The sequence below is a fragment of the Xiphophorus hellerii genome, chromosome 8 (genome assembly GCF_003331165.1).
Source record: "Xiphophorus hellerii strain 12219 chromosome 8, Xiphophorus_hellerii-4.1, whole genome shotgun sequence".
NCBI classification, from domain to species: domain Eukaryota; kingdom Metazoa; phylum Chordata; class Actinopteri; order Cyprinodontiformes; family Poeciliidae; genus Xiphophorus; species Xiphophorus hellerii.
Window position 1 is genome coordinate 14,172,260 of NC_045679.1, and position 60,948 is coordinate 14,233,207.

The 60,948-nt window shown below is 37.6% G+C and overlaps 2 protein-coding genes across 4 annotated transcripts; both read left to right on the forward strand.

Annotated features, from left to right (window-relative positions):
• Positions 1–10,762: 10,762 nt before the first annotated feature.
• kcnn2 (potassium calcium-activated channel subfamily N member 2) lies at positions 10,763–51,440 on the forward strand. 3 transcript variants are annotated; one of them, XM_032570844.1, is made up of 9 exons: positions 10,773–11,805; positions 12,193–12,288; positions 37,223–37,641; positions 37,850–37,991; positions 39,275–39,385; positions 39,481–39,608; positions 42,014–42,022; positions 46,161–46,230; positions 49,698–51,440. In XM_032570844.1, exons 1-9 carry the CDS (start codon positions 11,008–11,010, stop codon positions 49,971–49,973), a joined length of 2,049 nt encoding a protein of 682 aa, XP_032426735.1. In that variant the 5' UTR covers positions 10,773–11,007; the 3' UTR covers positions 49,974–51,440. The 3 variants fall into 3 exon arrangements, with proteins under 3 accessions (XP_032426737.1, XP_032426736.1, XP_032426735.1); XM_032570845.1 differs by lacking the exon at positions 42,014–42,022 and having other exon boundaries at positions 10,770–11,805; XM_032570846.1 differs by lacking the exons at positions 42,014–42,022; positions 46,161–46,230 and having other exon boundaries at positions 10,763–11,805; positions 49,698–49,867.
• Positions 51,441–53,303: 1,863 nt separating this feature from the next.
• drg1 (developmentally regulated GTP binding protein 1) lies at positions 53,304–59,425 on the forward strand. Its single transcript, XM_032570896.1, has 9 exons — positions 53,304–53,476; positions 54,584–54,707; positions 54,837–55,012; positions 55,107–55,176; positions 55,698–55,867; positions 56,484–56,614; positions 57,412–57,579; positions 57,701–57,823; positions 59,097–59,425. Exons 1-9 carry the CDS (start codon positions 53,438–53,440, stop codon positions 59,194–59,196), a joined length of 1,101 nt encoding a protein of 366 aa, XP_032426787.1. The 5' UTR covers positions 53,304–53,437; the 3' UTR covers positions 59,197–59,425.
• The last annotated feature ends 1,523 nt before the right edge of the window (positions 59,426–60,948 follow it).

Here is a 60,948-nt window from a genome sequence, read left to right on the forward strand (position 1 = left end):
TTACTGTTAAGAGATCCAGCATGTTAAGCAGCTCTGCTGGGAGTGGTAAATTAGAGCTGCTCATCTTTTACCCTGTGGCAGGAACAGAAAGTGTATTTTTCAGAGCTTGAAGATTAAGAATAGCAGCCCGGAGCTCTTTGCGGATTTATCCAAACTGCTGCTTTCCACATTTTAACGCCCAAATCTGATTCTGATGACAGTCACACGGCGTGAAAAAGAAAACCCCTCTGTTTCGGGTCGAATATTCAGCCACTTCACACTTCTGAAGCTTCAGGTGATAAGAAGACCCATTTCAAAAACATGTGAAGCTGCTTGTGAGGCAATTTCTGGGCAGCAGACAATATCTGGCTTGTTGTAGCCACCAAAGTTCCCACCACACAATGCGGTGATGTTTGATGATGAACAGATGCTTTGCTCATTCAATGTGTTCATATTCAGGCAGAAAAAGATATGATACATTGTTTCTCTATTCAAGTTTCTCTAGGACTGATTGCAACATCTGGTGAGATAGAGGCAGCTGCTAAATAATCATATGTTGTGAGTTTTTTCTTGTTTGTTTTGTTGCAGTTCAGTTACATTAGCAAGCACAGAAATTTGTTTGAAATTAGTTCACACCCTATTTTGAGTTATTAAGAAAGATTAATTTGATCCAAATGAACTCGCACCAGTGAAACTGCAAAAACCAGCCAGTTTCCATCAATCCACTCCTTCTGCTCCTGGCGTTTGATTATACACAGAGAAGAAAATGTGGGTGAGCAAACTGAATATTTTAGTCAGAGGAGGAATTAAGGACTGAAATCAGCAGATTAATTAACAAGATGCATTTCACTTTGTTTCAGGGGAATTGGGGAAACAGATACTGATTATAAATGTTGAAACGGAAACATGATGTTGCACAGATTCATTTTGAACATTTTGGAAAACAGTGAACAAACTAAGCAAAAGAAAAGACATGACTGAAAGGAAATAGTGTGAAATATCAAATTAATCAGCAAAAAACCCAACCTATTTTCAATAATCTTTTTGTCTTTTCTGTTGAATTCTAAGCTAAAGCTGTAGTTTAGTTATAGATTCGGTTTCATGTTGAAGATTTGGGATAAAATTTAATTGGTATTTACAAGCAAAGCTGAAAATAAAAAGTTTAAATTAGATGAAAAAAGGGACTCAAAACCAAGTTTATTTCTCCGCCTGGCACAGGGAGGAGAGGGGGAATCAACCTAAAAATCCCTAAATTTTATTGATTGATAACGGCAGCAAATAGTGACTCCTTGAGGTCGCTGAGTCTCCATAACGATCATTAAGCATTTCTGAGCCCACCTGGATGATTGGGAGGAATGCCAGAAAAGAAAATCTATCCATAATCACAAACGTAAATGCCACTGGGACTTTAATTGGAACAGTGTTGTTATTTATCTTGCTATGCATGCTGTAAGTTACTTAGGTTTTATGTGAGGAAATAAAGTGGTTTTTGTGGAGTCTTATTTTGGTCTCCTGCTGCGCCATTGAAACAATAGAGAGTCATGTATGGTGGAGGATTTGTGATGCTGTGGGCCTCTTTCTTTTTTAAAGGCTTTCTGAGAGCGAGCACCACCGTGAACTTTTCAAAATATCTTCTATCCTCACTAAATATGCTCTGACCTTCAGGGATGTCAAAGGAGAGTCCCACTGATAAAAGCTGCTGGTCATGTTAAAAAAAAGGTAGTAAATTGTTTTTAATTGTTTTTTTGTTTGTTTGTTTGTTTGTTGTTTTTTATACTTTAAGTTTGCTTGGATATAAAAATACAGAATTTATATTCATTTCAAATGCAAAAAAACTACAAGTAAAAACATAAATCTTTTTAAAAGAGAAACAAACAATACACTTAATAATATTACAAATAGTCCTATTCCTTTAATCAGGAATAGTTAGGGCAAAAGAGAGATTTTTTATCTTGTTCTTTTTCTGCTTTGCAATATGAAAACAAAATATGGGTTTAAAGTTGTAAAAAGTAAAAATAGAATGTAGCCATTATAATTTAATATGGCCGGATTATCTAAGTACAAATTTTGACTTGATCCTTCTTAAGCATGCAAAAAAGAGGAATGCTAATATTATAAATGGTTTAGATAAATAATAAAGCAGTCTTTGGGGGGCTGTCTGTACTTGTAAGATTTTAGAGCCAAAGCACCAAATGATTTATACATTAACAACCAGACTTTTTTATTTGTCCTTGACTGTTGCACTGAACTCAATTCTCTGCATATTATTTCTGGCTCCAGACGACTGGAGACAAATCTCCAAATCAATAGTGCAAAGCACTGAGTGATGTCACATTTCTTCTCTTTATCTTTAAAAGACAGCTTGTCTTGTCAATCCCTCAGCTTAATTAAAGTAGAAGGTAAATCACAAGACCACAAACTGAAACTCTACAAATGCTACTCTAGGAGCTTTTATTTGTTCCTCACTACACAAGACACAGAAAGGCTGCAGAATATTTTTTCTGCTTGCAAATAATTTGATGCTAAACATGTACATGTGCAACCGACTGATTAATCCAGAATAAAACCCCTGCTTATATTTTCTTAATTACCATTCGATGTTTCACTTTGTGTTCATGCAAAGAATGCATGAAAAACATTTGCATGATGTAACAGACCGCTACATTTGGCTGTGACTGGTTATTAAAGTCTTAGTCAAGCACACTAAATATACCATGCATATTTTACTTTTTCTATCCGTTGCACTGAGTTTAATCAGAAACAGATAAGCAGCTGATTTTCTCCGCATAGGATTCTGTGCACAAATACCCGAGCGTGGACTGTTTCATGTGGGCTGACGTTGGGGTCTTTAGAGAAAGGCTTGGCAGCAGAAGCAGACACTCAAGGAGTCAAGCCAAATTTGTAAGGTCCTTCCAAGCAGACAGAGAGTCACACAATGCTTGATCACGATGAATAATGAATGGCTCATGGGTTCACTTTACAAGGACCTGTTCATGTCCACACAAACATGCTGTGTCTTCTCCTTGGTCTAAAGTGAAGGGGACCTGTGGGGCGTATAACTTCTTCTTATTATTATTGGTATTTCCTCACATTAAAATCAAACACAAACAATGTCTCATGACCACAACAAACACCTCAGCTCTCAGACTGCAAGATGTATGGATTTGAACATGTTATTTTGTCTCAAGCCTACCAGTAAAACAGAACCACATGAACTTTATAAACCCACCAACACAAAAAAGTATTTCAAAAAGCAGAAAGAAAAAAAAAACGTTGTCCTGAAAATGCCAGTTACTGTAGATCAGTCCTTATTGCAAGTGACAGCAGACTGACTGGCACAGCAGGAAAACAAAACAAACTTATGTAAAGAATTTTCCAGGAATTGATGCTGCCTATGTTCAGATATTTCTAAAATCCTCTTGTGAGATAATCAATAAATCTTCTTTTTTTTTGTGCTGTCAAAATTCAAAACACAATCAGAAAGCCCGCTTCTTTGCATTCGCAAGGAGCATCATTCAGTCATAAAACACTCTTGTTAGTGAAATAAAAAACCAACAGATCAATTTGGCTGCAAGTGCATGCAAACTAGTATCTCATTCTCAAACAGAAAATAAATTTAAAAAAATAAAAACTTTCAACCAGATCAGCTCAGCATCAATTTATCATCCCACTTTCTGGAAAAAACTGGAAAACAGAGGGTCAAATCTTGCTTGGCGTGCCATCGTGTCCTTGAGTGTGGCACTTAGAGTTAGATTGCCTCTAAATCTTTTGCTCAACGTAAATAGCTCTTCTGCTCAATGTGGCATGCCTGAAAGCTCTGTTGACTCAGGTATCAGGGACACTAGAGGAGGAACAGCAGCAAAAACAGGTGCAGACTGCTGCAGAAGGGTGAGCTTTTCACACAGGTCAGGTATCCTGTCTCCATATGACCTGCAGCTGAATAAGTCATGTTCGAGTAACTCTAAGAACAACTGGGGCAAAGACATGCACAGGAAAACAGTCCAAATGGTGCAATTAAATGAAAGTTTTCATGTTTGAACAGTTGTTTTTTTTAACTTTTATAAACCTTTTTGCTTGTTGCGACTCTAATCGCTTTATTGTCTCCTTCTCAACAGAGTTCTTAATTATTTAATTCTTAATCTGTTCCTGTAATTCAAATCTTAGCATGTGCTAATAATTTGCTAAGTTCACATTTAGCAAACTACTGCTAGGTATATAATTGTACATTTTTAGGTTGCATGTATAATACAAGTTATTGCTTTGCATATTTTTATGCAACTTTATGAAAAGAACATGAGCAAAAGCTTTGTTTGTAAAACTTTCAAACCATCAAACAACATTCTGACAAATTTCAAATAAACGTAATTCACACATTTCAAACACGACCTAATGTGAAAGAAAGCAAAATGGATTTTTAAATTTTCTACATAAACTTTAGGGGGAATAAATCATTTATACACAAACAACAAAGATTTTTTTGCACGATCCAAAATATTTAATATTGTTAAATCTTATTGCTGTTTTCTTTCCAGAATTTGTTCAAATAAATCTCTGAATTAGATGCTTTGCAGCACTTAATCTGAGTCATGCTGGCCGTGTCATACTCAGTGCACAGATACATGAACCGAATTTTGACCTCAAGGCACAGCTGCCGCTTGCAGAATAAATAACATTTACTGCAACACTCTATACAAGCATTGAGTATTACTTCCAGTTACTGAGTATTCTTAGGTTTGCAGTTCACTGTATTTTGTTAGTGAGACTTTTCTGTGATTTATTCAGCATCAAGAGTCTGAAACGGCTGGCAGTGCAGTCAAGTTCTGTAGAGTCTTGCTGATTACCTGCTTATACGACTCAAGTGTGTTGAATTAGAGACGCATTTAAAAAATTGAAGGAAAACCAACCCTTGTGGATTGAAGTTTCAGAAATCTGCCTTAGTGTCTCTGCTGCTCTATAAGTCATAACGCATAACTGTTAGCTCCCTAATCTGTGGTGCATTCTTCTGCGACATATTTGATAGTACCTTCAAATAACATTGATGCACATGAATATTATAGGTTTGAATCAGCTTCTTAATCTGTCAAAAATCTTCTTAAAATATCTTTTCTACATCTGTCCCATAATTCAGTTACTAATTTAAAGATGTGTGAGGATTTATTTGATCCATCAATAATAATTATACTGAATCAATAACTACAATAAACAAAATAACAAACTGGGAAAAGTGTGCAGTCAGGAATAAAAACCGAACATAAATCAATGATTGTGCATCTAAATTGGAGTACAGGGCATTTTTTCAAAATCTGCTTTTTATATTTTTATATAAAATGTCCTGTACAAGAATACAGTGAACTGAACAATTACTGCAAATTCCACTACAGGTTACATTTTATATTTATTAATGACATTCATGAAAGTCAGTGACTAATCTTGCCCCGTTTTATGGAGTCAGTCCATAGTTGAAGAGAGAACCACGGTCAGGACTGAAAATGTTTCGTCACTGAATCAGAACAACTCTGCATAAATTTGCAGTTACCTTTTCCTCAAAGTGCACCTTAGACAAATGAGGCAAGTGAGCTGTTCTCCTTAGCATAACAGAGCGAATGAAAGCCCAAGCACTGCAACTTTCCTCCTAATTTCTCCTAATTCCTCCTCTTGTCTGTCTGTTACACAAGGACCAATAAAAAATGCGATGATAATTATCTATAATTTCACAGCTGAATAAATATTTCATTCAGTGGGATATGACCATTTAGACTTTGTGCCATTAATCCCACCTGAGGCCTGCAGATGATGAAGACGAAGCTCTGAAGTGATTTAAAGCCTCTGTGCATTAAAATAAAACAGGCATCAGGGGTCAGGGATCTTTTAACAAGCATCTTCCAGGTGTGGGAGTGCCTCAAATGTGCTGCAGTAGATGGATTAAAACACCCGGATATCTATTGAGGTCAAGAGTCTTGATGTTCTTGTTCCAAATGGACTTGCACCGTCACCCAAAGGAAATCACTTCTGAATTACTCTTTCTGTTGACTAAGCAGTCTGCTCCTTTTTGCTGCTTCATCAACACCTTTAGCCTGTGTGTCAGTATGATCAAAACAGAGTTTGTGGTTTGGATCATACAAGATAATAGCTGCATTTGGAAAGAATCAAAAATGCTGCCAACTTTTTAATGTATTTGCATTCGCAGAAATAATTAATGTGTTAATGAGAGAGCTGCACCAGTCAAACCTAACATATTTTTTCTGGATAAGATAATCTACTCTAGATTTAAATGATGAAATGGAAAAGGTCATGAAAAGATGACAAGTTGATCATTTTTCCAATTTCGGGTCACTTATGTAGTATAAAGAAAACATCAAAACTGACTTTACACAGACTTTTAACTGCTTTTACCACGGCTCTTCAAACTTAGCTAGAGCGTACACTTTCCTGCAAAATCTTCAAAAAACATTTATATTTTTATGACCTCAAATCCATTTCACCAGACGCTGGGTGTGTTTAATACATAAAAATGTTTCAAATAATGACTGTTTAGTTTTAAATATTTGTTGATGGGTTAAACCTTCACTGACAAAAATAAACTCTGTCTTCTGTATTCAATGAGTACTGTTAAAACTTATCTCTCTCATCTCTTTAGATAAAAACCCCTATAAAATCAATTTTTCCAATTTTCCAAAGTCAATTCCTGATTGGCTGATTCAGCCCTTGAGACAGAACCTGAGTTAGCTGATATCGGACTCTGTCAAGAGACACAGAAGAGGACCTGAACCAGCAAGAATTATTGCCTGACAAACTCAATAAGAGGACGGATCACAGTGTCAGTCTCTATTATGATAAATGCTTTTGTTTGCATCACGCTCCTTCCTGCACTCATCTAATTTTTGTTTGACGTTCCCGTGAGATTTTTGATTTGATTTTCCTCCACACCTGGAATGTGTTCAGCATCCCTCAGTGACTTTCTTTAAGCAGATTAAGCAAATTTAATATCAGGAGCAAACAAACACTTAAAAGAACCAGGAGAGACCAGCACTGCTTGCCATTTCAGACGGAGCAGAAAACTCGACTCTCAAGCCTCAAGCTTCTTTCTTTAAGCTCCAGAGAGACAAGTGAGCGTTAATTTTGAATTTTTAATAAATTTAGATTACAGTTTGAATCTACGTTTTCTTATATACAGAAAGAAACATTTTCCCCTGTAGCGGTATTATTTGTGTATTTTCTTTTTACTTCTGCTAAGTCAATATTGGAGTTTTAGTTTTTTAACACAAAATACTTGATTCAAATGGAATTATTTAAAATTGATGACAAACTAAGTTTAGAAGTGAAAATATTCATTTTACAGAGTTTTGGAACAGATTTGACATTGACTTATTTATTATGCACATTAGCAACATAGTTTTACCCATTTTATCAGTAATCAAATATATTTTCTGCTTATTTAAAGATTAATTAACATAGAAACAGATTAGTGTATCATTCAAAATATCTTTCAAACACCAGTGATCCATTACCTGAATAAATACCATGTTCATATTTTCAGTTTTGATTGATTGCTTTGGTGCATTTCTCAATAAAGAAATGTAATTCTCAAAACTGCTTAACACTTTTTCAACATTTTATTTTCGTATATCAACGAGCAAAGTATTTATTGTCAGTCATGCATGTCAAGATTATCAAAACACCTTGAACTTCTCGTGCGAATCACTGCAACCAAAAGTGTCATGCTGATTAACCAAAAACATTTAAATACATTTTTCTCTGATTTTAGTAGATGTACTGAAATTATTTCTTTACCACCTTGCATTGCACTCAGGTTAAATGTTGAGAGGAAATGTTTGAGCTGTTCAGAAGACCAAACAGTCTTTTTAAACTGTTAAAGCCTCTACTGACAGGAATTTAAAGACGTGGCTCAAATCAGCGTAGAAAAACAGCAAGGAAAGAAAAAAACTTAACCAAAAGAAAAAAATAGGGGGGTTTATCATTAGAGGGGAAATATTTGTAGTTTTCATTTTCTATTTGTATAGCCTTTCCTTTGTGTTATACACAACGTATTATTATGCTGAAATTCATTGTTCATTGAAAATTCACCAGTACAAGCAATAAATTATGGCTCTTGAACAAGTCTCCCACAGTCAGTGGTGTGATTTTAATTGTTAGAAAGTACAAATGTTACATCGATTAAACATCTAAACCCTTAGAATATTTTTTTTGTACAGCGTTTTGTGTAATGATTTATTCGTTTTTCTGTCATTTCCACCGCTAGAGGGAGAAATAACGACCCTCACAGAACTGATAGAAGGAAAACTGCACTAAAAGACAGACAGATAGATAGATAGATAGATAGATAGATAGATAGATAGATAGATAGATAGATAGATAGATAGATAGATAGATAGATAGATAGATAGATAGATAGATAGATAGATAGATAGATAGATAGATAGATAGATAGATAGATAGATAGATAGATAGATAGATAGATAGATAGATAGATAGATAGATAGATAGATAGATAGATAGATAGATAGATAGATAGATAGATAGATAGATAGATAGATAGATAGATAGATAGATAGATAGATAATGAAGTCTGTTGTCTGTTTCATTCATTTTCACTCCACATAGAAAAAAGCGGCGAGCTTCAGCTTAAGGAAGGTGGGGGGTGTCACGTGGTGTTCGTCTCCAGCCAATCAGGATTAAGTGCGCATTGCGATCCTGTACAGAGAGGTTGTTTTATTGAGAGGCTGCTTGCGATCAATGAGCGAGTGGAGCTGTCCGCCGTGCTGAAAGTTACTTCTGTGATTGGCTGTTTCTTGGCTCCGCTGACAGCTCCCACTTTCCTCTTTCCGAATGTAACAAATGACGGCGTGCTTGTATTTTCACACTCTTTTTTTCTCTGCAGGTGTATAGTCATTATTTTTTGTTTCCACAAATGACTGTTAGTGAATGATTGGACTACATCTGGAACAATAAAAGCCCCGTTAAAGAAAAAAAAAAAAAACCTGAAGCCCCTTGAGATGCAGAAAACATTTCTCCAGCATAGAGGCTCTGATGCCTAATTTGTTGCTGCTGTAAATTCAAGAGGCGTGGATGATTTGAGTTCGGGCTCCTTTTTTTTATGCCTCACCAGCTCCTCAATCGCGGGTAGTTGGCTGTAATTCCTTGGGGGGATATAACTCTCCTGCTCCATAATAACACAGCCACCAGTGGTCCCATCAGTCCCTGGCTGCACACACAAACCCTGGTCATATGGGCTCCGTACGGGCCGACCCTGTCACAGCGCCTAGTGAGCAGAATGAAATCATAGCTTTAAGGTACAAGAGATACGTGCAATGAAACGATTTCTAGTATTTCATATTTTTTACGTTCATTCCACCATCTTCAGTGTGTTTTATTGAGACTGTATGTAATAGATAAACACTTTGGTGTGCATAATTGTGAAGTTTTAGCAAAAGGAGCCACTGTCGTCTGCAAATGCAAATATTTTATTCCATCTGTGTGGATGGAATAAATGTCTGTCTGCCTCTCTTTGCAAAATAGTTCAAATTCAGCTGGATTGGATGGAGAATCTATGTGAACATGAACTCTTCTCCACGTATGATCAACTGGATTTAAATTTGGATTTCATCTGGGCCATTCCAGCCCACTTTGATGCAAAACACTCCTTGTCTTCAAGGACTGCTCCGTATTTGGTTCTGAGCAGCTCCTCTGACCCTGCTGAGGAAGAGGAATCCCACAGCATGATGCTGACACCACCAAATATGCACCCTTCATGAAACATTACTCTTTAAAACCACATTTTACTGCAGATGAGGCAGCAAATCATCATTTGAGTTTTGTTTCTACAGCCTTTACATGCAGAAACTTTCATTATTTTACTTGTTTATTTTTGTTTTTTGCTTCTTTTTTTTACAGAATAGTGAGGCAGCCAGATCCAACATCTTCTTTGCTTAAGCCAGGACAGGACACACAAAAGCAATATAGGACTGGACTAACAAACTTGTTAACCTGTTTAATGACCTCAGAGTAAACTGGGGCTAATTACTGCATCACGGTGCACATGTATTTCTTTTTTTGTAAAAGATGTTCAAGACATGTATCTTTTTTCTGCATCAACTTCTTGACTTAAATCTTAATTAAATACAGATATGTGTGTAAGTGTAATGTTAATTGGATAAGAGTAATTTTGTTTCTGTATTCAATGTGTTTGCTGTATTTAAAGCAGAATTGCCCAAGTTCAGTCCTATCCAAGTCCAAAGCTGCTATCCTGCAACTCTCAGATGCATCCTCTCTCCAGCTGAATCAAATTAATGTCTAGTCACTTGACGTCCTCAGAGTTGAACGACTACTGATGAATTTCAGCCTTTTAGTTCAGGTGTGTTGGCGAAGGGATGCATCTAAGCGTTGCAGGGTAATAGCTCTCCAGGACTGGGGAAGCCCTGATTTAAAGCAAATAAATCATAAATGTACAGAGGACTTAAAGGAACGCTTAGCTTATGTGTGGCTATGAAGAGATATTTGGGTGGAAGAATATTTAATACGGAGAATAATGACGACTATTACTACTACTACTACTACTACTACTAATAATAATAATAATAATAATAATAATAATAATAATAATAATAATAATAATAATAATAATAATAATAATAATATATTTTTATGTATTAAAATAAATGCAATAGTATATTTAAAAATAATTTGGATAAAACTGAATAAGCCGAAAATTTGAACCCTTTTCGTGGCGCAATTGTCTTGTAAAATCGATCTGCACTGATAGTTTGTACTGATATCGATAATATTAGACAGAACTTCACGTTCCAACCTTCTTCGTGACGTCGAAACAGTTGTTTTGGTTCCCCCCCCCGGCCTCCCCCCCTGCCCAATCGGAGGTCCATCTCTCACTTTCTACCGGAGCCGAAATGGATCTGCTCTTGCAGCGGCTCCGTCCTCCTGTGAGGAGGACCATAACGCCCTTTGTCGGGTGCTCTGTGGCGCCTGACCGCTGCTGTGATCGGCAGCACTGACATGGAAACCCCCTTCCAGCTGCACAACGACTTCTTCCCAGAGCAGCAGCAGCAGCAGCTCCAACACTGTAAGTACCAGCACTATTACTGCGGACCGGAGCAGCAGCAGCGCGTCGGCAGGCAGCACGACCAATGCTGCACCTGCAATAGCTGCACCACCTGTGATGCGAGAAAAAGCCTCGTCTTTCGCGGGACGTCGCCGACCACTGTGGGAACTTTGAGGACACCTTCCGAGACGTCTTCGAGGCAGGGCTGCCAGCACAGCACCGCCTGCGACTTCACACCTTCTAGTCATGGTAGTTCAACTAGACATCATCATCCTCACCACCAACATCATCAGCAGCAGCTGTATCGGCAGCGGGGCAGCCAGGGGAGCAGCCACAAAGACAGCAACTCCTACAATGAAATAGCCATGAGCAGCTGCAGATACAACGGCGGCGTCATGCGGCCGCTGAGCAACTTGAGCTCGTCCCGCAGAAACATACACGAGTTCGATTCCGAGTCCCAGCCTCTGCAGCCCATCTCCGCCGCAGATGCGTCGGACAATCTAGTATCCAAGCCGGAGAACAATTCCGCCACGCTGATGCCTTACGCATCGGGGGACGGAGGGGCAGGCTGCGGCCACAGCGGCGGCAAATCGGGTAAAAAGAAGAACCAGAACATTGGGGAGAAGCTGGGACACCGGCGGGCCTTGTTTGAGAAAAGGAAGCGTCTCAGTGACTATGCTTTAATCTTTGGGATGTTTGGGATCGTTGTTATGGTTATAGAGACTGAACTCTCATGGGGAGCCTATGGCAAGGTGCGTATTTACTCAAACTTTATGTCCCGTTTGGGCGATTTAGTCACTGCTCTGCTCTGTCACTGTGACTGCAACTCGTATATTTTAAACAACTTCTTCCAAAAGTGTGGAAGAAAAGTCTGCGTAGTGCAGCGTCCCAACACATACAGGCCGAACCCTAATGATTATGATAAAAAAAAAAAAAAAACTGCAAAGTCCTGGTTAGTTGCAATGGTGTAAAAAGCACTTACTATATAAGTAAGTAAGTGCTTACTTACTTATATAGTAAGTAAGTAACTATATAATTGTATGTATTGAATATATACAATTCAATATATATATTGAATTGTGCATGTATTGTCATCATGTTTAGTCTTGTTTAGCTTTAGTGTTTTCACTCTTTTGCAGGAATCCCTGTATTCATTAGCTCTAAAATGCCTGATAAGCCTTTCTACAATCATTCTCCTGGGGCTGATTATCATTTACCATGCAAGAGAGATACAGGTAATGTCCTAAGTCTTTTTGTTCATTCTCCTGTATACCTTTTTATTTTTATTTATTAATTTTGTTGTTGTTGTTGTTTTAGCAAAGAGATCAACTTCTGGGCACTGTGTATGATACTGAGATGAGGTTTATGATCTCTGTTGTCCTGTTGCACTTTTAGGTGTAATTCCAGTTGTGGTTTTTGATATGGGTGATAGCGGTGACAGAGTAATTTTTTTTCCACCCAAAACATGTTTTTTATTGCTTGTTTTCATATAAGTTGGGAGATGGGGAGAAAGATTGTGACATACACACCATCAATGCTAATACAATACAGATCAGAAATGCCTACCGTCCTCAGAGTGTCATATACAGTAAATCCTGTCCACACTTTGGTCTAGATTTTGGCTGCAATATTTCTTTCTCTCAGCTTGCCAGCACACCTTTAAATCTCAGAAGAAAACGTAAAACAACAATAACATCTCTTAGCGTTTACATGTTAATGCAAGTAGCGGAGCTCGAAGAGGAGACACATAATTTTCTCGTCTTTGAATGCGGTGATATTGTTTGGTCTTTAGCTTTCACTGGGTTCACCTTTAGCCTTCAGCTTCTTTGGTAAGATGAAAGTGTTTTTGTACGGAACCAAAGACTGTTAAGAATCTGTGGTATCTTACGAAATGTTAGAGCTAAATTTTGAACTTTTTCATAGATTGATTTGTATACAAAATGACACGAAATAGAAAAGATTTAAGGAAATGACACTCATTTTTATGTTATTTGGCAAAGACAATTAACACCAAATGGTGTTTATGTTATGTCTTTTGCATTTTTGTACCTTTTTTGCTTTTATTGCTACTAAAGTTTAAGATTAAACACCAATAATTTGTTGAGTTATTATATGTGGTTGGTCTTTGCAACCTCATTTATTCATAATTGCTGTTGTCATAGACTTTTCTTAGAATATCATGATTGAGGTTTGAGGGCATGTTGCTAAACCCTTAACAGGAAGTGAGCCTCCACTGTATTTGTTCTCTATGTAAGAAAATATGACCAGTGGTTCACAAATTTTGCTGATGCTACCTGGTTTATAGCTTCAGATGTATATATTTTTAGACTTTTTAAGACACGTGTCATTTTTAATTCAAAATGTCAAATGCTTAGACTGCTTGGCTTAAACTGGAATTTCCTTGAAATTTTTTCAACATTGTTAAAATCTTGCTTCATCTTTTCTGGTGTGCAGGACGTAAGGTTACATCCATAATATTGATGTTGAATGATAATTACTAAAGAAAACAACAAATTAGACCACTAATTCACAAGGTGAAGTAATAATTAATGTCCTTCCCTTAATAACTCGTAATTACAGGTGCTAAAACTACCACTGCGATATAATTACTAAATCTTATAGTCACATTTGCTGCAACATGAACATGATCTAAACATGACTGGAGTTTAAGCTCTCAGCAAACTTTTGTGGTCTGAGGCTGCAGAAAGTGCAGATGTTGCACATCTGAAGTGGACATGTTGGGGAGTCTCTGGTTCGCCAACTGTATCTTAAGACCAGAAGTATAACACTGGTCCACTGATCCAAGAAGTCTTTGACATGTGAAAAACGAGGTGTTAGAGACTTGTTGTACCTAAACATGTCCAATATTGTCTGATGGCTGTAGGAGTTTTGACAAAAACTTCTTATTGCATGAAATTCTGCTCTCCTATCTCAGGTTTTTGCTTTATTTACAATGCTTACAATCTGAAACTTTTAGATGATTTTAATCAACCTAACTACAAATATATTTTCTCAAACATCTAGCAGCAAATAACCTGTTCAGCAGCAAAATAAATACTAACAAAATTGAAGCAGAAATCAGTACTACTAAAGTTTTAATTTGCTCTGATTAGTTGTTTAATTAAAACATTGTTTTTAAATATAATTAGTTGTGGGTGGGTTTTTTTCAAATTTTAATCTAGATTCTCAAACTGTAATAAAGCAAATTATTTCCCAAAAAATCAAGTGTTAGTTTTAGAGATTCAATGTTTTTGAGTTAATATTTCCAACTTTTTTGACCTTTTGAAACAGATCAAGTTTCAAGACGTTCATAAAAATTAGATGATTGAATTTTTAATTGTGCCTAACACTGGTGAAAGTTTTTTTTTTTTACATTTAAATGGTAAACGGCTTCTACTTGAATTGCACTTTTTTTTTTACCAAATCCAAGATCTCATGAGTTCATTACACCAAGATCTGTCATTCATACAGCAGCTGCAGTGGAGTCACTGGGGCAGACTGACAGAAGCCAGACTGCCACCACCAACATGAAAATCGGGTGAAGTGTTTTCCCCAAGAAAGGATATGGACGGATTAGGGATTTGAACCAGCAACCTACTGGTTACAAATCTCCTGATCCTCCTCAACCACTGCCCCAGTGTAAAATGTAAAAAGAAAAAAAAATCCTCACATGATGAGACAGTACTGAGATGCTCCAACATAAGTCTTTTCTAACGTTGCCTTAGAACAGTGCTGTGCTCTGTCTTCCTGACTTCATTGAGTTCATGCCTATAATTAATTGTGTTATTTTCTGCAGAGCGAATGCGTGCTGCCTGAAAGGTTTCATATATCTGAAGCATACTTTTTTTTTGATTAAATTAAATCAAAAAGAAAACTTCACTTGAAAGGGAATGCGACGTAAGCAGTTCCGCAAACAGCGTCATATTTAATCAGTTAATGCTTCGTCTTATGCATGAACAGAACTGTATATTGTGAAATGCCACAAAAGGTAAACGCTGATCCTGCTGGTTTCTGTCTGGTTTACGCTTCCCTGCAATATTTATAGATGCCTCGCACGTTTCTCTCTTTTGCTTGGATGAAAAAGGTTAGCTTTCTTCCTTTCTTTTGATCTAAAGTCACATTATCAGTTGAATGCATCAGCCTCGTTGGTAAATTTAGTACTCGCAAATCCCACAGGAGGCTCAATCATCGCGTTGTGGCACTTCTTTCAGCTGTGAGTCTTTCTTCATAAAGTATGACAGCAAAGCACCGACATAACTTCCACATTTTGTCTCACTACCTAAGCGTTTCATTTTCCCTGCAGGCAGGTCCAAGTAGATGCTAGAAATTATAAGGAAAATTTGTCTTGTGTAGAACTTTACAATTTATTTTTACTTCTTTTAGCCTCTGCACATTTAACTTAGATGTGGTGTGAGTTACTACATCCAGAAATATATTAAGATTTGAGAAAATATTGTGATAGTTTTGCTTTTGAACCTCAGATTTAAGAGGGATGTTATTGTTTTTGGTCCTTCAGTCAACGTGGTTTTGTTGGATCCTGAGAAGTCCTTTGAGGGATTTATTGGAAAGGTGCTAGTAGGGCATATCTTGTAAAACCAAAGCAAAATCTGTGACCATATTTTCAACACAATATCAAGCTTGTTCCCAGTGCAGGCTGGACTACAGGGCTCTCTCTTGTCTCTGATCCTTTCTGTAATTTTCATAGTCAGGCTCTCAAGGCATAGTTTAGTCTGACATGGAAACATCGCAAATTTTTTTTTGTTTTCAGAAGATGTGGTTCTGCTGGCATCTTCTGGCCATGATTATTGTGGAGCGCTGCAAAAGCTTTTACGCAAGTCAAGTAAGGAAATGGTTCTCAACTTAATAAAAAGGATTACTACCATCCAGGTTGCCCGGTCAGTCTTTTTCAAGCACAACGTATCTTTGTGACTTGTCACAATCATTTCTGAAAGAACAGAATATAATCGGTTGAAATTAGCGTCCTCTTTTGGTAGGGTGTTGATCTTCATCAGTTTGTGTTTAAGCTGCTGCTTCTCCTCCGCATCAAAAGGAGCCAGCCAATGTGGTTCAGGCATCTGATCAGGCAGCCTGCTAATGACTCTTTTTGGAGTCATTTTCCATTCAAATCCCATTTAAATGTGACAATGGGAAAGACCCAGAACTCGCTAAAGGGACTTTAGATACTTTATGGCTTCAGAATCTCAGGAGGTTCCTAGAATAAAATGAAAAGTGTTGCAGGAAAGAAGGACGTCTGGGTTTCCCTCCTAGATATGTTACCTCTGCAACTGATTCTCAGAACAGCAGAAAACAATGAATGGATCAATGAAACCTATGGCAATTATGCTATTATTATTCCACCTACAGTTGAAACTTGATATTTTCTTGCACTATATAAAGGAAGCTAACATTTTTACTGTCTGGCTTTTCTGTTTAAGGTCAGTTAGGATTACCAACATTATTTTCAATTGCTAAATGCAGGAATAATAAAAGTCAGGTCAAGTTTATTTGTGCAGCACATTTCAGCAACAAGGCAGCTCAAATAGCTTCACACCATAAAAACATTGTATAGTCACCAATTATGAAACAGCAATACAGCTTATACGCATTAAAATTATTATGCATTCAAACATTTTGATGAACAACCAGATGATGATAAATCAAGCAGGGAAAAGTCTGGTTGATGCTTGGGTGCAATTTCCTACCAAAAGCAAAAATCTGAAGCTACTAAGAGTCACATTACTAAGGAAGCAAGTCCTGTACAAACATGGACTGAAAGGCCACTCATAGAGGAAGGCCTTACATGTGCAATCCAGATTAAACTGGATATTTTTAAAGACATGTTCTGTGATTTGATGAAACTAATTTGCAGTCTGTTTCCATAATGAGAACCAAATCTGGAGGAAAAAGAGGAATTCCTCCACTTGCAAAGAACAGTGTTGTGGCTTCATGTTGTCTGGTTGATTTGCTGCATGAGAGATTGATAGATGTCATCATGAGGAAAGACCATTAAGTGTAATTACTGAAGCATCAACTCCTTGGGCACAAGTGTGTCCTCCAAATGGACGATGACCCTATGCACATCTCCAGATTAGTCGCAAAGCGCCTTAAGTACAGCAAGGTCAATGTTTTGGAGTGGCGGTCACAAAACCCTGATCTCTATTTCACAGAATATTCATAGACAGATCCGTAGAACCGTCTGTGAGCAAGATGACCTACAAACCGTCTTAGTTACTCCAGTTCTGTCAGGAGGAAACTACTGTGAGAAGTTTCCTGAAGAAAATCTCTAATTCAGCATAGAAATAATGTCAGAAAGGGAGAAAGGAAAGTTTAAATTGTTTTTTTGATACAGCAAATGTAAATATCTGGATTCAGCTGTGCGTCGAATCATGAATCCTTTTTTATAAAAAGACATTTGATATGGAATAATTCAGTTTTTATCTCAGGAACAAAAATGACACCCAAGCCCTCCTTTCCCCCCTGCTATCTCAGGAACACTGAAATGCTCATTTTAGCTCCAGAACAAGCTCCTTTTGAGCTGCATTTATTGTCAGCCGATGCATATTTACCCCACAGGAAGGCTGTTCATACCTCTTTGATCCGAGCTCCTCTGACAGTCACATCAAAAACCAAAGCATGTTTCACACCAGATAGCTCTCCCTTCACAAAGAGAGTGGTTTTTCATGTACTGACCTAAAAAAGAAGAACGTTGCCACAATTGTTTGCCACAGAGTCAATTACTGCAGCTCAGGTTTCACCACAAATTCTCAATAACTGCACTCTGGAGATGAATCAGGGAACATTATCATGTCTTGCTCACACTTCTTGACTCAGGGTCTTGTAAATGTAAAAGATGATGGGAAGTTCTGTCTCGCAATTCATCAAACCCCACTGGGATGTAACCATCATCCAGTTCCTTTTGCTGTTTAGATCCAGCTCACCGTGTTTGCGCTGCGACTTCCACCACACCAGCTGCTCCTTTCCTTCCTCACCTCAGGCTCTTTTGTGGCGGTTCTGCTACTCTGTCAATACCCGTTTCCTGCAGACTAACATATGTGCTGGCACACACACTCACATAAGGATGCGTGTACATGGATTACTTAATTCCAAATTAGTCTTGATCACAACACATATGTATACAACCTTGTTGGGGTGTGTGTGGGGGTGTGTATGTGTTTTCTTTTCATGTCCTTCAGCCTCCAGTTTCACAGGAAGGGAAATGTGGCAAAATCTCTGTTTAAAAATGTTGAATAAAAACCTAAACTTGTAGCTTTTATGTAGTTTTATGATAGATTTAGTCAATACAGACCTAAATTAAGAGTTTTGTTCCAGATTTTGAATAAATGAAGGAGCTTTTAAGTGATTTGACATCAATGTCTGGTTGGAAAACTCAAATGTTTCGACCTGCTAGCTGGTGATTGTATATAAAGTTGAAGAATTTAGAGGTAGTCTTGTTTCATTCTCTTAAATCCACTTTCTCAACATCACCAATAAATAGGGCAACAGATTGATACTGCCACCATTATTCTCAACAGTTACGGGTTTGAAAGTCTCACATTGTCACTTATTCCTGTCAAATAGTTATTTTCCCTTGTTTGACAGTGTTACATATATGCTGAAGTCAGCATCGGCCCAATCCCCGACACTCTAAAACTGGCTTCTCTAGGCAATGATACTGGTTTTCTAGAAGGTTCCAGACTTGAGTCTTTGAGGTTCCTGGTTTGTTTCAGGATGTCCTCACAAATTCTCCTTTAATCTGGGGACAGTTTGTGTCAGACGGTTGAAACTTGGATCCAAAACACATGTCCAAATGGATAAAGCTGGATAACATTAATGCCCTGACCCTTTACTCTATGAAACATTTTTAGACTCTGCTTAAAATCTCAGTCTGTGCTAGGAAACCAACCAATCCGTATTTAACTCTCCTAATTCTGCCAAGAGGAGTTGTCCAAAATTAGCCCAAAACTATGAAAAAACCTTGTTGATGACTCTTTAAAAACATGCATTTCTTTGAGGTACAATTTGCTAAAAGACATTTATCCCATCGTGAGTAGGGAAGAAGGTATGTATTTCAATCTGTATGTATAATTTTTACCCTGTGAGAATTATTGAAATTCAACCATATTTTTACTTTTACATCAGGTTCTTTTCAGAAATCACTTTCTATGCAAATTGTTAGTTATATAATCAGTTCACTCTGGGGAAACATGGTTCAAATAAATTTTTTAAACTTTTTAAATTATTAGCATTCATGCCCATGATGACTGTATGTAAGCTGCAACTGGAGAAGAGTTTTAAGGGGGAAAAAAAAGATGCAAATCAAATCATTTGATCAATGTTAGATAATAGCGGCTGAGAGGCTTGAAAGTCTGTAAGGAAAGCGAAGGAAAACCATCTGTGCACAGTTAGCTATCAGATCACAACCACCGCCATCCCTCAACATTAAAAATCTATCACTGGTCTCAAACGGAGATAGGCAAGTAGATGTACAAGTAGGTGTTTTGTTTTTTTTTTCCCCTGAAAAGTTTGCAAAGATCATATATGTGGATTTTATAACAGGTTTTATAAAATGTAGAGTAGATCTGGTCAGTTGGTCTGGAAAAAATATTCACTCTTCATCTCAAAGACTGCATAGAAACTAATATTCCTAAACAGCCCCATTAAATTTAAGGAGCCCACACTAAACTAAATTGGAAAGTGTACGGAGAAATGTAATTTTAACTTTAGTGCAAGCCTCCAGTTCCACACAGGAGCCACGCATCAACCCTCCGCTTTAATGTGATGTTTCCTTTTTTGACCCTTACTTCACTTCTTGCCACAAAAGTGCCAACATGTTTGCAGTGTTGCAAAATAGATTTCTGCCTCTAAAGAGCACTTTTCCCCCCTGCTCCTGCAGTGGAATAGATTATGCATGCACATCCATGTGTAGTCACAGATGCCTGTCAGATGTAGAGGCATAAGTCAGGATGATGAAATGTTTCCCCTCACTATTTTCAGAAATCTCAAAACTGATTTCCTTGTCAAGCTCTGGAAAAGGTTTTAAAGCACAAACACTTTCCCCCTTGGCATAGCTGAAAACTCCCAAGGTTGGGTCAGACAAGATGGAGACTGAATGCCAGTTGTTGCTATAATTGTTTTATGGAAACATCTGCTTTACTTTTGCAGATATCTGGTGATCTACTGAAACAGCTACTTTACAACAACAACTCAATACATTGTTGGCCAAATGTATTGTCACCTTTGGATAAAGATGTGTAAAAATCATGAAAATAAATTCATCTTTTATCATAGCTGCATAATTTCGCTCTCTTGATTTTAGAAAACTTCAACCTTTAGTTTGGATCCATCTATTTAGTGAGTACAAATCCCACTTAAAAAAAAAATAAGTGGTTTTAACAAGATCAATATTATCACTATTGCTTAAAATATATGCAACAAAAATTTCTAATCTATGATTTGTAGTCCATGTCTTTGTTGCCCTGTGGTATTAATATGTAACACAGTACAATTTTATTCACAGACCGAAATGGTGGAATGGTGGAAAGGGAAATACTCCAATTCTGGGGTCATTAAACCCTCAAATCAGATTCTATTTAAATGCTAAATATGAGTTCAGTAGTAAAACAAAATATTTAATAAATGTAGAATTTGCTAAATAATACCAGTCAGCAACAAAAACGTTCAAGTGGTTCTGATGTGAAAGAAACAATTAATATGGGGAAAAAGCCTTAACAGCAGCTGTTAACTATGGCAGAGGACGTATGATGCTGTGGGCCTTTTGTAACTGTAAGATGAGAGAGGATTTTAATTAAAAATCTGTTGGACTCGACCATAAAGTTGGAAGTGGGTCATCAGTGGCTTTTTAACAAGATGTTACTCGACTCGACTGCATTGTAGGCAAAAGGTGTTTATTCTTTGTACAGAATAAACACCTATTATATACCTGTAATTATTGTACGGGTCCCAATAATTATGTCATTTGCCTTGTAGCTCTTCATTTGAGACTTTTGCCCTGTCTGTTTATTAATGTTGAATTATGAACACTGACATTAACTAAAGCAAGTGAGGTCTGAGGTGCTGTTTTTGAATTTCTTTAGATCTAACCATGACGTGTTGCTTTATGAGACATTTTAACCTTCCTCACGTTGTCAGAGAGATTCTGTTTAAATTATTGCTTGATACTACAGATTTAGCAGTAATCAGGACTGGGTTTTACAAAACATTGTTTCAAGAATAATGTGGCAAACCACCGTTAATTCAAATGTTTGTGAAGGACAAAATGGCATAAATAGCTGCATAGTCAGTAAATCTGCTGCCAGGCAGGAAGAAACCCCCGTCCTCATGCGCACACACAACCCTGCGTGGATGGATGAAGTCGTCAGTTAAAAACATCATCATGTGTTTAATTCAACATTTGTGTCTGATATAGAAATTTGTTGAGCTGAAACAAAAAATTGAAGACAGCAAATAGTAAAATGTAGTCAAATTAAAGGCTGGATTTTCTTAATTTGTAATGTCAGATTATGTTACTTCAATAAAAGATTCATTTATTTAAATGTGTACTATATATTCTGGTATGTCTACTCAAATTGTCTGCAGGTTCAGAAAAACTGCCATGGATGAATTTATTTATTGTACTTTCACAATTCATTTTATCACTTGAATTTATTTTTTTATTTTTTTATTCAGATCAGATGTTTTATTTTCCACTGTTAAGTATTTATATAAGCCGTTTTATGACTCCAGGGCAGGTTTGGTGCATTTGCAGCACAGCATGAATATGAGTCTGTACCTCTGTCGTGACTTTGACTTTCTGTTGCCTAAACCTGATACTAGCTGCAAGGAGCCGAGATCCTCTTCTTGTCATCTGACAGCTGATGAGCTGAGACTTTTTCTGAGCAGACACAAACTCACATCAAGGACCTCTTTGCTTGGGAGCATCTGTTTTGAGGACACCATATCTCTCTTCACCTCATAGTGACAGCTTTGCTGAGTTTTGCAAAACCTGTTTTAAAAAGCTTTTGGGGCCTGTCCTGTTTTTTGGTAAAAGTGAGTGCTGTCAGACGGAGTTAGACCGTACAGACCGCAAGAAATATAACACACCACAGTGTCGGAACTTGCACCAGCAAATCCGGCCGAGGCTGAACCCGACCGCTCTTGTCGAGTCGCCTCCCCTCTCCTGGTGCTGCCTAGTGTGTCAGAGATATGCTGCAACGTGCAGGAGGCGCGCCGCATTTCTCAAAGTGAAACCTGTCCTCTACCTGAGAGTCCAGACGGGAGTCGGATAACCAGCGCTGGCTGGTGACCTCAGCGTTTTCACTGAGCGTCCAAGCTTTCAGCAGCAGAGACGCCCAGTCATGCCAATCCCAAAGATTATTTATTGATGGTATTTACTTCATGTGACTTTAAACATTCAGATGATTTTGGATTATTAATGTACACAACTGGGCTGCAGCCACTGCTTTCTGAAAGACATGCAGATTTACGCGCTCTGACTGGAACATTGCTTGAGTGGACAAATTGCAAATGCAAGTTTCAGACTTAATCTCGAGAAACAAAAGCAAACTGAATCTGCAGCAGCCTCAGATTTACTCGGCAAAGTGGCCTCTTAGTGGCTCACTTTGATAACATAAATAAAGCATTGCTTTAATGCCTAATTGGACTGAACCTCTCACCCTAATTTACTAATGAGACTGAGCGATTTAATTCTCAATGACAAGATATATGTTTCCATCTCCACATTACACAGATTAAATATTGAGTCCCATTCCATTAGTTTTATTAGGAGTTGCGAAACCAGTAAGTAAACTAACCGGTGTTTTGCCTGAACGGCTTCCAGACAGCTCCAAGTTCATGCAGGGAATAAAGCTTAAGATCTATTCAGCTGTGCTCTATATCAACCTGACGTGAATAAACTTCTGTGGTGATGAGAAAAGGGGCATGCACTCTGAGTGATTAGGTCGCATTTTGAGTCCATCAGGAAACAAGCTGACTATCCGAGAGAAGCATTGGATGAATTAATGTGTCTTCAGTAGGAAGCCCTGTGCTGGTTGCTTTCTCTTTGAGGTTTGTTTCACAAAATTAGGGATTACTCTGTGTGCTTCTTTACTCTACTGTCAGTATGAGGCTGTAATATTTGGAAAATATTAAATATTGTAAACAATATTTTCATCTACAAAAGGTTACTTGAATGTTAAAGATTGCTGTAAAGATGCTAATGCTGATATCTACCTTAACTACTTATGCTGGCATATCTAAAAACACTGTTTATATTTATAAAAAACATTTACAAGCTGTAGGTGAAACTTCAAGTCTTCTCACATTTGAGAATTATGTGTATTGCTCAGGAAGTATAATGTGTGTGTACTGGAATAAATGGTTTAAAGGTGGCTTATTATGCTTCTTTGAACAGACTGGGTCAGGTCTATGGGCTACGCAAATCATGTTTATTACATTTTTTGCACAAAATCATTCGTAGATAGTGAGATTTCAGTCTCCTCAGCTGTGCCCATTTTGAGATCCTTTCATAAAAACTGTTTTGGGGCCCCTAGTCACTTTAAATCAAAATAAGTCACCCAACTCAACGTTTACACCAAACATGAAAATGTCTGCAAACAGAGCCGCAATTATACAATCGTATTGCTTTTAAAAGCAGAAGTAGAGCCTCCTGAACAACCAATAAGAACACAGCAAGCAGTTTCTGAATGGTAAGTCAACAACAAAACATCCAATTTTAAGTACAAAAATGTGCAAAATGTGGATTTTGCATTATATGTCCTCTTTAAAATTCAGACTGAGTGGAGAGTTCAATGCGCTAAACAGTTTATGAATGTCCCCAAGTGGTTATACTGAATAATTATGATTTTTAAATAATAAGAATTAGGTCCAGGCCCTCTGCTATGTGTAAACAGCAAGCATTTGGAATGCTGAGGTGGTTCATCAGTGCATCTGCTAACTGCAGTATGAAAATGGGAACTTATAGCATTGTGTTATTATTCTAACATTTTTATAGCAGGGGATTTGCATCCAAATCAGTCACCAAGCCAGTTTCAAGCGAGGATTTATTCAGAAATTCAAAATTTTGTAAAACTCCAAAATCATTCCTGAGTAAATGTTACCACTTTTTATATGTGTGAATTTTTCTCACTTATTACTTTTGCATCCATCTAGTTACAGTCATTGCTTTGAGATTTCCGTCGGCTTTGGAAGGTATCGCTTCAGGCACCAACAATACTGAGTTTTCTTAGATGGCATGGCATGACCTGAGTAGTAACGACAAGAGTTCAAGTTTTGCTTTGCTCCCTTTCTCAGACAGCCTGGGGCAGCGCTTGTCGCAGTGGTGAGCAGACAGATCAGTCTGACAGAAGTATGAAAGAAATACATGTAGTGAGAACAACCTTTTAACACTCTGGCCAGTTGAGAGGAGACTGGCCAGAGGTAATTGTATTATGTTACAATTACCGGTGGGTAATTGTAACATAATATGTCCCTCTACTGCATTCATGTTTTGACCCAATGTTTATTACTTTATTTAAAAGAAAATGTCTTATCAACATCAAGCTTTTTCCAAAAGCATATCACTGATACTAGATATCTGTGTTAAGATGCATAATTTTATAGGACAAACAGTACAGAGGTAAGTTTCTCAGGTTATGACAGTCCTGTGTGGGATTAAATCAAAATCTTTCATTTAAATTGTCTTCAGGAATAAAGTTATAGATAATTAACAGCAAATGAAGGTTAAGTGAGTACAAGCTGCCTCCTAGAATTGTCTTCAGGTTCTGCAAGTTTCACATCCATTAATTTAGGCACCAAAAACCAAAGACGAAAACAACTAACGTCTTAACCGAGCCATTAGTATGCATTATATGCCGAATTGCTAACATGATACCACTGCCATACTACTGCATATCCACAATGCATTCAGATTTTGTCCAAAGCTAGCTGAATTTAATCACATAACAAAAAAATAAAATATGTTTTGAACACATTAAATGGGGTCGTAAACCAAATATTCACTTACGATAATAACAAAAGTAATCTACAAATGCAAAGAAATCAACGTTAATTCGTCTAGCAATGAAAGAGCAATAAGAAAATATAATGCAAAAAGGCAGAGAAAGCCAAAAGAAAACAGCTGATAAAGTTGATTTCCTGGCTCTGGCTGTATATTTGGGGTTGCTGTCCTGCTAGAAGGTGAACCTGAATTATGTTGTGATGCGACATAACATGAAAAGTTTTGCAAGACACTATTTTGCAAATTAATTAGGAAAGTTTGCATTTACAGTCATTTAAAATCATTCATCAGTAACACACACAGTGCGTTGTTTCTATTTTTCTCCATATGTCTGTCATAACTCCTGCTTCTGCTGCTAGGGGGGGATATTTTCTCATCTGATGTAAAGGGCCCTTGGGGGTGTTGTATTTCAAGTCATCCATTACTATAATTGCTTTTACACACCAAGCAGGCTTTCCTCATGCAACCTAGCCTAAATGTTTAATTGCGCAGTTTTAAGGTTAACAAACTTCGTAATTGCTTTTGACAGGCCCGGTTTGTTGCCTAAAACGTACAATAAAACGTGGCTTGTTCTTTGTGCAAGCACTACGATGTGCTCAACTGCTTCAGGAGTCTCAGTTCTTCCAGCAAGAAACTGTAGTCAAGTGCGGTCCCAGCTTGTGTTTCGTTGTCTACATTACACTAAGTTGGAAAGCCAAACAAGGGCAAGCTGTGGTTAGAGTTACGCACTTCTCCGACAGATGTCAGTCTGTTCAAGAAGCTCAGTGTCAATCATTTGAAATGAACAACTGCCCTTGAAATTTTAATGTGTGTGTTTTCTTGGGTTGGAGAGGTAAACGAGCTGCAGATGCTTTGTTGGACAGTTATACTGCTTGTTCCAGGACGTGTGTTTATTGTTGCATTCTCTGCTTTGTTCCTAATGTGCCAGCTTGTTGACGCTTTGTATTTCTGGCACAGAAGCTTTTTGCAGCAGAACTGACTCAGAGGCGTGCAGCGTGCGCTAAACTCTGTGTGTTAATGTGACGCGGTTGAAAAGCTGAAGTGTTCAGAGTCTCTTTAAAGCAGTCAAACTACGTATGTGCAAAGCATTCATGTATGTCTGCAAGAGAAGTGGCAGCGCACATTTTTTTTGTTCGCTTTTTTTTGTCCTTGAGATGAGTGCATTGAACAGGAGCTTTTGTTCTCTTGAATTTGACATATGAGGGTTTTTTTTTTATTTTATTAATTCTGTTTTATATCTGAGCTAAATTTACCATCTAGGTCACTGATCCCATTAGCACTTCATGAATGGGGCGGTTCTTAACGTCTATAAAAAGAATCCCAAACTGAACTAATGGAAGATTGTCGGCTAAACGCCTAGTCATGATCTGACACCACGATTTAACTGAACAGGAACAATTAATTTTTTTAAAAATAGTAAAACAGCCATGTCGATGGAAACACTATCAATTGTATTTCAGTCTTAACCAATAAACCTTTTTGCAACTGAATTAGATTTGGGTGTAGAAACTTAGATATATTTCAGTGTTCATTTCATTCTTACCCCAGTTATTGCACATTTGAGCAGCACCTCGCTATATTTGATGCCTAGAGCAAAGCAAACTACATCAAGCACCATAAATACAATAACAGTGAACTATAATTTTCTGTGAATTTATTAATCATCTTTTAATATAAACAACACAAAAGGCTTGAAGGATAGGTTAAAAGATATTACCATGTATATATGTATGTATTTAGATGAAATTTAGCTATTTCATCTAAATACATTTTTAAAAAATGACAGAGATTTGGCAAACTGAGTGAGAAAACATTACAAAATAAATTTCAAAACATACAATTACAATTACAAAATGCTAAGCTCACATAACTAATATACTTTTTCAGCACCTTTCACATTGCTGGGTTACAAAATGTTTCACATCATACAAGCTTAAAAATAAGGACAAATTTTATAAGAAAAAGTAAAAGATTTGTTTTTGTTTCATTATTTGTCTTATATGTTTTACTGTTATAGATCGAGAACCACTCAACTATGATCATGTATGTTTTTGATGTGTTTCTGCTTCAGCACGCCTGATTCAAATGCTTTTATTACCGTCTCAGCTTGTCATCAAATGCTGCTGGAGCATGTTGATCACTCATTCGTTTTAAATAAGATGTGCAGCAGCAGGGAAACACCTGCAAGACATTCAGCACAGGAGCCCTGCAGGACCAAGGTTGTGAACCCCAAAACAGGCAGATGTGAGACAGAATAGTGTGATTTAAGAATACAAACTACAGCTTATGAAGTCCAAATTCAAAACAAATGACTGGAAACAAACAACACCGAAGAGGCAACAAGCCAAACCATAGAAAAGTGGAGGATGTGGCGAGGAGATGAAGCAATTGAGAGGCTTTTAACTGCTGGGAGGATTGATGAGCAGCAGGAGGACCGGGCGTGTGAAAGCTGTGCAGCTGGGGAATAACCTGATCAGTGGAAGCTAAAGCAGGGTGAATAATGAAAACAGACTAAACACAGAGGAGCTGAGCAAGACTGCAAATGGTTCAAACTGAACCAAAAGCATAAACACTAACAGTGACATAGGACTCTAAACTGGTACACAGTGAACAGAAGATAAGGAACAACAAAGGAAATTAACTTTTTTTTCACCTTAAATGAAGATAAAACCCCAAAATAATTCAAATACAAAAACAATTTAAAACCAAAAAGACAAACACCAGAATATTAGTGTATATTTAACAGTTTTTGATCTGAGATATATTGTGCCTCAAGTCAAGAATCTTATATATAATGTATAAAATCTTAAAATCAATTCTAAAAAGAATTGGTTGCAAATAAAAAGATATTGGACAGGTAGAAGTGCATTCCCTCTTTTGGGTTTTGGTCTTAATAATCTTTGTTGGCTCTGAAAAGTTTAATATGTGTTATAGTCTGATCTACAGGAGATAAAATAATAAATGACAGCAAGTTACTATAAGCTTTTAAACTGCTACTAGTACTATATTTCTATGTTTTTGAAGGAATGACAAAATACTATACGTTTTCTAATGCATATAAATAAACTAGAATACATATTGAAGTGGTTTTGTTTATTCTTATTATTGATAAAATTAACCAAAGCTGTGTTTACTCCTGAAATATTCTGCTATCGATATCCTTTAACCCTTGTGACTTGTAGATGCACATGTTAAAGCTCATTCAACTTTAACTTCACATCACTTAATCAGATATGCAGAAGAATGTAGAAGAAAAAAATCCAGTGGAAAAGATCCATGCCACTCCTCAAAAAAAATCTGCCCACCTTGCTTTTAGCAAGCAAAACCTTCCCGCTCTCACACCACCTCACCTCCTATGGCTAAAGATTTCATACAAACTGCAAAGCTTTATTAATGTTGAGCTAAAGGTTCAGCCGACCTTTGCACAATTTTGCCTGCAGCTACGTTACGCTGTAAGCAGAAGCACTGTACTGTATGTGCATATTACAACCAAGCACATTGCTAAGGTTTTTGATCAAATGTAATGGTGCAGTTCTCCTTTTCTTTTCTTTTTTAGAAAGCTGTCCACCAGGATAAAAAAAACAACACAAAAAAACTAACGTCTGAACTGTTCGCTCATATTTGCTGACAACAACGTTTTTTAAGATATCTACTGCCGCTTGCGACGGCTGGTGCAGTCAGAGGACCTTGACGTGATTAAGTGGATGGAGAGAGAGCAGCTGTGGAGGAATACCAGTGCTGTGCTTTAGAGAGAGAGAGAGAGAAGAGGGGAGAGCAGTTAATATGGCTAGATAGCACTTAATTTGGAACCCAAACCAGCAAACAGAACCTCCCAAGGCAAGGAAGATTGAGACGCTCTGTCCTCAAGCATGAGCATGGAGAGGGATGGTGTGTGGAAGAGGAGGTGATGGCAGCCATCAGGGAAGCTCACAGCAGATTGGATCGAAGAGGCGAAGATGAGGTTTGAGCTGTAGCAGCAGAGGTGACCATGTGATGAAGCTACCGTGTATGACAGAGGACAGGGAGGAGGAGAGTGATGATAGGCCCTGAAATCCATTCTTTCAGTCCCCTATGAAACTGTCTACCTTCTGGTCGAAGTGGAATGGTGATGGCAACCTTATGCTAACGTGCAGGCAGCTGATGTTTGCGTCAGAAAGATAGAAGTAAGCAGAACTTTAAATTATTGCAGATGTTCTCCAGATTATTCCTACACTGTAAAAAAAAACGGCCTCATTTTACGGTAAAAAACTGGCAGCTGAGTTGCCAGAAGTTTACCGTCTTTATACGGTAAAAGTCTGGCAACCAAAACTGCCATTTTTTTACCGTATTTCTAAAATACGGTAAAATTCTGGCAACCAAAGCTGCCAGTTTTTTACCGTATTTCTAAAATACGGTAAAATTCTGGCAACCACAGCTGCCAGTTTTTTACCGTATTTGCTAAATGCAGGATTTCACCGTATTTTTGAAATACGGTAAAATTCTGGCAACCACAGCTGCCAGTTTTTTACCGTATTTCTAAAATACGGTAAAATTCTGGCAACCACAGCTGCCAGTTTTTTACCGTATTTGCTAAATGCAGGATTTCACCGTATTTTTGAAATACGGTAAAATTCTGGCAACCACAGCTGCCAGTTTTTCACCGTATGTTGTAAATGCAGGATTTTACCGTATTTTTAATATACGGTAAAATTCTGGCAACCACAGCTGCCAGTTTTTTACCGTATGTTGTAAATGCAGGATTCTACCGTATTTTTAAAATACGGTAAAATACCGTACTTCCTAAAATATTTTAAAAAAAATAAAATGTGGTTTTGCCGTAGTAAATACGGTCATGCTGACTGAGGCATAATATCTACATGAGTGAAAAACACATCCAGACTGTATGATATATTGACATTTTATTGTAAACCCTCCCCCCCAAAAAAAACTTATGGTAAATTACTGGTCTCTGTTCCTACCAGAATTTTACCATACAAATTATAGTACAACAACCAAGGAAGTGTAACTTGTCAAGCATTTCTATACAGAAAGTTATAAAGAAAATAATTTCTAATTAAACAAAAATACAGATTACGAGTAATCCACTTAAAGAAACAATTTCTATTTAAAAAGTCAAGTTAAAAAAAGAACTGATTCTATTTTATGTCCAGTTTCCTCACGGTATTACTGAGATCTGGAAAACAAAAACAAAACAAACAGTATGTGTCCACATAAGAGATAACATATTGTAGAAGACAAAATGGTGATAAAAGGATTCTTGTTCTGGGTTGAGAGTCACAAGTCGCTGAGATCAGACGTTGCTCAGGATGGTTGTAGTCTTCCCAGTCACAGGTTGAAATTGAGACTCGCATGTTGTCAATCGGGTGTTTCCTCTCTGCTGGAAAACAAAAAGAAAAAGTTAGAAAGATGCACTACATGAACATCTTATTCGCTTAAATGTTTGTTTCACCTTTGTTGACTTGCATATGGACACAGGTACTTCAACCAGGTGGTGTGATCATTTCTGACTGAAAATTCAGTAGTTAAACCTTTGTTTGTTGTCAACAGGTGTGATCCTCTGGTCTGCAACCAGACAAAATACACAAACTAAAAACAAATATAACTGTTTTAGGCAATTTATGAAATAGATACTCACCATTTATCTGAGTCTCATGAAGGCCAATAGGTTGTCTTCAACCATTTATGTAAGTTACATTTCCTGCAAGCTAGCAGAAACAAAGCTGTAAATGTGAACACTTTTCATACAGGCAAACAAATTGATACAGCTGAGACAATTTATGCTAGGTTAGTTTTTCTCAGTCACTTTTGGTGCATTTCTCGAGTCATTGTTGGCATTTACAAAACAGTAAGCGCATTTCTCAAAACAATTTGTAGAAACAGGAAAAATAGCATTTGTTTGCTTTCAAAATCCTTAGTTCAGCTCTTAAAATCCTGTCTGTTAACATATCAGTGACTCAAAATAATAAGTTATAGTCTCTCTATGTACAGATAAGACAGTCAAATCGATTAGTCATGAGAAGAGACTACAAAAGGATCATTTACGCCAGTGTTTCTCAACCCTGGTCCTCAACGCCCCCCTGCTCTGCATGTTTTAGATGTGCCTCTACTCCAGAACAGCTGATTCAAATGATTGGATGACAATCAAGTACTGCAGAAGCTTGTTAATCATCCAGAGATACAATTCAGGTGTGTGGCAGAAGGGAAATACCTAAACCTGCAGGACAGGGTGACGCTGAAGACCAGGATTGAGAAACACTGATTTACGCTTTTGCTATAATTTATTCATGGACCATGCCATGGTGATTCAGAAAGAAAAAGACAGAAATGCAGAGAACAAAAAAAGTAGAAAAGGAGCCACAGGACAATCTCCTCAAGGAAAACTGTACAGTGCTGTAGAAATTACATTACATTTTAATTTCCATAGTCACTTTGTTCCTTAACTCCACTGAGGAATCTTTTTTCCTCAGTGGGGTTAAGGAATGAACAGTAGGGTGGGAGGACCTCCATCAGCATCATGTTGTGGGTCTCAGCCATGTCCTGATGTTGGACTGATGGAAACTGGCAGATGTCCTCAGCCTCTTCTGACTCTTCTTCTGCTTTCCTCCCAACTATTTCCTCCTCAGCCTCACTCCTCTTCTTCTCTCTGGCTGTTCACTCTGCCCAGATACTTGTTCATCAGTTCTCAGACATGTAACATTGTGTTGTGTTCTGACTATATAGAGCATAATGTTGCCAACTGATGGTTCACAAGATGCACCTCCAATCTGTTTCAGAAAACTGGTTGATCGTTGGTTGAGCTAATGGTTCATACACTGACCTGTTAGAGAAACTCAGGACTCACTTGGGAGCAATTTACCAATTCAGGACAGATTTAGAAAATAATAGAATATAAATTAATTAATATATGATTCACATTATGACAACTTTAAGACTTATGCATGTTAAGACTTACACAATGAACTGATGCTATTTTGGAAGTTGAGAATTCAACACAGACACGTTGTTGTCCTGTTGTCCTCATTTTCTGTATACACCCTTTATCCTCCGGGTCAAAATGACCCGTCTTCAATAAACCCCCAATATAAGCAGCTTAATTGAATTTTAAACACCAAATTCTATCTTGTATATTGTCACTCACCACAAAATGTGTGAATACTTGACTTTTCCCTCTCCACTTGAATTTCTATAGCTTAAGAAAAAAAATGTGCAAAATGAGTTTCGAATGCATTTTTATTCATCACAGTGACTAATTTTCTTTTACTTTTCTCCAGTGAACAAGAGGATGTACAATACAAAAATATGAAAAATAACATAACCCATTCAACTAATTGGCACATGTAGGGCAGTATGCAAGTGCACAGCCTTTGCAGATATATTTCTTACACCTGCAGCACACAGTATGTGTTTTACAGTCTGAGGGCAGAACTGACATCTCTTCCTCTTACTTGGCTTAGCTGAGGAAGTGGCTGTGGTAGATGGATCCTCAGGTTGATCAGGAGCTGCTGCACTCTGAATAGCTTTCACAACTGCTGCTGAGGCTTCTGTGTGGGGGACATGCTTCCTTCTTTCAATGAGTGGAGTTACAAGTGCCTTTCCTAGCTGCTCCAGGAACACCCTCTTCTTGTTGTGCTTATGAGACATCCAGGTTGGGTTGATCTCTATCCAAATCACAAAGGCATTGTAGGAGGACACATCAATGATGTTGTGGAAGATGACCAGGGGCCAGCGGGCAGTCATTCTTCTGCAGCTATATGCTCCAATCACCTTATCTAGGTTGTCCACACCTCCTTTGTTTCGGTTTTATTCCAGGATGATGATTGGCTTCCTGTCCTCACGGTCACTAATGTCGCCGTCTTTGTGCAGTGTGCTCAGAAGAACTACATTCTTGTTTTTCTTTGGGAGGTAGGAAACTAGAGTGGTGGTGGGTGTGAAGGCAAACTTTGAGGAGAAGACCTCTCTCTCCTTTGACCCAAGCAGTGCAGGTGGGAGCTCAGGCTTGTTCTTTTGAACTGTACCAACCATGGTGATCTTCCTCTTCAGGAGCTGCTGTCCGAGTTCATAAGAGTTGAAGAAATTGTCACATGTCACATTGTGACCCCTCAGTCCCTCTGTCACATCAAGCACAACTCGCAACCCCTGGTTCTTCTCTGGGCATCCACTGGTTGACTTCCCAGTATAGACTTGCATTTTCCAAGCATAGCTTGATTCAGAAGCCACCCATGACTTGATCCCATATTTTGCTGGCTTGCTGGGCATATACTGCCGGAAAGGACAACAACCTTTGGACAAAAGACATTAGCATCAGTGATTAGTATCAGTGTCACAGAAAACAGTCAAAGAAATCAATAGTGAAAATCACTTTTATTACAAATATGAAAACAGATTACCTCTAAATGGAACCAGTTGCTCATCCACTGTTACATCAGGCTCTGGATTGTAGAGGTAGGGCAACCGCTCCACCCACTTGTCCCATACCTCTCTTATGGCTGCAAGTTTGTCTGTCATACGTCTTGCTGGTCTTGATTCACGGTCATCAAATCGCATCAGTCTTGAGTAGGTGTGAAAGAGTTTGACTGGCATTGTGGCTCGGAAAATTGGCCTTCCACTCTCTGCTCACTTCTGCTACTGATTGATCTGAGACACAACTAAAACTTTGTAACATTTTATGGTTTGTAAATAACTCTGTGACCTTGATTTCAACTCCATTTGCCTCACGGGTCATTTTGACCTGAAGACCATCTTTGTACCTTTTTTTGTACAGCTTACATGGAAATGAGAATAAAAGCAACACTGAACTTTTTCTATTGTCTGGGCCAATCTAGGAAAAGTCTTAAAATCTCAAGTTAAAAAAATTACATTTAGGGGATTTTTTGGGGGGGGGGGGGGTTTAACACAGTGGCGGGTCATTTTGACCCGAGGACAACAGGAGGGTTAACATATTTTGATCAAGACGATAAAAGCAAATTACAATTATAAAAGCATAGAAGTGTACATAACCAGCTACATGATGTACAAAAGCAAAACTTGCAAAACTAATTGTTTTGATGTGCAGAAGTGACACAGTAATTTGAAGATTGAACAGGTAGTTTTAAGAATTTCAATTCTGTTCTGAGAGATGCACCCAAACTGAGAAAAGCTGTAAAATATTAATATTTAAATTCTCTTATCTTCAAATCCTTCAACTGTCATGGACCCAGTGACTTTAGTGCAAGTATTTTGGGTGTGAGAGTCAAGAGGTCAAAGGAAAATATTAAATAATATCTCTGATGCCAAGCTTTATACTTCTAAGTATTACCAAAATATTGAAACAAAAGCTAACATGTTCTTCAGAGATTTAACTTGCATGCATGAACATTTCACACTCAAAGTAATTCAAATTAATTATTGAACCAAACTTGGAAAAAGTTGCTTCTGCCATTAACAATAACTTTAAGCACATGTAGTCTGAAGTAGACCAGAAATATAATCTATGCAGCCGTTCCTACAGAAACATTAATGGAAGTGTTGCATCTGTGAAGATTAAATGTTCCATATAGTAAAAATATCTAGCTGCAGTGCATGTACATAAACAGCATGGCTCAGAAACTACACATTTCTTTGTCAGTTGGTTAAAGTTAGCTAACTTCAGTTGAAACCGTGAAAGGGACTCACCTGTGATGTGTTGCCCTTCTCCTCCTGAACGTGCAAAAATAGCAGAAATTTGATTTCAAAGACAGTAGCAGCATCTTGACAAGGACCAGGCCTACTGGGCTCTCAGCACCCTAGTTAGCAACCTTAGTTAGCACAGTGACTTTACTGTGTTGAGTTCAGGACACCACTACAGGAACAGAGTTAAAAGAATCTTGCTGCTGATGCTGAAGGATCAAGCAGCAATGCAAACTAGATAATTATTTGTTTACATGACAAATAACAGTCTCCATTTACTGTAAACCCTACTATTTATCACAATAACAAAATGAAAAACTCTCTAGACCAGGGGTCCCCAAACTACGGCCTGCGTCATTTGGTCTGGCAATGCCGGATCTGGCCCGCCTCCTCATACCAGAGAGCATTCAGTGTATTTTTTCATATATTGTATTTTCTGGTTTGTGGATTTCTCTTCAACCACCAGGGGGCTCTTGAGCAGATGTTAAACTAACTTTCCCTCAAATATATACTAGTCAGTCCCAGTCACCGTTTCACTCACGGTTTTTTCCATTTCCATTCTGGGTAAAAATCTATCTAAAAGCGACCGCGAATGTGTCGTAGTCAGCAACCCCCCCCCCCCCCCCCCCCCCCCCCCCGTCGACAGTTTCAAAGACAGAACAGCCCCCCCCCCCCCCCCCGCCGACAATAAGTTTCTAAGGTATCTTTCTCCAAAAACTAAGACCGGCCCCCGAGCAGAGAAAGGAACAGCTATGTGGCCCTCGCAGGAAAAAGTTTGGGGACCCCTGCTCTAGACTATTCTCTACTAATAGCACAATATTTAAAACCAAGTGTGGGATTTGTGAAACTTCAATGATGGGTGACTTTACAACTTGTATGATTTTGGATAACACTAGAATTGTTCTTTATTGAAGTTTCACAAATCAGATAAAGGTTTTACAAATCCCACACTTGGTTCTAAATATTCTGATATGAGTTGAGAATAATCTAGTCCAGATTTGAAGAGTCTAGGTGTTGTAGTTTTTTAGCTAGAGTAAATTAAAGATGCTGATTGCAGTGAAAAATTAGGTGGAATTGCCCTTTAGCCATTTCCCAAATTGGAAGCAGCAATTGGAAACCAACTTCAGCTTCATTCAAGCAAGAGGGGCTAACATACAGTTCTCTTAATGTTAATGATCAAATGCTCTCATAAATGATGGTGGCGTTGGCTGTAGGAGTTTGCTTTGCAATCGGTGGATCGCCAGATCGATGCCTGGTCTACTGCTGAGATTTCAGTTTGGTGTATTAAAGGCATTATTAAAAAAGAAACCAAAATATCACACCAGCATTCTGTTCTTTGTAAAAAATTATTTTGCAGTCTTGTTTACGCTTTTACATTGTAGATCTAAACATCAGCAAAATTTGTAATTTTGGCTGATTGCTACTGTTAAGTTTAGGGTAATTAACTGCTGGCAATATTACAATTTTTTAAGAACTTTACAATTACTTATATTTTTACACTATATTTCTGTATTTTCTACATTCGTGACTGTCACAATTATTTAGGATATATGTTTATTCAGTTATGATAATGCCATGTATTTTCTACGGCAGTATAATGCTGTGAATATTCTGGTCAGTAACTGCTGGCATTTTACAATTTTTTACCGTAAATTTACTGACTTTCTTTGCAGTTTCGACTTACGGTAGTTCCATGTAATTTCTACGGTAATGCAATGTTTTTGGATACGACGGTCAAAAACTGTTGGTTTTTTACAGTTTTTTACCGTAAATTTACTGACTTTTTTTACAGTGTAGTTTTTTATGGCAGTGAATTAGGGCCATTGAAGGTAGAAAAAAAGAAGGAGTACATTTCCACCTAAAAACTTTCTAGGTAATTTCTCCAAAAGTAGAAATTTTGCTAGAAAGAAAATTTGAAACTTTGAGAGTAAAATTCAAAATGTTTTGACTTTTGAAATTCAGAAATCTTGTTTCCATAAAACCTGTAGAAAGCCTTTGCAGAAGAGATGTTAGAGCAGCAAGTCTAAACTTAGAACTAAATGTTCTCTAGCTTAACAAGAAAAGTTTGAAAATCAGGCAGAGCAATATTATTATAACTAACCTGCGAAAGGAATGTGATTTATTTTTTCATCTTTGATGGTTAAAACTGAGAGAATATTTATAAATATTATGGCATAATTACATATTTATGCATTTATGATAGTGTGTTACAAAAATCATCAACTCAAAACACACACACCCACATACATATATATATATACATATATATATATGCCTTAATGATAGTGGTAGAAATCAGTATGACGTTGTTGAAAAACAACTTTATGTAAAACTGTTGAAATGCTACTTTTCTAACTTCCTGTTGCAGCAGGCTGTGTTAACACTCTTTGTATCTAAACAGGAAAAACAAGTTGAGATTTGGTTAGTTTTATTCTCCTATAAGAATTCTGCAGTCAAAATGTTCTCAACATTCCCAGTCAAAGCTCACACCTTTCCTCCTTTATTGACAGCTCTTCATGGTGGACAACGCAGCCGATGACTGGAGGATAGCCATGACATATGAGCGCATCTTTTTCATCTGCCTGGAAATCCTGGTGTGCGCCATACACCCCATCCCAGGGAACTACACCTTCACCTGGACGGCCCGCCTGGCGTACTCCTACGTCCCATCCAAAACGGACGCAGACGTGGACATCATCCTGTCCATCCCCATGTTTCTGAGGCTGTACCTCATCGCTCGGGTCATGCTGCTGCACAGCAAGCTCTTCACCGATGCCTCGTCCCGAAGCATCGGCGCCCTCAACAAGATTAACTTCAACACCCGCTTTGTGATGAAGACCCTCATGACCATCTGTCCTGGCACTGTGCTGCTGGTCTTCACCATCTCGCTCTGGATCATCGCTGCATGGACAGTGAGAGCTTGCGAGAGGTGCCTGGACCAGTTTTTGCCGCTATGCCATGCTCCACGCCATCAAACATAGATAGAGGCGTAAAAATAGACCAAACGCTTCTCAGCTCACTGTCTCTGAGCCTTAGGAGAGACGGAGTTATATCATAGACTGACCAGCAAAATAAATCTCTTTTCATGTGAAAGTAAAACATTAGGTGTAAGGTAAACCTGTTATTGTTCTTTACAGGTACCATGATAACCAGGACATAACCAGCAATTTTCTTGGAGCCATGTGGTTGATCTCAATCACGTTTCTGACTATTGGATATGGGGATATGGTCCCACACACATACTGTGGAAAAGGAGTCTGCCTCCTGACAGGCATTATGGTCAGTGTACACTGGATGCTCGTGACCTTTATGGTATTTTTTTTTTTGCTGCGTTTTCTTATTGTTGTTGTTTAAAATGTCAAATTTGCTAACAGCATAAATATACTTAATTTTTATCTGGGAGGAAAATAACTGAGATTCAGAAATCCTCATTTAGTTCAGTTCAGTTTATTCCAGTTGGTCAATTGAAATTAGCAAATATAATCTCAAGGCATTTTACAAGATAAACAGGTTCATTCATACATTCATCAACGCATAAATCCAGTTTGATCTATGCTCAGTGTGAATCCAATTCATTGCAATAATAGCCAGTCAGATAATCACACTACAAAAACACTAAACTTTAAAGAGTATTTTTTGTCTAATTTTTAGTGCAAAATATCTTCGTATACGTGAAAGAAGACAAACGTAACTTACAAATCTTTTCTGCAATATGTAGATATTTGTTTTAAGTAAATAATTCCTTAATATTGATAAAAAAAAATATTTGTTTCACTGGCAGATTGTTTCACTTATAATAATCTGCTAAGCTGTTTTAATCATAACGATGTTATAAGACATTATTATGGGAAAAGCAAGTCATTTTTCACATGGAACTAGTACTTTTTCACCAATATTAAGGAATTATCGACTTTAAAAAAAAAAAGCTCTTACTGAAAAGTTACTTGTATGTTTGCTTTATTTCAAGTGCACTAGAAACAAAACCAGAAATACTTTGTATGAATTTGTTTTGTTTTGTTTTTTTGCAGTGTACTTTAAAAAAAACAGAAAACCAGAGAGAGAATAAAGTATTAATTGCAAATGGTGGGAAGGTGGTGAAGAGCAGTGGTCGATTTGTCCTCCAGCAGCCTAAGCCCATAGCAGCATGATTATCAAGATAGCTCGGTAAACCCTTTGCCTTTATGAGCTTTATCAGAAAGTAACACTTAAAGCTTAGTCTGAAGATCGTAAGTGAGAGTGTGTCTTGCTTCTTGCAGAAAAACTGGAAAGTAGTTCCCTCATGTCCCCAGAGAAATGGTACAGAGTAACATTAACACAGCTTGAGAAAGCAGTCACAGAGGTTATCGTTGTAATTGTTTTAACCAAAAATTCAGGCACGATCAGAGGACCGATTGGAGCAAAAACATGGAGATATTTGTATTCATGAGGGCATAGAATGACCCTGGCTATCAATTCTGTAGAGAATGTCTTTGCCATGACTTGTCATTGGGTCTCCAGATTTATTTTCCACAGCATGAGGGTAAAAAAGTGTTAGTCCAGCGTGTCTGTTTGTGTCTTTCTAGGGCGCCGGCTGCACTGCCTTGGTGGTGGCTGTGGTGGCGAAGAAACTGGAATTAACCAAAGCTGAAAAACATGTTCATAACTTCATGATGGATACCCAGTTAACAAAAAGAGTATGTCAGCTTTCCTCACAGATCTCAGATGTTTCTCCACTGCTCTTGGTTTTATTTATTTTTTATTTAATTTTTTATTTTTTTTGCATTTGCAGGTGAAAAACACAGCTGCGAATGTTCTCAGGGAGACGTGGCTCATCTACAAGAACACCAAACTTGTGAGGAAGATGGACCACGCAAGAGTCAGGAAGCATCAGAGAAAATTCCTTCAAGCCATTCACCAGTAGGTCCCGTGCCCCTAAACCTGAACAGCAGGATGTTCATTTAATTCACCAAAAAACCTGAAATCTGAATTGTTTGACACCTGTAGCAAAACATATATGTGCTCATATCAAAGAAGAATGTTATGGTTCACATGTTGCATGCTAGAAAAGTGTAAACGTGCTGAGTTTGATCATGAATGCAGCTTAACCCAGCTGTTATATTTTATTAGTATGAATGACAATTATGAAAGAAGCACAACGAGTAAAAGTGTGTTTACCTTAGAATATTGTTGTGTGTCAGGCGTGTGATATCGATTCGTTTCTTGCTGGCATTGTGCTGTCCCATTGACTCTCGCTCGTCTCTTTCTTGGTGAGTCAGATGTCAGGCTGACCTCAGGGCTGACACACTGGTGTTTCTGCCTCTCCGGTGGCCGGTCAGCTAGTCCTTTAGTGGGTCCCCAAGGACTTCCAACTTACTCCAAAACAGTATCGATTTTAGCCTCACCTCGCTGTTGTTTTTCCTCACGCTACAGTGCTCACTGACACTTCTGCTCCGTGTCCTTTATCTGTGGCCGCTGGAAATCGGCACAGAGCTTTATCAAGAGAAATAACTACAGTGATTCTGTTAGTATGTGGCTTAATGTTTAAAAAAAAAAAAAGTCTGTTGTGTGTGCATTTGGTTTTCTTCTGTGGTTTTACTCATGTTTATGGGTCTCTGTAGGATCTTGTGTGCAAGTTTAATTTGCTCATGAATTTTTTTTTAACATGCATTTGTGTTTTGAAAACATTTGGGTGGTTTATTATAGGACAGGGGGAGTAAAGCAATGCTCAGTTTTACTGCTGCTTTTCCTCCTGCTGCAACCTGCATCCAGATCAGCAAAGTTTCTGGCTGTTTATTTCTTATTCTCCAGCGGTGGTGTTATTTTATTCAGCCAATTTGCGGCGGTGATGACAGTGTCTCACGTCCACCTCCTGTTCTCCAGGGTTAGGGTTAGACAGTCCTGAAATGGGAATTGCCCAGAGCTGCAGCTTAATCTATAACAAACAACACCCAGGAGGGAAAAGTCACATCCAGCATTCAGTTCTGCGTTTAAAAACAAATACTCAGCATGTTGTCGGTGTAATCCGGGCACACCTTTGCCTTATAAAGATTTCTTTCCCTTTTGTGGTTTTGATTTAGAGGGTTCAAAAGATTGAATTGGGATTTGAAGCCTGCATGCGTCGTATCAGATACAAACACTTACCTGATTTAAATATAGAAAAGAATAACTCAGACATGTAAGATTTTCAGACAAATCACATCACCTGTCATCGCAATTCTTTTCTACAATTTTCAATACTGAAAGCAAATAATATGAGCTGTGAGCTGCTGCTAAATGGAGCCATGGATGCTTTTTGACACCGCCTTTGTCTCGTATTGCTTGAGGAATTTTTCTAGGACTGTGAATGCAATCAGGAAGGTTGATTTTATTTACTCTACTGCAAAAGTAACAAGATTAGTAGAGATTAGATATAAAGTATGAGGACAGATACAGCAACCAGAAAACAGTTTAAACATTAAGAAAAGATGATGTGTTTTCAGGATGATTTGCAGCTAAGATGAGACGTTTAGATCTGCTCATTATTGACATGAGTGTCATATAAATTTCTGGTTTCTATTTAATATGCCCTTTTCTGAAACTTCTAGAAGATTATTCAGATGAATGAGCTTGCATTCATCTTGAATATTCTCTAATTCAAATGGGGTTAAAGATACATCCTGGCTAAAATACACACAAAAACCCACATTAATGTTTGGAGTAGCAACCTGCCATGGACCTACTGTTTAAGGATGATCCTCACATGCTATTCCAGAAGTTTAATGATTATCTGTTTTATCCAATCCAAAATCAGTTTTAATGTTAGGGATCATTTGCTAATTGGACCTCCCATTTTGGACTTGGTCTCATCTATCATCTCTTAATTTGAGGGGACATTCAACTCAAATCAACTCAGTTAGTTCTGAGCAGAGTCGCTGGGTTCAACTCTTAAACATGCATGGTGGTAGCAGCATCATGATAAGGTGGCTATTTATGAACTGTTCTTGACAGGAAAAATACCCAACTTACATATCTATGCAGATAAAAAGCATAATTAAGCAAATAGTAAATCTCTATGCGCTAAATACATTTGACTTTGAGAAAGAACTGTTCAAATACCTCATCAAAAGCTCAAAATTAATATGACGTTCATGTCGATGATGAGCAGATCTGTAAATCCGGACACATTGCAGTTCATAGGTGAGGCGACATCGTAAGAGTTGATCACTCCAACCTGTACTAGCAGGGGTTTTTTTCATCTGAATATGTTTATCTGATGTTGTAAAAATTCATCTGTCTACTTCATGTTTCCTTTTTTTCCTGTTTGTGTCGACACAATGCAATAGAGCTCGAAAGTAAGTCTTCGCCTTTAATGTAGATAGAGACCTGTTGTGTGCATGCCAACGAGAGCTTGTCCTTGAACCCGATGATGCTACTAAAAAATGGCACTCCCTCATTTGATAAGTGAAATTCATGCCTTTTGCATCACATGAAGATGTCCGTGTTATTTAAGGTGCTGCACAGGACTTTAATGTAAAAAAAAAAGGAAAATAGAATTGAAAATGCAAAGAAGTACAACTTTTTAACACGCCTACTGCATATTCTGAACACATCCACAGATCCATGTCATGTGAATTTCAATTATCAGTGATGGAGGGTGTTTTTCTTTCCATTTCTGCATGGATGTGATGACCTCTGACCTTTAATCAGAAAGCTACTGATTAAACTCCAATCAACTGTGCTTTCACATACCGAAGGATGACAGCTAGCGCTCCCCATCAAGGCAGACCTGCCGATTTATAATTTATAAAGTCCCTAGAAGACTTGTTACATGCAGCGGAGCCGTCGTGCTCATATAGAGCAGGGCTTGGGGGGGGGGTCATCTTTCGGCGAGTGGAACCATTATTACGCCTGTTGCAGCATTTGCAGCCGCATTTTCCTCCATTTCTCTGTTTGACGACTCAGTAGCATACACCCAAGCTGTTAACCAGTGCAGTAACTAGGACATTCGTCAGTCATACAAGGGTAATTAGGAGCATCTGCAGGAGAGAGTGTCTAAATACTGCCGAGGGTGTTTGGATCAGACATGGTCAGTATACAAACAAATGTCTTACACCAGGTTTTAGGCCATTACGGCTGAGAATTGAAGTGTCCCCATGCAACCCCAAAGTCCCCCTCCAAGGGATTACCATTAATTTTCATCCTCAAGGTTGAAGTGGGAAACATACCAGGAAGCAGGATAGTGCTTGTTAGTTCAGAGATCATTGAACTGAAGACGCAGAGAGTGACCTGTGAGGAAGGTCAAACTCCGAGCAAACCCATTTGCTCTGAAGAGACTCAACAGTGACCACCAGCGTGACGCTGTCAAACAGAAAGCAGGCTACCGCTAATGACTGAGTAACTGCTTCATACCACCACAATCTTTGGAAACTAGACAGCATTTTCAAAATTTCAGATTCAAACTTATCTAGGAGGATTTTTTTACAGCACTGTATAGTCAGTGTTTGTTTTTGTATATTTTACTTTTAAGGAGTGAAGCGTTCATGGAATCTCTTCAGGCTTTCTGTGCTTTTTCTCTGGAGTTGCACTTTGTATCTGACCATTTTCTGAGGAATGTTTTGCTTTTAAAGTTAGTTAAATCCCTGAATAATACACATCTTTCTAAACAGAAGAGATAAACCAGTTTACACATAAAACGCAGCGGAAAAATATGTATTTTAAAAGGGATCTTTACAGGATGCAGCGATCACAGTTTTTTAGAAAACCTGGGGAACTGTTAATCAAGACATTTTTAAGGAATAGCTGGTTACTTGGAAGCAAAACAGGAAATGAAATATAATCTAGAGCTCTTGCACAGTACTGTGTATCTTTTCGTCAAATAGCTTTGTTAATTGTGCCAGATAATTTTTTTATATATAACAATTACATCCAATCTAGATATAAATTCTTAATCTACACAAGTGAAAACATTTTTATTTATTCAGTCATGTGGTCAAATGTCTTAACTTAGAAGTGGCGGTCATGACAAAGAAAGAGACACAGGGCAGCAGCACTAACTGAGATTGCCTTGAAAGATTTAGTGTGGCGTTGAAAAGCTTAGCGTAGCCGTTTTCCCCTGATGAATAGCAAGCAGCTTTAGAGTGCTCGTTTAAAAGGAGAACGCCCTGAGAGGACTAATTGACCGAGGTGGAAAGAAAAGACTGAATTTAACTTCAATTCATTCTGACCTTGAGCTGCTTCGTTCTCAAAGCTCTCCAACTATTGTGAAATCTTTCTTTCAATTTAACACAAAAAACATTACATCTCTTAAAACCTCACTGAAACCGCCTTCTTTGTTTGTTTTGTTATTTTTTTTAATAAATAAAACGGAAGGAGGAATCCTTCTGGACTCAGCTGTGAGGATATTAACTCGCTGTTGCAGGTTTCGTTTTGGCTCCTGTGGCGCCCTCTGCTGGCCAAAAGTATTATTTTTGCTCCACATCTGTCTATCACCAGACAATAAAATTAACTTGCCCTGCAAAACGATTGATAGATTTTATTTATTTTTTGTCCCATGTATTTCTTGATACTAGTTCACATTTGAGTTTCAAATTATTATTTAAATTATAACAATTTGAGCTTTGCTCAAAGCTGTGGGTTTTGAGAGATTTCTAAATCAATATTCCAAACATTAGATCTCAAAAGCAATATTTGTCTTTGCCTATTATGATTCCGATGAAAACGATGAATTAATATCTTGAATCCATGTTTAGTTGACACACTGCAGGAGGAAGTTGCGGCTTTTGGGCCCCATGAGAATGTAATTGAAAAGAGACTTCAGTGGCCTAATTAAACAGGCAGTGTGATTCCTCAGGCGATGTCTGTAGTGAATACATTAACTTTTATCACTTTTGTACGTCTTTTCTTCTGTGGTAAAAAAAAAAATAGCTTAGGTTGCAGTTTTGCAGTTTATGTTTCACCAGGTAAATACCACAAAATATTAAGCCTTTAATAGTAAAATTACAATGCTTTAGAGGTTTTCTAAGTTAATATTGAAAATTCTGTAAAAAGAACAATGACACACAAGGCATTTGTATAAACTGCAGTAAAATAACAAGCATTAAAGTGTCTTTAAAAAGTACTTATATCTCTTGAAGCTTGTTATATTTGGTCACATTACAACACAAACATCAATGTATTTTCATGGAATTTGTGATAAACAAATTGGTTCATAATTGTAAACCAAAAGGAAAAATGTTCTTGTTTTTGTTTTTATTATTGTTATTATTGTCACCAATACAAATCTGAAAAGTGAGATGTGCATTTGTATTCATCCCATTTTACCCTGATGCCCCTAATTAAAATCTAGTGCAACCAACTACTTTCACAAGTCGATTAGCAAATTAGCAAATAGGCCTGTGTTTAATTTGTGATAATTTTGTTAGAGGAAATTATTAGCATAAATCGCTAGTGGTTTAACACAAGACTGGGATATAAAACAATATTCCAAGGCTTTACCGTATTATAAAATATTGTTGAGTGGATCATCTGACAACGTAGAAAATGCATTGCAAACCTACCAAGAAACAGAGCCAGGAGGCTCAGGGTAACTCTGGAGGCACTGCAGAAATGCTCTGCTCAGGTGGGAGAATCTCTAGACTGGACAAACTATGCACATACTTGTGCACTTCTCAAATATGTCCTTTTCTAGAAGAGTGATAAAACCAAAGTCATTATTTAAGGCAGCCATAAACAGGTTAGCTTAGTTTTCCACGAGTTATGCAGGGGACACAATAAATAAAGAAGGAATCTGTCAAAGAAGGTTTTCTAGATGAGACCAAATTTTACTATCTGGACTTATAATTAAAAGGTTTGACCTGAAAATGAAGGAAAGTATTAAACAAAGTGTTAAATCATTGGGTGTAATCAAATTTGAAAATTGTGGATATTTTTTTTCTAGCACTTCCCAATTATTCACCACTTTGTGTTGATTAATTACATAAAATCCCATTACAATACACCAAAGTTTCCTACTGTAATGTGCAAAAATGAGTAACAATTCAACGGGTATGACTACATATAGAGACAGTCTTCTGTTTCCGTCCATAAGCATGGATGCCGTTGACTTACTGAGAAAGAAACATAAAGAGTCAACAGAAGACCTTCCCCGTGTTTTTAACAATACCACATCAGAACATGAGTGTTTGTATACAACATAGACACTCTGAGATCCCTTCCTTCCCCTTGTGTGAAAATTGGTCGAGGATGCAGAGCTGATCTCGCTCTCCCCCCTCTGTGGCCTCCTTCCCACTTGCATGCAGTTCAGCCAAACAGATTGCCCTCCCCTGCCCTTCTTCCCCTCCTCCCCCTCTCTCTTCAATCCCTCCATTCTCTACACACATCCTGTGCATGTCCCAGGAGTGCTCTCCGTGTGTATGCCCTTGTGTGTGCACAACCTAAAAAATTATTTCTGACAGCGTTGATTTACCGGGTTGTGAATGGTCTTGTGTTCAGATTGAGAAGTGTTAAAATGGAGCAACGCAAGCTGAATGACCAAGCAAACTCACTAGTGGACCTTGCTAAGGTAAGATAGACTGTTCCACTGTAAATATACTTCGCTTAACTCCTGTGAGTGAGCTTAATGCATGCTGTTTCACTCACTAAGTTGGTGTTCTGGTGTAGACAAAGTCTACAGGTGTCAAATAAACAGACAGGCTTTACATCTATGTTCTGTTGTGTGGTCCACTCACCTGAAAGTGTCTGGGTATGAAATAATAGCCTTTCTTTATTTAACAGTTAAGGTATTTATTCCAAGATATGCCCTCCAATAAATACTTTTCATTTTTTAATGCAGTGTAATTTTTCATCTCCTTCGCCTTTAGAGTCACTAACTACAAGTGGACATCCCTCTGGGAGAGCGCAGGCAGGGTGCCAGCCTGACGCAGCACAAACACTAACCTGGGAAGGGAGACACGCTGTGATCTGATGATTCAGCCTGAAATAAAGGCAGAGGAGGGGGAAAGGAGACCACTCTGACATTCAAAAACACGACACAGTCAAGCTGGACGTAATCCAGCATGTCACTGAGAGTGTTAGCCGATATCGCCCAATCATCTCTTGCTGTAAAACACCAGTCAGACTCGGAACATGTCATGGGGAGAAACTGGCTAACGACCGATTCACTTCATTTTGGTCCGAGCTATTGTCATGAGAAGCCACAACCACGAGAGGGCAGTAAAACGTCTTTTTTCTCTTTTTTTTGGAAGATTTGCTGTAGAAAAATTGAGCTCAACATGTGCAGCTGTCGAAGATGAATTGCCACTGCAGTGCTCTCTGAAAATCATCAGATCACGGTGGATCTCTTTAATTCATTATCTCCTGCACAGCCTGTTTTCTGTGTGCTCCGTCTCTGATTGCCTCCTTTTCCTCCTGCTTTCACAATGTCAGCTGGTGGTTTGTTTCATGCATAAAGTGAATCTTTTCTTGCTCTCTTAATGAAATTGACTCCTGCACAAATTGCTGGGCCAGGTTGTTTGCCATTAAAGTTTAATTCCTTCTCACTTCATCACTCACAGTTAGGTTTTTACCTAAAGAGCTGCATCTAGTACCAAATACAGTGTTCTCAAAATTGTACATTGGTTTATTTTGTTATATTACAGTCACAAATGTAACAGGATTTTATGCTATCGATAAGCAAAACATGGCACATAACTGTGAGATGGAAGGAAAGCGATTGATGGTTTTATGGTTTTTGGACAAATAAAAAAATCTGAAAAGTATGGCGTGCATTTGTAATATATTATGTTCAGGAGGGCGGCATATAGATGCATGCCATTCATTTCAAATTTTATTTGTACAAACATTTTTGGTCAAATCTTTTTAAAATATCCTAACCTTCTCTATATACTTCACAATTACGTGCTACGTCATGTCGGTCTGAGTCAAGTACGTTTAAGTTCGTGAAAAAAATCTGAAAAAGTGCAAGGGGTTGTGAACACTTTTGCAGAGCAGTAATTTTGTGATTCATTCAGAAATCTTTGCATGATGGATATATGGATTCATAAATATAATAGAACAAAGTAAAACTGTTGTCACCGGCATATTTAGCACTGCCAATGTTTCTTCAGTCAACACTGCAACAGATAAGCAAACTTTTCCATCATTCCTGCCTTAAATCAGAATAGGACAAGGTAAGTGATGGACGACATTGCCTCTGGCCTGCCAAGGATTATTAGTCATACACTGAGTAATCCCACAGAAACCATCCTCTGACGGTTTCACCCTGAAGGCATGTCTGACATGTGACAAGAGTTTCTACATCTGCAGTTGAGGAATATAGAAAGCTAAGAGTTCAGGAGGAACAGACTGCAAAAAGAGCAGAAAGCGACTTCAGCTGGCACATTTCCTGTGTCCTCCAGGCCAACAATTAATATGGTTTGTTCTGCACTGAAACATAATTTCTTGCAAATTTTGTACAAAAATGGTCCCTCGTGAGTTCTGCGATGTTGTGGACATCAGCTTTAAGTAGCACTATTAAAGTATTGTTTGTTTGTCTTAAACTGCTTTTTTATTATTTCTCTTCAGATTTCAGCAGAACAATAACTCAAATATTCTCACAACTGTTTTGCATCATGAGAACAATTTGAAACATAAATAGAAATCTGTGGATTTTACCAGAAAAATTAAAATAGTTTAGTATTGGGTCCTTATTCAGGTTATTTATGCGAAACAGGTTTCTTGCCAAGTTGTGGTTTGAGAAGATGGTAATGTAACTATATGACAGATCAAACTTTGCACATTGGCAGTAAAATCTCTCATGTTTCAAATACACATGAGACGCAGGGAGGTGAAGAGCAAAACATCTGCTCCAGGAAAAGTTTCAGGAAATCCAGCTGTTCAAACAAAAATCCAGAGAGGAAAATTAGATTAACTATACACTGGTAAATGTACATAAACAAAAATATTCAAAATAATAAATATGTACAGAAGCAATGGTTCAAAGAAAAAGAACTGTTATCAGGCATGTTACATCTTTTGGATTGTGTTTTTAATCCGAGCTCCCATTTATTTCTCCTGGTTCCAAATGCAGTGAGGGCTAAAGTCAGCTTCTTTGAAAGAATGTTAAAAGTGGTTACAGTGAGACTTTGATACTTTAAGTTGTGGATGACTTTGCATTAATTATAGTGTGGACACACTGTAATTAACAGAAGCATCACTTATAGTTTTATCTCCGAAATCCTGTATTTTTATTATAATAATTTTTCTCCTCTGTCACATAGTTGGCAAAGCTCCTCAGGAAGCTTTAGGATCAATTTACATTCAAGCTATTGACATAACTTTGAAAACCAGATGTCCAGAGAAGATTTAGACTTGGAACGTGTTCCTTTGACTTTTATACCTCTCCCTTGAGGTCCACTGCTTTTACTGCAGTTCCTATTTTAACCACTGGTTGTCTTAGAAGGTGAAATTTTCCTGTATTCAACAATTAGAAACAGAAGAAGAAACTAACATGGGAGGACATTCCAAGTACAACAGACAGTATCAAGGTTCAAATTTAAAATGAAGTAACATAAATCTCAAATCTTAGCCCATTTGAGATTTGTTTCTTGTTTCATTTGACAGTAATGACATTTAGCATTTAAATCTACAATTTGAATTACAAATCCACATCTTGAAGACATAACCTTGAAATCTCATTTTTAAAATGTGGAGATGCTGGAACGCTACTTTGCGTGTTACATAGATTACATTATTTTAACTAGGGTACATGAATGGATTTTAATTTCTGCTTTGTTTTTTAGGTATTTTCTAATGTAAAGTCTGCAAATTGGAATTAAACGCATTAATAAAGTATATGTTTTAATTATTGGTAACTTTTTCTTTCCTCTTTTCTTACAGAATCAACATAAACTACATATTTAAATGGATGTCAAAGAAGTGTTTTTATCTATATATTCATGAATGTTACAACCTGCACATGTTAGCAGTGAAGAATGAACAACAAGTTGAAAGACTGATTGCACCAAGTGTGTTTCCTCTCTGCCGTTGCAGACGCAGAACGTCATGTATGACATGGTGTCAGACTTGAACGAGAGAGGGGAGGACATGGAGAAGAGGATTGCGTTGCTGGAAACAAAGCTGGAAACCCTACTGACTAACTTGCAAGCTCTTCCTGGACTCATCAGCCAGGTCATCAACCAGCAGCACAGAGACTTCCTGGAAGTGCAGCTCCAGCCTTATGACAAACACAGCCCTGAGCGCTCACAGTCGGTGTCACGGAGGAGGTCATCCTCTACGGCGCCGCCGACCTCCTCGGAGAGCAGCTAGAGTCCAAACGGGGAATGCCTCCGCTCAAGACTTTTGCCATCATATGGCGAAGTTGCATTTACTGTAAAGCCTTATGGTTTCAATAAGTATTATCCAAATTCTGATGACAGAATCCGACTTCCTGGGGACGATGCATTTTAACGGATAACTTCAAGCTGTTCTTATTTTTATTACCTCAAAAGTTGATGTTATCCATGCTCTGGTGATAGACCACAAATAATGGCCCTTCCCTCAGTAATAAAAGGCCGCCCCAGGCTCTGACAGGAACTCTACTCCGTCTCTATGCAGAGGTAGCCAGCTCTAGGTGTCAAGGTTACCAGGCGTGAAACTATTGCACTAAAGTAGTGCTTCTCATGGACTTTGCACTTTTGCTGGCTTGACTCAGTTGCAAACTGAGAATCTGCTGAGAAACCAGACAGAGAGCATGTCAGCGATATGATGGAAATAGTGAAGTGACACTAGACGGCAGGTAAATAGCACTCCAACACACAGTCGCTCAGAGATAAGGTAAAAAGCTTGAAATGAGGAAACAAACACGTACAGTATGTTTTAGGTTAGAAAACAGCATCAACTATAGCGTTTTTTAAACATTTTTTTGCAGAGTGCCCCCTGTAGAATGACTATTTTTAAGGGGGGGAGATGTTGCACATAGTTTAATCCTCAACTCAATTGAATGCATCGAAAATCTGTACTTGCACTTAATTTTTAATGAATGCACTTCAATGCTGGCTGACATATGATCTAAAGATCTATACCCATTTTTTAAAAAAAGTCGTATGGGCATGGGTTTATTGTTGTCAGTTCTCAATTTGTAGTGTTGTCTAATCCAACAAAGCCACATTTAGTTTCTTTTGTTTGTTGTTTTTTATTATTATTTTTGGTTCTTGATAAAAATGCATTTACTTAGACTTATACAGGTCTAATGAAATGCACTGAATGATCATAAACGAAGTAATCCCACCCATGTCTTGCTGTGTCTTAACTCCTGTCCTCTCCTGCGTTATCTATGCTCTCTGTCTTCCAAGTTGGGCAACAAAATATGCCGAACAACAACTGTAAACCCTATCTACCTTTTAAAGCTGAATAAATACATATTTTTATATATTTTCATGAGGACAAGCACACCTCTTCCGACAAATAAACGGCAGGAAAAAAAAAAGTGAAGAGTCAGAAATGGCATATGGTGGGAAAAACCTGGAAATGGAGAAGATTTGTCTGAGTTTTTCAAAAGGATAGAAAAATTAATTAATTAGGCATTACTTCAGCATAAGACCCCACTGATGTAATCTTTTCAAGAATGAAGAAAATTAACACTCATAAAATCAGCAGCTCGGCCAGCACTCAAACATAAACAACCGGATGTGCAGTCCACAAACATTAACAACTTAGAAACCAATGAGAGATTCTGTTGTATGCAACCTAAACGATAAAGCAAATAAAAAATACCCAATTAGATGGGTCTGAGTTCTTCTTTGTTTTTCCTTGTGTGACATGTCGGACGATTTAAAAAGATGGTTTCTATGTTCATTTGTTTACAGTGCAATGAAAAGGTATTTGTTCCCTGACAAATTTGCTCAATTTCTTATACATTCTATTATGTGGACAAAACTAAACTTGCATCCCACGTGCAAATATTTTTACTTGTAGAATAAAGAAATCGATAAAATACAGTAGGAAAGATATCTGGATGCAGGAAAATATTTTCCCTCATCCAAAGAGTTTTAGGAACAGGATTCAAAGCACACCTGTAAGTCAACTTGTATGGACACAAAATAAAGATTTTTGAGTAGCCTAGTCAAAGTCTGAACCTAAATCTGCATCAGATGCTGTGGCATGACCTTAAATACTACATTTCTCCAGGTAAGCTTTCCAATGTGGTAGAATAAAAATGTTTCTGCTCAGGAACAGTGAGCCAAACATGTACGAAGATATACAAGACTTGTTGCCAGGCATCAAAAATTAAATTTTAATTTATGAACTGTACTTGCATATAATTTTTGTCAAGTCCAGAGAACTCCAAAGCACTTTATACACTACATTCAGTCATTCACACGCTGATGGTAGTAATCTACGTTGCAGCTACCCTGAGGAAGCCTGATCAGAAGTGAAGCTGCTACACAATCAGCACAATCAGGCCCTCTAACCACAACCAGCAGGCACAACAACTGACACGGGTGGAGCAGGTATTCAAACCAGCAACTTGCCTCCTTCCTCAGCACCACCTGTCTCCTGGACCACTGTCATCCCAGTCAATTGTCACAGGGGTCACATTGTTTGCATGTCTGAGGAGCTATTATACGAAGATCAGTTCAGCCCTGGAGCAGTCTTATAGAAATAAGTTTTGATTTAAGATCTTTCTTGCATTGTCCTAAAAAGTGCTGCAATGCAAATGAATTGAAACATATTAGAATAGAATAGAATAGAATAGAATAGAATAGAATAGAATAGAATAGAATAGAATAGAATAGAATATACTTTGTTAATCCCCAAGGGGAACTTGCTTATTTGTTGAAAGCTACTCCATCTTAGGTAATAAATACAACGTTTGTATATATATATATATATATATATATATATATATATATATATATATATATATATATCTCACTCTCATATATATATATATATATATATGAGAGTGAATTTATCACTCTCATATATATATATATATATATATATATATATATATATGAGAGTGATAAATTCAAAATGACTAGATATAAACAAATAAATAAATAGCAAGCAGTCACATGCAATATATTAATCAATAAATAACCTATAAATGAGCGCAGAAAATGGTTTAATAAGTTAACACAGACTTGGGCATTGTAAAGCCTGGTGGCAACAGGCAAAAATTACTTTCAGTGGCGCTCTGTGGCAAAATGAGTCTCTGGCTGAAGGTGCTCCTGTATCCAGCCAGCACGTCATGGAATGGGTGAGACTCGTATATTATTAGATATTCCATATATCGTATATAATATTGCAGCTAATATAAGCCAGATCCATCTGTAAAGAGATTTTATTGCACTGTTGTGCTTCTTGAGTAAATAGCACCCTGAAGTAATTCTTTTCATAACTAGATAGATAGATAGATAGATAGATAGATAGATAGATAGATAGATAGATAGATAGATAGATAGATAGATAGATAGATAGATAGATAGATAGATAGATAGATAGATAGATAGATAGATAGATAGATAGATAGATAGATAGATAGATAGATAGATAGAAATTAATAATGAAACAGATTATTCCTATCTAGTGAAGCAGAGTTTTGTCAGCCAAAACGCCGGGTAACGCGCTCCTTGCTCCTTTGATATCGCGAGATTTGCTGTGAATTCTCGTACAGCGGCAGTTCTGTGGCGTGTGCTTGCTAAAACGGCTAAACGTTGCCAAATCATTTGTAAAGTTTCTACAAATAATTTCATTGACGTTAATTGCGAACTGGATACATAGTCATAATGAGTATACTCGCCAAGATAGCGGAGATAGAAAATGAGGTAAGATAAACATTACCAGATGGGAGTGTTTGAGTTAGTCACGTTTTAGCTAACAGTTAGCTGTTAGCAGTAGCTGAAATATTCTAATACCAGTAGTTTTTAGCCGCCCGGCTTTTTCACGGTTATCGTTTTTACGTATAGATTTTTATAATTGTATTTTACTTACAGATAATCTATGAATTGAACACTGCAGTACTGCCAATATTGTTATTGTAACAACTCCCTGTTCAACTAGCACCCAAAATAAATGACATAATTTTAAAGAAAAAACAACATTAAAGGCGACAGGTCTGATGTTGGAGAAAACAGACTCTCTGCGGGTAGTATTAATTATACATATGAACTATCTTTAGAGATAATGACTGCATTGGTCCAGCATTACGAAACAAAAAATGAATGACGATAAAATGTGTCAAATAAGTACATAATATAACTCCTGACCAAATAATGTTTTAATGTAAACCTTTTGACTGTTTTTCAGTATTTATGTTTTTATTTATGATTTGATTCATTTGAGGTTACTGTATATGCTATTAATATCTAATACATGTGTTTTTAGCAGAACAATTTTGTTTAAGCTTAAGCTGCAGGTTTTATACTCACAAAATATTAATGTTATATGTATTTCTTGTTTGAGCTGTGATACAAATGTCTTGTCTTTAATCCTCAAGAAGTTTGGTATTCTACAAAAAAAATTCTAATTTGATCACTGTTGTTTTAGGTCTGAAAAAAAGTTGCAAGTGTTGTAATGTTATTTTCTATCTGCTGAACCTGCTGTGGTCAACTAAATATACAGTATACGCTATGCATATTTGCTAGAAAACCTTTACCCTGTTCTAACATAGACATACATTTCCTACTGTATTAGTTTTATGTTAAAAAATTGTAAATGAGTTTTCTACTGCTTAAAATTTGTTGTTTTTTCTTCATTTTAGAAATAAAATACAGAAATGTACACAGAACTTTATATTTTCAGATGAAATCATTATGAAGTAGTGAATCAGATGTTCTGATAAATTACTCAGTGTTACTTTTTTGGTACATAATAAATGTCCTTTTGATGATGATTGCTGTTCAAATACCAACTAGTGTCACTTCTTCCTGTAGATGGCCAGGACGCAGAAGAACAAGGCCACAGCTCACCACTTGGGTCTGCTCAAAGCACGTCTAGCAAAGCTGAGGAGGGAGCTGATCACACCAAAAGGAGGCAGTGGGGGTGCAACAGGGGAAGGTAATATCTCAATACTGTGGATTTAGTCCAAGTATTGCTCTAATCTTGGTTTATTTCCTTCTGAGTAGAGGGACTCTCCTATAAAACATAAAAATATAGTTAATATTTTGATGTTTCTCTAACTTTCAGGCTTTGACGTTGCAAAAACCGGTGATGCCAGAGTGGGTTTTGTTGGTTTCCCATCCGTAGGAAAGTCCACGCTGCTCAGTAACCTTGCGGGTGTGTACTCAGAAGTTGCAGCGTATGAGTTCACCACCCTTACAACAGTGCCTGGAGTCATTCGGTATAAAGGTGCCAAAATTCAGGTACTAAAATATACTCTTTCTTTACCATCTGGGAAAATATGCTGAAGCCTGGTTGAGTGAAAAGATATATCCCTTTTAAATGATTTCTTCTTAGCTTTTGGATCTACCTGGAATCATTGAGGGAGCCAAGGATGGCAAGGGCAGAGGCAGGCAGGTTATTGCAGGTACTGTTGGGACTATTGATATTTGTTGAAAATCTTAAAAAAACATCCGAATATTATTTTTGCAAATAGAGTTTCCCTAGGTTTGTGTTAATGCATGCAAATTGTTAGAAATATTAGCAGGGTTCTTGTACAGGCTGGAAAAGTATGAAAATTTAACTGAAGATTTTCCAGGTCTGGATAAATATGACAAAAGAAAGTATAGTGTGAAAAAAATATATATTTCAAAACTTGATTCTCTCTGTTCTTTATGGAAATCTGTCATATAGAATGTGTTTTTATACCGAAAGATGATCCTTTGTTAGCTTGGTTTATTGATTCATGTTATACCTCCGTAACTGTGCTGCATTTAAGAATAGTCATTAGGACGAACTCTAGCAAACACTGAACTGTGACATCTGTTTAACATTAGTAAAGAAATATAAGAAACAACTGTTGTTTTTATATTTTTAATTGTATCCACCGAAGACATAAACTGTATTCCCTACAGCACAAATTGTTTTTTTCCTCTCTCCCTCTCTCAGTGGCTCGAACTTGCAATCTAATCCTGATAGTACTTGATGTGTTAAAGCCTCTTCTTCATAAGAAGCTAATAGAACATGAGCTGGAGGGCTTTGGCATCCGACTTAACAAGCAACCGCCCAACATTGGTTTCAAGAAGAAGGACAAAGGAGGCATCAACTTTACTGCTACAGTACGTCTCTCACTGCACTGCAGGACTTCTTATATAGAACTGGTTGGTTGCATTATGACATGTTCCTGTTTTTAAAAAACAATTCCAACAAGAATCTACTTCAACTTGATATGTATTTCTGGCTCACTAACAAATATAGTAACAGCAAGATGAAGTCAAGTTTCCAGAATAGACAAAATTCTACACTGTAAATGTTGATGCTGAATGACAACATATTATACATGAGGGGAGTATTGTCATAAATGCTTAAAGATTGTCTGCATAAAACAGTTACTAAAATATGTAGTAAAACATTTAGCAGAGCAAAAAAAAAAAAAGTTAAATAAACTTGATAAAAGAAAGTAATTTACCATATGAAATGAGTCACCAGAATAATAACAAGGAGTCAAAATGCCATGCAATAATATACTTAACAGGAATCATTTTAAAAAGTCAGTACAAAACAATTTATAAAATTAGATCAGGTAATAAATACCGGAATAAGTAGAAGTTTGGGGAAATTATTTTACCCAGTTTTTTGGGGTTTATTTGCTTCTCCTGCTGACAAAAAGTATTCATCAGTGCAAATTTAAAATGTTTTTATTCTGCGTCTTTTCTTTTTCATCTGTGTCGTCAGTGTGCACAAAATGAGCTAGATTTCGAAACCGTTAAGAGCATCCTGGCCGAGTATAAGATCCACAACGCCGACATCACCTTGCGCAGCGACGTCACGGCTGATGACCTCATCGATGTGGTGGAGGGAAATCGGTAAGCTGCTGAAGCGGGCTCTCCGTCGTTTGTCTCTCTGGGTGTGGCTTGTTGCTCTCTGAAATCAAATGTCCACCGATATGTCTACAGCAGTGCAGCTGCACCTAAACCTCTGTGTTAGAGCTTTGCTCTCTTTAAAAGCTGGTTTCCGAGAAAGGATTATGTGACAAATGTTGAATTAAACACATCTGTACTAGGCACAGAAATTACAGCAGTCAGTCTGTGTTTCAGTTATCTCATCTGCATATCTGATTTTTGGGGGGGCAGGAGGGCTAAATGTGAGAGTTTCTAGGAGAAGAGGCTGCAATAATTATAACACAATTATCACAGTGTTCCCAAACAGCTAATTTAAAGAACATGTCTTAAAATAAGGAAAACTAAACCTTTTTAATTTACTGCTCAATATTCTAACTTCAAAAGCTGTGGTGGGCCTGAAACGTATGGTCACTAGTATATGTAAAACTTAATGAACTAAAGCAATGCTGCAAATGAGAGCGGAATCAAGTATCTGCACAGCAATGTAAGAGAACAATAAGTTGGTATTTTTAAAAGAGGAGCTGCACACTGCGCTTTTCCATTTTAGTTTGGCTTCATTAAATTAGCAGTGACACATGGCGATGTGTTGCATCTTGCGGTTTGCTAAAAATAAATGTCACGTTAAACTCTGCTTCAAGTCGTGACTTAAGTGGAAGGCAGAATGCAGTTAGTAAAGACAGACTTTTTTTTTTCTCCTTTCACATTTGGTCAAATTTAATGTCAGAGGCAAGTACTTACTGACTCCAATCATTTCTCATCAGGGTCTACATCCCGTGCATATACGTGCTCAACAAAATCGACCAGATCTCCATCGAAGAGCTGGACATCATCTACAAGGTGCCCCACTGCGTCCCAATCTCTGCCCACCACCGCTGGAACTTTGATGACCTGCTGGAGAAGATGTGGGACTACCTGAAGCTTGTTCGCATGTAAGGGGGGATTGATTTGTTCTGTTTGTATTTCTCTGGGGATTCTGATTGAAGTGGGCAAATTGAAATATTTGCATATTGACAAGTTAAAATCTGATTGGGATAATGTGCTCACTTACAGCTACACCAAACCCAAAGGCCAACTTCCTGATTACACGTCTCCTGTTGTACTCCCTGACGGACGAACTTCGGTCGAGGATTTCTGCTTAAAGATTCACAAAAATCTCATCAAAGAATTCAAGTAGTAAGTACTTCACAGGTTACTCCAGGTTTAATGCTTAATTTAGTGTGTTTCATAGATTTTATGGGATTTTTATGAAGATCGCAAATTTCAGAAGCAATGGATATGTCATAAGCTAAAAAGAAGTTATTGCAGTAAATGACTGAACACATCATCAGAGGCATTACCTTCTATTTATTGCATATTATAGACTAGAAAGAGTGTGCTCTAATGAAATCCTAATGAGAAAATTTAAATAAAAGCAAACACCCAAGGATATGTATACTAATTGTACTATAAAAGAAAATATTTATGAATGGCAAATTTAATTTAAAAATATGTTTAGGTTTAGATTAACAGATATAGTTGCAATTAAACACTAAATTGAAACAGTAAATAATCTTAGTGTATATATAATTCAAAACATAAGCTTGAAGTGAAGTAAACAAACAGATCTTAAAATCTAGAACTGTTAATAAAAAAAACATCTGTGAACATTGATGTGACAATTGCCTCTTTCTATTTAAGAGGAATTTTATCCTTCACAGTTTAGAGCGGTCATATTAGTGCTGCCTGAGTCAGCCTGAGATCTGGCATCTGTACAATAGCACAGTTAGATTAATGATGGTCCTGCAGATGCATTTTACATGCAGAGCAGTTTCAAGATTTGCACGTTATCCAAGGCAATAGCCGCGCTCTTCATCGAACTCTGCATGCTGCACTGCATTTGTACACGTTCTGTTCACTCTGCTCTATCATCAAGACTGCAGGTGTCTGTAAAGTAAATAAAATTAAATTGTACAACTCCTGCAGGACCCATCACCCACTTGGGAATATTTTGCTGCACTTATTCACTCTTTGCTAAAACTCACGTTAATGTTCAGATTTGTAATATTTTTAAGATAAAACTCAGATATGAGTAGTTGGATTATCCCTGGGTCTGAGAAAAGGGTTTTTTTCAGACCCTGCATTCCTAATTTAAATTGTAAAAAAATCTTAATAACTGGTATTTTTCTGGACATTACAGGATGTGTGAGTTTAGTTTTGTACCTTACAGTATATTTTACCCGCATCTTCTAATGGGTGAGGCAGAGCCATCAATCACTCCCTGTGTTAGTGCTTTAGAGCATTAAACGTCCTCAAGGGAGATGATTGGTCAAACTGTGACACATGCAGTTAGAGGGATTTTCTGTCTTTACCTAAATGCTTTTTTGCCATGTTAGCCACTCTGTAGTAAATTGATAATTTTAGCCAAGAATAAATGGTTTTCTTTTTTTTTTTCTTCTTCTAATTCCAGCGCGCTGGTGTGGGGCTCCTCTGTGAAACACAACCCCCAGAAAGTCGGGAAGGACCATGTTATGGAAGATGAAGATGTTATCCAGTTGGTGAAAAAGTGAACTGGGTTTCGAATCACCGCATGGCTCAGCAAATATCACCAGATGTCAACTAAAACACCTCTGTCATGTGGTCAAGTGGTTTGCTGTGTTGTTGTAATAGTGACATCAATGCGACACATTTGGAAGTACCCGCAGTACCTAACACCATAAATAGTTCATATTGAATGTTGGTTAAGGCTTGCATTAACAACTTGAAGCTGTACAATAAAAATATAAATGTACAATTGAATTTGTCTTATTTCTTGTTCCACTGTTCATTTTGCACGAGCTGCATGTAATTTGAGACTAAAACGTTTCTGCAGTGTGACGTTGAAGAACTCGTTTCACTGCGAACATTTCAGTCTGGCTGAAGAGGAGGTAAAATAAAAAAAACGTTGTTTGAAAGCAAAAGTGATTTATGTGACATTGATGATGAAGCCAGTTATTCAGACTGCTGGGCCCATTCCTCCCCCCACCCACTCCTGTGGGGTACGGCCACTCAGGTTAATGAGTTCATTCGCTCAAATGTGTTCTGGGGGTCATCAGATGCAAGTTGTTTGCAAGTAACAAAACTCCAGAGAGCAAAAATAAAGCTTTTATTATCAGCCATGGGCTATGGTAGAGACTGCTGTTAGTATGCTGCATGCACCAGTGGAGGGTGGAGGAGCCATGTTGTTTCTGCAGATACAAGTCGGTGAATAAAGCCGATTGCTTTAGTGCGTGCAAAGGCAAGCAAATATCAGTTATCTTTCTTGTTTTCTATTTCAACAAATTCAACTTTGCTGTGTATATAGAAATCCAAATTATGATGAATTTATATATTCTAGCACTGAATTTAGTGTTTTTACCATTGCATTTTATTTTTCTCTTATTTGTTTCAACTGCTTTAAGTAATGCAGATTTCTGTAACTACGTGGTCCTGAATAAATAAATGAAGACAAATACAGTAAAAGAATGGAGCTTTTTAAAGATGAAATCTTAAAATCAGAGCAAAGCTAATCCCTCTTTTATTATAAAGCAACGTATCTTGTGATTTATCAGGGGATGTACAAACTTGGCGAAACTTCTCGTGGAGAATAATGTATCAAACAAAAGCTATTTGAAGTACATTTGCAGCCCTGATTTATCTCTACTCACTAGAAGTGTGAAATATTTAGTTTTCTGGAAAGAAGAAACTGGAAGACAACTTGGCAATACTGGAATGTTTTTGGCACTCTCTACTGAAAACCATTTGATTTTCCAAAATCTATATACTTAAATTGTTGCAGTGCAATGTTGAGAATCAAGGTCTTTACACAATGTTTCAAAGTCAAGGTAATTTTAACAAGACCAGAAGGTTCATAAAGGGAATTTTTTTTGTTATAGACTGAATATAACTAACCAGATGCTTTTTAGTAAAAGCTGCAGTGGTTGAGCGTGAAGTCTACTGTCCAGCAACAGCAGGATCAGCCCTCCCCAGACACCGCTTCTACCCCACTCCCCTTTATACCCTGTAAATTATAGCAGCACTTTAGCTAATGAAAGAGTTGAGGACTGGGCACTAATAAAAGCCATTAAGTGAATAAAGCACTTCCCCCTCTAACAAAATTAAAGAATCCACCCATTTAGAGAGGGCAGACTATGTATTAATATTTATGAAATGCGGAACCGGCCGCCCCCACCTACCCCAAACTCCACCAACCCCGTATCCAATCCCAGATTGACCAAGTCTTCATTGCCATAGCACCTATCCCAAGAGAATGTCGCCAACTCCTCCTAGCTTGAAGGAGGGGC

Coding starts and splice junctions, on each gene's coding strand:
- kcnn2 (XM_032570844.1), top strand. CDS start 11,008: ATGGAAACCCCCTTCCAGCTGCACAACGACTTCTTCCCAGAGCAGCAG. Junction 11,806..12,192: donor CATGGGGAGCCTATGGCAAG/GTGCGTATTTAC, acceptor ACTCTTTTGCAG/GAATCCCTGTATTCATTAGC. Junction 37,642..37,849: donor ACAGTGAGAGCTTGCGAGAG/GTGCCTGGACCA, acceptor TGTTCTTTACAG/GTACCATGATAACCAGGACA.
- drg1 (XM_032570896.1), top strand. CDS start 53,438: ATGAGTATACTCGCCAAGATAGCGGAGATAGAAAATGAG. Junction 53,477..54,583: donor TAGCGGAGATAGAAAATGAG/GTAAGATAAACA, acceptor TTCTTCCTGTAG/ATGGCCAGGACGCAGAAGAA. Junction 55,177..55,697: donor AGGCAGGCAGGTTATTGCAG/GTACTGTTGGGA, acceptor TCCCTCTCTCAG/TGGCTCGAACTTGCAATCTA.